Source organism: Orycteropus afer, unplaced genomic scaffold (genome assembly GCF_000298275.1).
Source record: "Orycteropus afer afer isolate SDZICR_OR568_19922 unplaced genomic scaffold, OryAfe1.0 scaffold00070, whole genome shotgun sequence".
NCBI lineage: Eukaryota > Metazoa > Chordata > Mammalia > Tubulidentata > Orycteropodidae > Orycteropus > Orycteropus afer.
Genome location: NW_006921657.1, coordinates 7,304,929 through 7,368,201, shown reverse-complemented (window position 1 = coordinate 7,368,201; position 63,273 = coordinate 7,304,929). Strand labels below are relative to the sequence as shown.

The 63,273-nt window shown below is 44.7% G+C and overlaps 1 protein-coding gene across 1 annotated transcript; it reads right to left on the bottom strand.

The window, feature by feature from the left end:
- Window positions 1-13,117: 13,117 nt before the first annotated feature.
- On the bottom strand, window positions 13,118-27,184 carry NPFFR1 (neuropeptide FF receptor 1). Its single transcript, XM_007940657.1, is given in 4 exon segments — window positions 13,118-14,015; window positions 17,620-17,719; window positions 26,097-26,411; window positions 27,145-27,184. Coding segments are annotated over 4 exon segments (1,353 nt in total).
- Between the last annotated feature and the right edge of the window lie 36,089 nt (window positions 27,185-63,273).

Below are 63,273 nucleotides of genomic sequence, written 5' to 3'. Positions count from 1 at the left end.
GGCACATAACAACAACAACAACATAAACTCTAGAAGCTCTGATGGCACAGTGGTTAAAGCATCCAGCTGCTAACCAAAAGGTTAGCAGTTTGAAACCACCAGCTGCTTCACGGAAGAGAGGTGAGGCAGTCTTCTTCCATAATGATTTACAGCCTTGGAAATCCTATTGGGGCAGTTCTACTTTGTCTTATGGGGTTACTGTGAGTCGAATTGACTTGGTGGCAGTGGGGTTATAAACTCTCAAATCTACAACTAAGTTTTATTTAATAGTTATTGTAGTCATGCTCTGTGCTCACAAAACTCACTGCCATTGAGTCGAACTTGACTCATAGCGACCCCTCCTTGGGTTGAGCAGGTATCACTACGGAAGTAGGTTGCCCAACCTTCCTTCTGAGGAGTGGTTGGTTGGTTTGAACCACCAGTCTTCTGGTTAGCAGTCAAATGCCTTAGGCATTATGCTACCAGAGTTCCTATGCTCTGTGCTAGGTGATCAAAAAAACTGTAGCACTGAATAAGAAAGACTTGGTCCAGGCCTTCACAGAATTTGTAGTCTGGAGGGAAGACAGCCTTCAATGGCTAATTACAATGGGGACAAGGTAGAAGCCAGAAAGAGATTAGTAAAAGATGAAACTAGAGAAATGGTCAAGGTGAGATAGTGGAAAGCCTTAGAAACCACAATATGGTGTTTGTGATTTCTCCTAAGAGCAATAAAAGGCCTAAGAACATTTTTTAGCGGGAAAGTGACACAATCAGAATTGCTATTAAAAAGACATCGTGGGGATAGAGCCAACGGATCAGGACAATAGTATTGGGGACACCAGACTCAAAAAAAAAAAAAAAAAAAAAAGTTTCTTTTAGCACCTTGGGTGCTGGAATGAGGTTTAACAACACTAGAGGCAGGGTGAGAGATGATGGAGATTATGGGGGTGCCTGGACTTGGGTGACAAAAGAAAAAACAAAACCAGTTAGTTGCCAGTGAATTGATTCTGACTCATGATGACCCCACGTGCCGGAGTAGGTTGGGCTCCATAGGGCACAATGGCTAAGTTTTCAGAAGTAGAACACCAGGCTTTCTTCTGAGGTGCCTCTGGGTAGACTTAGCCTCCCGCTTTTTGGCTGGTAGCTAAGTGTGTTAACCATTTGCCCACCCAGGAATTGCTCAGCATGGGTAGAGATGTATAATTCTCAGAGAACCAAAAAAAAAAAAAAAAAAACCCCAAACTCACTGCCATGGATTCGGCTCCGACTCATAGTGACCCCTCCTTGGGTTTCCGAGGCAGTATCACTATGGAAGTAGATTGCCCAATCTTCCTTCCAAGGAGTGGCTGGTGGGTTTGAACTGCCAGCCTTTTGATTAGCAGTCAAATGCCTTAGGCACTACACCACCATAGCTCCCAGACAGAGAAAGAAGCAAATAATTGGGAATAATAACACCCTTTACTACCTTCTTGATCATAAACATTCATTTCTCCCCTTTTTGCATGCGAAATACACTTACTCCCTCCCCAAAGAGTTTCAATGAATCATGACTTCAGGTCAAAGTTTAGTATCTCATAAGAGTCTCTACGTTGTATCCAGAAATGGCTCCTCTTGATTCATTGACTTTTGAACTTAAAAATAAACCCCATTAAAAGGTATCCTCCCTTCTACCTCACATCTATACCCAATAGGTGATGGTTGAACAAGGACATAATAAACATTGGAATAAACACTCCCATTTAAAAAGGGAAGGAATGGGAGGTAAAGAACCATTACTGCTTCTTACAATTCCAAACTCCTGCTGGGTATGGGAAGCATTCCTTAATTAGATCCCAATTCAGCTCCCTGGGAGTAGTTCCCCTATTTTTGTTCTTCATGGCTATGGCTTAATCCTTAGAAGGTATGTATTTTCTTTTCCATTATCCTTCTTGGCCACATCTGGAAAATATACCCTCCTTGGGGCTGTAACCCCTCTCTCAGTCTCCTTTCTGCCTGCAGAATCTCAGGGAGTCCAAAGGTTAAGTCTCTACCAGTCACAGTCTTCCTTAACCTCAGTATATCTTGACTGCACAACTCTTTTTAAAACTTGGATAGTATTGTGTCTCTTTGACTCTAGTCAGCTTCATGCGCCAGTAGCCACACCTATAATTCTTTTTAGGGCATATCTCTTTCTCTCCAGGAAAGATGGTGAAAGTAACTTGCACTTATCCATGGCTACTCTATTTCTTTTAAGCCATTTTATCCAACAAAGGATTTACCTGGGAGCCACTGGACATGCCCTTGATCTGGTTTCTGTCCCAAAGCTTAGCTTTAATTTGAGACTTAACCTTTGTTACTCAAAACAATATCCTTTACTGTTTGGAGATGAGAAAGGGTTACATCTCTCAGCCCTGCTGGCCTGGAACTTCAGGATCCTCTTTTCCTTTCCAACCCTGCTTATAAAAGCAGCAGTTCTTTCCTCTCTCATAGTACTGTCATATGCAGCTAAAAACAACAGAGACACTCTAGTGGCAATCTGTTTCCCAAACTTTTTGCCTAAAATTACAAGCTATTTGGTACATTATCTGCTTTTCAAGTGACAAGAGACTACAGTTTCCTTGCCGTCCACCACTAGGCCCCAAAGCCACAGACATACATTTTAGATCGGGATTCTACTCCTGGTACCAGTTACTCTATTAGCTTTTTCTAAACTGGTGGCGTAGTGCCTAAGGCATTTGACAAGGTTGGTGGTTCAAAGCCACCAGCTACTCCATGGAAGGAAGGTTGGGCAATCTACTTCTGTAGTGTTATCGCCTCAGAAACCCAAGGAGGGGTCACTATGAGTTGGATCCAACTCGATGGCAGTGGGTTTGAGTAAACAATGTTACTGTACTAGACAACTCTCTTTCCAAAAATCTTATAACATCCATTTCTTTTTCACATTATATGCCAGGGCTATAGGCTGGCTTTGACTCTGCTCAACATTATTACCCACGAAGTTGATAGAAGGGGCAGCTCCTACCATGATCTCATGGAAGAAGAGAGGAGAAATGGCTGAACCACAATGGCTCCTAAAGTTTCTGGACAGGGTTGGTATTGACAGCTTCTGTTCACTTTCCATTGGTCAAAGCAAGTCATATAATGAGGTCCAGGATCAAGGGAGTGGAGAAGTATACTCACCTGTCAGGTACTTGGCAATAATCCCTGCAATGAGCAAGGATGCATACTTCTCTTACAAGGAGGGGAGTGACGATTGGGAACAATAATGCAGTCTTGCATATCTCTAGCTTGAGAAACCTAACCTCCTTCAACAAATATAGCAGAGCAGGGGAAGAGAGTGGTGAATGGGTAAGACAGTGACTAAAGTCCAAGTTGAGATGCCTAGTGGGTGGTTAGATATGAAGCCTGAAACTCAGAAGAGTATGGTAGGCTGGCACCATTAATTTGGGTGATTGAAGCCTTCAGAGAGGATGAGATCACCTAGAGGGAATGTGGGAGCTCTAGTAACATAGTGCCTAAGGCATTTGACTGTTAACCAGAAGACTGGTGGTTCAAACCCACTAGCCACCCCTTGGATGGAAGATTGGGCAATCTACTTCTGTAGTGATACCTCCTCAGAAACCCAAGCAGGGGTTGCTATGAATTGGACCCAACTTGATGGCAGTAAGTTTTTTTGAGAGGGAATGTGCAGAGTAAAGAAAGCAGAGGACCTAGAACAGAAGCTCAGGAACTCCAACATCCAAGGGACAGAGGGGAAAAGCACCAACAAAGGAGTCCGAGCAAGAGTAAGAGGGGGTTTTGAGAAGAAGGGTAGGGTCAGACCTTACATATAGCTGCCTTCTGGACTTCTCTTCTTGGCTAGCCCATAAGCATCTCATATCCAGCAAGTCCAAAAGTGAGCTCACCATCTCTCCCTTAAGTCCACTATCTCAGTTAACAATGCTACCTCTGCCTAGCCAGCCAACCTGGAGGTTGCTCTTAGTCAACCTCTGAAGAAATGGTGGTTGCCTACCCAACACCTGTTCATTCTCCATTGCTCCTTCCAATCAGGACTCTTTTGTCAGACATGCTGCATTCACACCCTGTATGACCACATGCTTCAGGGAACTGAGTGCCATCCTCAGCCCCAGGGAAGGGTCCTGATTCATCTAAGGTAATCAAGGTGGTTCCATTCCTCTTGCCAGTGCCTGGCTTGATCGTAGATAGGTGACTACAGTTCTGGCAAAGAGATGTGAGGGTGGGTCTGATGGAGGCTTCTGAGAAAGCTTCTCTTGCTTCTACAAGAGAGACACTGGAAGAGACCATGTCTTGTTCCTTTGGACGTTCTCATGGAATTTGGCAGCCATAACTGTCTTACAACCTGTAGGAGAGGCAGCTTGTAGGTAAAATTTATACACCTACGAAGGTGCAAAGTGGGAAAACCTGGCTCTTGATGATACCATTGAGCTGCTGAATTAACCAATTCTGCAGCTGCCCTGCTTCAGGTGTTCTTGTCATGTGAGAAAATGAATTGACTGTTGTGTTTAAACTGGTTTAATTCAGGGTTTTCTGTTCTTGCAGCTGAAAACCATTCTAATGGATACAACTTCCCAATAGTCTTTTACCACCGTACCAGACTATTTAGAATAAAGACTGACCCTAGTTCCAGGGGTGAGCCTTTTTTTGTAGAGTCAATCTTGGTAATCCATCCGCCCTTAACAGTTCAGGAAGCCTTTCCCAGTTCAGTCGGAACATGACATTCCCCTGGCCGCAGGGATGCTTCAGGAATGGGTATCTGACCCAATTGGAGCCAGTGAAAGTTACCTACTTTCTTTTACTGGATATAAACAAGCAAACATGCAGCTGTGATTGCTGATGGTTGCCTCCTACACCACAAGGGAAGCCGGCCTGAGGACGAAGTTAACACTGCAGATGGCAGAGCAGAGGAATAGACAACCCCGGTCCTTGAAGACATGGTTTAGCCCCTGGCTCAGCCAGTCCTCTTCCTTCCTATTATGTGAACCAATATATCCCTTATAGTTTAAGTCAGTTCAAGTCAGGTTTCTGTTACTGGCAACTAAAAGCGTCCTAGATGATGACCACTCCTCTCATGACCTCAGAGTTTCCAGTTAATAATTTCTCAAACATCTCTTGAACTTGATGCCTCTTCTCCATTCCTACTATCTTAGCCAATTCTATGATTTCTTACCTGGATTCTTGAAAATACCTCCTCCCTCACTGGTCTCCCACTCCGTATCTCCCCAATTTATTCTCCTGCTGCTGCCAGACCAAAAACCAAACCTGTTGCTGTCAAGTTGATTCCAAATCATAGATGGAGATCCCATTATGTTACACAGTACAACTAACTACTCCATAGGGTTTCTTGTCTGTAATCTTTCTTGAAGCAGATCACCAGGCCTTTCTTCCATGGTGCCACTGGGTGGGTTCAAACTGCCACTCTTTAGGTTACACCACCCAAGGACCTTTCCTGCTGCCACAGTGAGCTTTGAAAGATGAACATCTGAGTGCACCAGTCCCCTGCTTCAAACTGCCTTCTCTACTTGGTTGTCTCTAACTTAATCTTTAAGATTTACTTCAAGCCTCCAATAGAACCCTTTTCTGACATCCTTCACTTCTCTGGCCAATCAAGATACACTACTTTAGAAATTACTATACCACATTATGATTTTTCTCTTTTCTATCTCTGCTCACTAGACTGTGGGGAGGTCCATGTTCCCAGACCCAACAGACCTAGTTTCTTGAGGGACACATTCCGGAATTAAGTTTTATCTAAAATGTCATACATGCTTGTAAGTTGGGAGTTAAACAAACAGGTAATTAATTTGCTGTAGTGTCAAGAACACTGGGCTGCAACCCCCAAGACTGTAGTTTTGTTTGATTTTGCCACTTAGTAACTGTGGGGACCTCAAGGAAATGCTTTAACTTCTACACATCTCACTTTCCCATCTGTAGAATGGGAATACTGTGGTTATGTCCATGGTAGCATAGGCTACTTTTCGGGGGAATGGCTCTTTTGTCTGGTAACTTTTTATTCATGGTGAAGACACAAAAACTACTTATTGTCATTGTTGTTGTTGCTGTTGTGTGCTGTCGAGTCGGCCCTGGCTCATAGCAACCCCTCTTTGGGTTGCCGAGGCAGTACAACTATGGAAGTAGATTGCCCAACCTTCCTTCTGAGGAGTGGCTGGCGGGTTTGAACCGCCAGCCTTCTAGTTAGCAGTCAAGTACCTTACGTACTATGCTACCAGAGCTCCTACTTATTGTCATAAGAAGTAAAAAATAAACACTAAACTTCTTCATAATGACTTTATTTTTCATAATTTATAGCATGGGTAACAGGAACATTTTTCAAAGACATGGACTAGAGTAGAATAAAAGAGGTGATTATGATCGTTGGAGGTGGTATCAAAGGACTTCCAGACAGTACTATCAACAAACAAAATACACTTTGCAAAATGTTCTTCCTTGGGGCTGGTCACAACCCATCAATGTAGGTTGCTCTTCTGCTGAAGCAGCTTGCCCATGGCTGTTCTCAGCCCCATGCATCACTCACAAACTCACTGCCGTCAAGTCGATTTCGACTCATAGTGACCCTTCCTTGGGTTTCCGAGGCAGTATCACTACAGAAGTGTATTGCCCCATCTTCCTTCCGAGAAGTGGCTGGTGGGTTTGAACTACCAGCCTTCTGGTTAGCAGGCAAGTGTCTTAGCCACTATGCTACCAGAGCTCCTGACCCCCATGCATAGAGGAAGGCAAATAGAGAGTGATTTACCGCCACCACTGGCCACGTGACAGATCAACGTATTTGCCCAAATCACTAAGCTTGGATTTTTCCACCCACATTAATTTGGTTGCTTATATATAACAACAGCAGCATTTGTTGATGTCAGGACTCAAAGGCTTGGGCATTGCAGCTAGTGAGAGAACACAAACAACTCAAGGCAGGACAGTCCCGCCAGCTCGGCAGCTTCCGCTCCCTCAGTGACCACAAGGCCAGGGGAGCCCAAGGGTGATTTCTTCTAGCCCCTGATTGCCTTGAGGGCTTGAAGTGTTGGATCAAACTAAATTTACACCTTTTCCTTAAACTGCTGGTATTCCTTCCATCTCAAATCTTTGGAAGCCACTCAATGTGCTGGAAATGTCTGGTGGCCAAAACGGCAGCCTGGAGCCTGGAGCTGACTGGTTTTATTTTTAGAATTAAAACAGAGCACCGTTAATTCTACTTCAATTTCTACCATTAATTTTTTTTTTTTTTTTTTTTTTTACTCTGAACTTCACTTTCCCAACTGTGAGAAAGAGTCCACAGTAGCTTGAAGGTGTGTAAAAATCTGAACTGTGTGGCCATGTGGACCAGGATTTGAATCTCCTAGTTAGGTGAACTTTAGTAAGTTATATGGCTTCTTTAAGCCTTGGTTTCCAGTCTATCATATGCGAATAATCAGAAATACTTGCTTATTTCATTAATTTATTCATTTAACAGACTTTTTATGAGTGCTTCCTATGTAGATCTGAGTCTACAGAAGTGACTGAAATAGACATAGTTCCTGTCCTCATGGAACTCATGGTCCATTGTGAAAAATAAATAATACACGCAAAACACAACCTGTTGCCTGGCTTTTAACAGGTCTTTAGTAAATATTTTGAATTGACTGGAAATTTAAATATTGAAATTTAGTAGCCTTTTGATATACAGTAATTCCATTTTTATGAATCCCACTATGACCTCAGGGCTTTTGCACTGAATGTTCTTTCTGTTTGGGTTGTTCTTTCCCCAGCTATTCACAAGGTTCTCTCTCTCTCACTTCATTCATTTTATGTTCAAATGTCACTTCTTTAGAGAGGCCATTCCTAACTACCTATTAAAATAGTTCTCCCATCTCTATCACACTCTATCCTCTTATCTTGTTTCAAACCATCATGGGGTTAAAAGCCATCTAGTAATGAAAAGTGTCTCTTAGATTTAGGGCAAAATTTTATTCTAAAGTCTCTACAATATAATTTTTAAAAGATAGACAGATTTGAACAGACACTTTACAATAAAAGAAGAATGGCCAATAAGCACGTGAAAAGGTGCCCAGAATCACTAGTCGTTCTGGTTACCTAGTGCTGCTCTGACAAGAATATACCACAAATGGGATGCCTTTAACAAACAGGAGTTTACTCTCTTACAACTTGGAGACTTTAAGTCCAAGTTCAAAGTGCCAGGCTCTAGGGGCTGGGTGAAAGCCCCTCAGCCTTGGGCTTCAGCTCTCCCTCCAGCTCTCGGCCCACTGGAGCTAGAGGCATTTCTTCACTTAGACAGCTGATAGCTGCTGAGGCTGAAAAACCCAAGGCTGACAAATAAAAAGGCACAGTCCCAATGTTTCCAAAACACAGCAGGCCATTAAGTCCATTGTAAGTCCCAAGGTTGGCAGAGCATGGCAGGCTGCTGAACAACGACATGGCTACATGCAGAGTCCAAGTGTGCCATAAGCTAGAGAGCATTCCCAAAGCTGCTGCTTATATATGGGAAGCAGACCACATACCCAAAGGCAGCTACTCAGCTGCTTGTGGTAGATCCCACCATGGAGTTGATTGCCAGTCTCATCATAGGGAATAACTACCACCAGCTGCCCAGCCACTCAACCAGGCCTAGCCAAGTTGACACACAAACTTAACCACCACACTCGTCATTAGGGAATTTTAAAAAGACTAATATGACCAAGTGTTGTCAAGGATGTAGAACCAACCAGAACTCTCAAACACTGCTGATCAGGATCCAAAATGGTAGTCAATTTGGAAAATATATACACATATAAGGACTTGTATATGAATGTTCATAGCAGCATTATTCATAATAGCTAAGAACTGATAACAGTCCAAATGTCCATCAACTGATAATAGATTAACAAAATATGATATATCCATACAATGGACTACAACTCAGCAAAAAAAAAAAAAAAAGGACTACTGATACATGCTACCACATGGATGAATTTCAAAAACATCACACAAGGTGAAAGAAGCCAGACTCAAAAGGCTACACACTACATGATTCAATTTATATGACATTCTCAAAAAGACAAACTCAAGGGATAAATCAGATTGGGACCAGGAATAGGGGAAGGGGATTGACTACAAACTGGCACTAGGGAACTTTGTGGAATGATGGAAATACTCCATATCTTGAGTCTGGCGGTAGTTATACAATGTATATATTTGCTGCTGTTGTTGTTGTTATGTGCCCTTGAGTCGGACCCGACTCATAGCGACCCCTCCTTGGGTTTCTGAGGCAGTATCACTATGGAAGTAGATTGCCCCATCTTCCTTCCGAGGAGTGCCTGGTAGGTTTGAACCGCCAGCCTTCTGATTAGCAGTCAAGTGCCTTAAGCACTATGCTACCAGAGCTCCCATATATTTTCTAGAACACATCCAACTGTACCTTTAAGACAGGTGAATTTTATTGGACATAAATTGAACTTCAAAAAAACTGTTACGCACAAAACCACAACAAACCAAACTCGTTTCCTTGCAGTTGATTCTGACTCATAGTGACCTCCATTGAGTTTCCAAGCCTGTGAATCTTTACAGAGCAGTCTGCCCCATCTTTCTTCCATGGGGCAGCTGATGTGTGCAAACCACTGACCTTTTGGTTAGCAGCCACATGCCTTAACCACACCACCCCAGAGCTCCCTGTTAAGCACAAAAGTAAACAGGTGGCACAGTGTCTAAGGCATTTGACTGCCAACTAGAAGTTTGGTGGTTCAAACCCACCAGCCACTCCTCAGAAGGAAGATTGGGCAATCTACTTCCGTAGTGATAAAAACTCCAAAACAACCATCTGACTCAATGGCAGTGAATGAATGAGTGAGAGAGATATGGAAAATGACTCTATGCTTATCTCTTGTGGTGGGATGTCAAGTGCTTTTTATTTTCTTCTCTTTGCTTATCTAAATTTTGCAAAAATTTTCACAGTGAGTAGGTAGTGCTTTTGTAGACAAAAAAAAAAAAAAGCAACAATAAAATGCCATAAACATAAATAATTAGTTATTTAACAAGGAGCCTATTGATTCAACATTGTTTGCTTGTAATGAAGCCCATTTGGGTCCCCTCCTTCTCATCTATCTTTCCTTGGTGGCACTTCTAAGAGGTGAGCTGAGGAAAAAGATGCAAAAAGGTACAGAGCTTAATAGCAATGCTTTATTCATCCAGGCCTGGATTTGGCTTTTGCTTTGAGTTTTGGATGAATACACAGTAGCCTGATGATAGGGGGGCTCTCATCCACTTTGCCAACTCCGCCCTCCATTCCAACCCAAATCAACTCATGCATCCTCCAAGCCCCAAGAGGAAGGCTGGGCGGATTGTGGTTTGTAGGGTCCAGGCTGGTGCCCGCCTCCAGCTCACATTGGTTTGTTGGGTGCTGCGTGGTCTTGGTGAGGTCAAGAGACCATTCATCAGTGGAGACCCATGATAGAACTACCTCTCGTGATGCACATGGCAGGACAGGACACGGAGTCCCTCCAGAAACCACTCTGGGGTGGGCGTGCTCAGTGTCAACAGGTCTTTGGCCCTTTTCCCCCACACACATCCAACCCATCTTCGAACTTTCTGCCCGTGAAAGGGCAGTCACCTCAAGAGACCCTACCAGCCCATAAGTAGAGGATGGTTCAACAAGAGAAGCTTCATTGCTTGCCTGGAGTGTCTTGGGGTAGCTGTACAAAACCCCTAATGAAGTCAAGAGACGGGAGTCAGGTGAGTATAATAAAGCTCTAATTATAAAAGTAGCTTCATAAAAATATCATCTTCTAGAGTGAATATACAATTTTCTAGCCACACTAGTAAAGAAGTGCAGCCCAGAGGAAGCTCAGGGCAGCTAGGGAAAGGGAGATAATCACATTTGTCCCCATGGCCTCTGTTTTGTCACCCATCAATGCTAACTTGGGAGAGATCCTTGGTTCCCAACTTGGGGTCTCTGTCCTTAGCCTTCGCAGAGCCACTACCTTCAGGAACCGCTTTCAGCATCTGAAAACTACACACAAACCCACAAGGCTGTACTACCTTATTAAAACATCATGTCATGCCTGTTACCATTGGGGTCAAATCTCTGAATGGGCAGGTAAAGAGGGCCTTGATTGATTTTCAAAGAGTAATAAAAATAGAAACATAAATGAATTGTGACTTTGTGCAGTTTTTTTTTTTTTTTTAAATAGTTGCAATCTTTCAAAGCACGGCATTTCTGGGGGGAAAATAAAACAAAGGGGCCTTGGTGGGAAGGTTCGGCACTGCTGGCTTGAGTGAGTGCCATGGTCTCCCCGGCTGTAGATGCTGTGATTTTGTGGTTCAGTTCATGCAAAAAAGAGAGACACACCCCAGAGAAGCAACCAGACGGTATTTCCAGGCAAATCTCACTCAGCCACAGGGACAGGTATTTTGAGGTTGGGATGGTGCTTTCCTGGCCTCTTTTTAGAGCCCAGAGTCAGAGTTCTTCACAGTAAACAGCTGGGACCCTCTGGTTCATGTGACATATGACATTGATAAACCCCACACCAAACCCATTGCTGTTGAGTCAATTCCAAGTCATAGCAACCAATACCAGAAATGGGGCCCATGGCACGAGCTAATACTGCTGATAGGCAGGATGACACACTCTTTCCTGAGACACCTGGGGTCATGATGGATCTTGGCAGCCTGCTCAGCAATTGAGTAGTAGATAATGTCCACAGAACAGCTCGGGCCAGAAATTACAATAAGAATAAACACAGCAGGCTCATTCTTAGAGCCAGAAACTTGAAGATAGAGGGTGTGGTTCTGTGAGCATTCTGGTTCACTATGAGACAGAAAACCTTTGTAGGAATCTCCAGTTCTCCTCCATGCCCTGCCCACTCTGCCTTCCTGGGAGGCAAGATGGAGTATGGGAAGGACACTATCAGAAGACAGATTCTAATCTCAACCTGCCCCTCTGTGGTCCTGTGACCTTGGCCCCTTTGAACCTCAATCACATTGCTTATGAAATAGCAACAATAACATCTAATCCTTTGGCTTCATTTATATTGATCAATGAGACATTATCTGGGAACATGCTTGGAGAAACACATTGTACAACTGCTTGATAGTTTTCTCTGCCCCTACACTCCATACTTAGAGTGGAGTATATAGGGGTAAGTCACTGGGTGTTAACTAAGGACAGAACTGAAGCCTCAGAGTCACATTCTCTGTCCTGACCCCTGGAAATATTTCTTCTTTAGTCACTAAGGTTCTAGCAACATCATGTTTTCTGTAACAGTGAAAAGTGTCCAGATTATGGGTGCTATGCAAGGACCATTAGAGGTGCTTCCATTTCCTCTCACCTCCTGGAGAGAAGGTGATGCAGGTTGAGTGTTGGAGTGAACCTGTCATCACCTATCCCTACCATTTCAGAGTCTTCTCCTTGTCTAGACTCAGACCCAGAAAGCTCAGCAAGTAGCAGTGGCAACACAGGGCTCACCCTGTAGCTTCTCAGTTGTGATGTCCTGCTGTAATGTTTTGGGAAGAAGAGCATGGCTGTGGGCATTTTTTGGAAAAATTAAGACAAACCAATTTGTTACAGCTGGCAGGAGTGGCATATCATGCTCTCCCCGGAAAGGATCAAAAGGCTTCAGGAATAGAACACAAGAAACCCAGGACATGGGCACAGAACATCAAATGGGCAGGCAAGCTTTGCTCTTTTTGGTTCTTCTCAGCTGTCTAATTACGATTTACACACTTCACTGTGCTCCATCTCAGTGGGCCCTTTTGGAGACAGCTGGAGATGATGAAAGCCATACAGTCATTGAAGTCATCTAAACTCAAGTGAAATTTCCAGCTGAGAGACCTCAGTCTAGTCATGCTTCTTCTTTAGGCCTCAGTTTTCTCATCTGTGGAAGGAGGATAAGACAATCTATTTTCAAATGGTTGTGAGAATTAGATGAGATCATGATTAAGTCTATCACATAGAAGGGCTTCCAGGAATGTTAGCTTCTTTCCCTTGCCCTCATTTGCTGTCATCTGAGGGGATGAAGGCAATAGAAAAGGCATCACTAATCACTAGCAGCTGCACACAACCTCGTTTTTAAGAGGGTTGCATCATCATGCCAGTGTCTGTCCTGATACCATGTTTCCAAACAGGGCCCTCAGGCACGGGGCCTTCTCTCCCTGTACCACCTCAGATATCCCAGGCTGGTATGGCAAGGGGCATACGGGAGCATTCAGGATCCTCCCTGGACAAGCCATGGTGGGCCACCCGCCCATTCCGCAGCAAGAGGCGTGCAGACCTGGGTGCCCCGCTGCTCGGCCCGGAGGCGCCACTGCTTGGCCCTGACTCAGAGGGCAGGCCCGAGTGGCTGGGCTGCACACCGACGAGAACCCGCCTGCACAGGAGCCCGCTGGGCCTCTCTGAGTAGGCCTCCTTGTGACTTCCCCGCTGCAGCGGGCAGAGCTGGGTGCGGAAGGCGGCCTGAAAGCCCCTGCGGAAGTTCTCATTGAAGTAACCATAGATGATGGGGTTGGCACTGCTGTTGAAGAAAGCCAGCCAGTGGGCAAAGGGGAAGGCATAGACAGTGACTAGGTGCAGCTGTGGCTCACTGAGCTGCCCGTAGTCGATGAGGAGTAGCAGCACCCACAGTGGCAGCCAGGACAGCGTGAAGAACAGCGCCACCATGACCAACATGTGTACCACCCGGGCCTTGCGCCTGGACGCCCGCCGGCCCTCCATGGTCACCTCCTCTCGGTCCCGGGCAGGGCCCGAGGCCTTGAAGAGCTTGCGGGCGATGCGGGTATACATGACCACTATGAGGGTGAGGGGCGCCAGGTAGATGTGCGAGAAGAGCACTGTGGTGTAGATCCTGCGCATGCCCTTGTCGGGCCACGCCTCCCAGCACGAGTAGAGTGGGTAGAAGCGGTTGTGGGCGTCCACCATGAAGTGGTGCTCCTCACGCGTGACCGTCAGTGTGACAGCCGAGGGACACATGATGAGCAGAGCCAGGGCCCAGATGACCGCGATGGTGACCAGCGCCTTCTGCAGGGTCAGCTTCTCGCGGAAAGGGTGCACGATGCAGCGGAACCTGCCGCCAGGGAGGAAAAAGAAACGGGTGACTGGGGACTTCACTATAAAGTCATCACAGGGAAGACTTTACATTCATCATTGTATCTATTCATCATGGGGCACACGGCTGCGTCAGAAAACAGCTCAGACATTAATTAGTTGGTTTGCAAGCAAATTGGTTTGTCACTTGGGAGGGTGTCAACTCCTAGTTGAGTAGTCAAGAAACAAAGGCACAAATGGCATGTAAAAGAGACAGGGGAGGGAGAAACTGCACACAGTGTGGGAACAGTGAATCCTGCCTGTGCATTTTGGGGGTATCATACTAATTAGCTGGGAGCTCACAGAATGAGCATTTGGCCTTGAGACTATCCTATTAGATGTACCAAAAAAAAAAAAAAAAAACCAATTCTAGCTGTTTTGGGGTCCTTCAGAAAACCTTGGGCATTCAGGTGTGGAGCCTACAGTGACAGGTTGTCTCTAGGTCATGTTGGCCAGCATCCTTCTATCAGTACCTCCACCACATTAGGACACCTCTGTCCCACTTCCTCATTAGAACGTCTCAGCAGTGACTATTGTTATACACCTAGGTCCCAGGGTGGTGCAAAAGGTTTGTTCTGGGCTACTAATTAAAAGAGTGGTTCATATACACCCAGCTATGCTGTGGAAGAAAGGCATGGCTATCTCCTTCTATAAGGTGTTTTTTTGTTAGCTGCCATCAAGTCAACCCCTGACTTTTGGCAACTCCATGCTTAATGGAACAAAATGCCACCTGGTCCTGCACCATCTCCGTGATCAGCTGGGGATTGAACTATTGTGATCCATAGGATTTTCATTAACTGATTTTTGAAAGTAAATCACTTAGTCTGGAAGCGCCACTGAAATCTTTTAGCTAAAACACATAGCCTCCACTGACAGATAGGTTGTGACAGATTGGCCTGGAATTGAACCTAGGTCTCTTGCATGTTGTTGTTGTTGTTATGTGCCGTTGAGTTGGACCCAACTCAAGTGACCCCTCCTTGGGTTTCCGAGGCAGTATCATTACGGAAGTAGATTGCCCAACCTTCATTCCGGAAGGCAAGAATTATACCATTGAACTACCAAATGCCTCATTCCAGAGTAGAGCCACTGATAACCCTACAGAATGCAGTTTTACTCTGACACACAAGATTTCCATGAGTTGGAATAAACTTCATAGCAAGACGCTTCCTTCATTTTACTAATGAAGAAACTGGGACTCAGAGGTGTTTGTTCAGCAACTGGCTCAAGGTTACACAGCTAGCAAGTTAGCAAGTAACAGCCTCGAACCCCAACCTGTCTCGTTTCACTATGCCATATAAATCATTTAAACTCTGGCTGCTCTGGCCTCAGAATCCCCTAAAGCGTTTTTTTAGATTATCTATGCCCAGTTTTCATGACCAAAGCTTCCAATCTAATTACTCTAGAAAGAGGTTTTGAACACTGTTTTTGTTTATTTCTTTGTTTTAGGCTCCTTGGTGATTGTAGAGTGTAGCCAGAGTTGAAAACTGCTGATGGAGGAAAAGGAAGAGGAGAAAACCTCACTTCTATGGTGTGGTTCAAAGGGAATTATTCAACTGCAAGCTCTTTGAAGGCCGGGTGCCATGTCTTTTCATCTCAGTATCCCCAGAGTTTGTTAAATAAATGTGTGATTGAGTGACCAGAATGGCAAGTTACTTAAAATCCTTTTGAGCCTTGGTTTCCTCTTCTGTAAGGTGGGGCCAATAACATTATCTTCTCAATAGGGTGAAGATTGAGATTACACTCGCAAGCTTCTTGAGACATGATAACTGCTTATCAGTGAGAAAAAGGAGGGGCTCCTACTTCCTAGAATGTCTTCTCCTATCTCTTGATGCCAAAAAATGGGAACCTTAAGATAGTCTAGTCAAGTGGTTTAACAGAGGGAAACCTGGCCCAGAGAGGGGAAAGGACTTAAAAGATCACATGGTTAAGGGCAGAACCTGCACTAGATCCCAGGTGTAGAGCTGACTCCTAGCTGCTCTTTCCTGCTTCATTTATATGTTTTGCCTACCCACCTTTTCACTGACAACACCTTTCACCTCTCCCTTGGCCTGATTCAAGCCTTGCTGTCTCAACCTGTATGATTTTGACCTACTGGCTTCATAGCATCACACACTCAGCACATTGCCAGAGAACAGAGAATTCCTAAAGCACATAGTACTGACTATAGTTGCAGTAGCAGTTCATGGGCAGAGGAGAATACTATGGCTTAGATAGTCCAAGATTTCCTGGAGGAGGTGGGATTTGAGGAATACTACAAATACCAATGGGAGAGGCTACACACTCACATAAACTTGCTCCACAGTGATAATGAAACAGATGTCAATGAAGAGAAGGGACTTCCTCCAATCAATGAGCTACTTAGGGCCTTGCAGAGACAGGAGTCCAGTTCCATCACCCCCACTTCCTACTTCACTGCATTATAAAAGATCAGGTTTGATCTTTTAAAGGTGGAGACAGAATGAGAACACTAGAGCCTAGAAAGGGAGGAGGTAAGAAGTGCCTATGTTGGGGAGAGGAGGACAAGGAGAAGGTGTGTGTATAAGAAAGAAAGAAAATAATTAGCAGCTGATATTTGTACTCTGTCATGAGTACTGTGGATTAGCTATACATGCAGAAGCTCACTGAGTCTTCCCAACCACTCTGCCATTTTACAAACAAGAAAACAAGGCTCAGAGCAGCTAAGTGGCTGAGCTAGGCAATGGTGGAGCACATTTGAGGACAAAAAAGACAAAAACAACCTTCAGCCTGCTTGCCTGCCTCCTATCCACACACACTCTGGGAGAAAGCACCCGGAGGGAGGCTTTACACCACTAATCCCACTGGGAAGAAAGAAAACTGTAATGCATTAGTTCAGTGCTTTATTGTTCAAACCTCCTTGGCTCCTGGATCAGTTCCTTACCTTTGGCCACATTTGTAGGACCAGTATTTATCAGAGAATCTGCTAGAACCTGAGGCTAAAAGATCAAAGTGGCTGGAGATATGGTGAAGATAAGGAGCTATGCTTGGCAGGGGCCAGCAAGGAGGCAGTGTGGTGGAATGAAGGAAGGAGAAACCCTTCCTTCCCAGCTATATAGGTTCAAGTCAGGATTCCTACCCTTTAGGATACAAGGACCACCCTTCAGCTCCTTCCTCACAGGCCCCAGGAGTCCCTTAATTTCCTCAGGAGCTGCTTCTAGGCCTTCTGGAGGGAGAAAACAGTGTTCTCTGCTCCTCTCCAAGCCTAGAGGGCAGCCTGCCTGACAGCCCTTCGCTTTCTAGCTCAGGATTCAGTCTCCACCTACTAGCAGAGCAGCCCCAGGCTTCCAGCTGACACAGTAATGGAGATGGTGGTTCCTTCTAGAGTGTTGTTGTTGTTGTTATGTGCTGTGGAGTCGACCCGACTCATAGCAACCCCTCCTTGGGTTTCCAAGGCAGTATCACTACGGAAGTAGATTGCCCCATCTTCCTTCCGAGGAGTGGCTGGTGGGTTTGAACCACCAGCCTTCTGTTTAGCAGTCAAATGTCTTAGCCACTATGCTACCAGAGCTCCTTTCTAGAGTGTAGTCCCCAGTTATCCCAGGATAACCCAGCAGGAGACCTCTCACCTTTCCACAGCAATGGCGACCAAGGTGAAAACGGAGGCTGACACAGACATGCCCTGCACCAAGCCACTCATCTTGCATGTGGTGTTGTCAAAGGGCCACCCTGCAATGACAGAGGCCATCACAGAGTGAGAGAGAGCCCGAGACTTCCAGGCAATCCAAGCCAGGTCCCACTGAAGGCTTGGGTCTTTCCACCAGGTCCTGCTAGGTGGTCATTCAGCCTCTGCTTGCACAGTTCCAGGAATGGGGAACTCACTACAGCCTTAGAAGCCCATACCCCCCTGGACACTTCTGACTATTAGAGAGACATCCTTTATATTGACCAAAATGTGTCTCCTTATGATTTCTCTCCATGAGCTTTCGAGCCGTTCAGCCCTGCCTAGCTTTCTGCTCCCATAGTTCTGCCCCTGGTTCTAGGCCAAACCAAAAACCAAACCCACTGCTGTTGAATTGATCAACTCATAGTGACCCTATAGGACTAGGGCTTCCAAGGCTGTAAATCTTTACATACTTCCTGGGTTTCCATCCCTGGAAGACTGGAGGATAAAATGTGGTAGACACTCACCACGAAGTATTAACCTACCAACCTTCTGGTTAGCAGCCTAGCCCTTTAATCATTGTGCCACCAGGGCTCACTGGTTCTAGGCCCAAAAGAACCAAACCCAACCCACTGCCATCAAGTCAATTCCAACTCATAGTGACCCCCATTGGGTTTCTGAGGGGATAAATCTTTACAGAAGTAGCTTGTCCCATCTTCTTTCCATGGAGTGGCTGTGGGTTTGAACCACCAACCTTCTGGTTAGTGGTCAAATGCCTTAGGCACTGTGTCACCAGAGCTCTTTGGTTCTAGGCCACTGGTTCTCAAATTTGTCTGCACATTAGAATCACCTGGGGAGTTTTGAAAAGAATTAATACCCAGGCCTAGGCCAGAACAGCTATAATCAGAATCTCTAGGAGTAGGACCTAGATATTAGTATTTTTGAAATCTACCCAGGGGACTTAAGTGGCCACCAAAGTTGAGAATCACTAGGGTGAACCTATCCTGACTCTCAGCAGTGAGAGGTGTGAGTAGCTGTAGCCCATTCTGCTACCTGGTGTCCTCATTCTGACCTCTGGGCTTCTGCTTTGTCATGAGACTTGGCTCCAATGACCAAACTCACTGCCATGGAGTCAGATCTGACTCATAGCGACCATTCCTTGGGTTTCTGAGGCAGTATCACTATGGAAGTAGAATACCATTGGGCCACCAGGGCTCACTGGTTCTAGGCCCCCAAAACACAAACCAAACCCACTGCCATTGAGTCAATCTTCCTTCTGAGGAGTGGCTTGTGGCTTTGAACCACCAGTCTTCTAGTTAGCAGTCAAATGACTTAGACATTTTGCCACCAGAGCTCCCCTGAGACTTGGCACATGGAAGTTAATTAATTTATCATCTCTTTGGCCCTATGGAAGGAGCTCTGGTGGTGCAGTGGTTAAAGCATTTGGTTACTAACCAAAAGGTTGGGAGAAAGATGAGGCAGTCTGCTTCTGTAAAGATTTATAGCTTTGGGAACTCAGCAGGACAAATATATTTTGTCTTATAGGGTCACTATGAGTCAGAATCAACTCAGTGGCCATAGGTTTTTTTGTTGTTGTTCTTTTTGCCCTGTTTTGGTTACCTAGTGCTGTTCTAACAGAAAATACCACAAATGGGATGGCTTGAACAAACAGGTGTTTATTCTCTTATAGTTTAGGAGGTTAGAAGTCCGAGTTCAAAGCTAGCTCTAGGGGCTGGGCGAAAGCCCCTCAACTTTGGGCTTCAGCTCTGCCTCTTGCTTCCAGCCCACTGGAGCTGGAGGCATCTCTTCATTCAGGCAGCTTCTGGCTACTGAGGCTGACAAACCCAAGGTCAGCAAATAAAATGGCACAGTTCCAAGATTATCACACAACACAGTTGGCTACTGGTTCAAGTCCAGAAACAATCCTAAGATTGGCAGACAACATGGCAGGCTGCTGACTGAAAACTCAGGCTACATGCAGGGTCCAAGCATGCCAAAAAGCTCTAGACCATTCCCAAATCTTCTCCTTATATACTGGAAGCAGACCACATCCCTAAAGCAGCTACTCTCCAGTAGACTCCACCATGGAGTTAATTACCAGTCTCATCATGGGGAATAACTACATCCAGCTGCCCAGCCACTCAAACCCAGGCCCAGCCAAGTTGACACACAACCTTAACTACCACATGCCCTTATGGATCTGTGGTGAGAGTCAGGTCTGGGTGCTGGGGAGTGTCATGGAAAATCAGTACGACTGTGCAGAGCAAACAGGTTCTATTTTGGCAAACTGGGTATGTACAAACTCTCTGACCCAGCAATTTCTCTCCTGGGTTCATATCCCAAAGATATTCCTCCAAGATTGATAAAAATATTCATTGCAATGTTATTTGCAGTGATGGAGAATTGGAGGCAGTGGTGTGCTGGTAAACCACCTCTCTCAGGGAGGGGGTGTGTCTGATTTGCAGCATTTACCAATTTCTGTGGTGTAAATGTCCTTACATAACCAATTTCAAACACCTATATAATGTCACTGAGCACAAAATTATGAAGAAATGTGTACAATCAGCCCCATGGATAAGTACAAGTCAACTCTAGCACACCACTAGATGGAGGCTACCTGGATGTCCATCCCTGAGAGACTAGAGGATAAAATGTGGTGGACACCCACCATGAAGTGGCAAGCAGCAGTTAGGAGAAGATCAGATGTATACATGGCAATATGGACCAAATGCTTAGCAACAAAAGTAAGAACTAAAATGAGAAGATACCACAAAACCATTTAGTTAAATTAACAGTGTATCCACAAGAATAGCTATAAAAATCTTGAAATAGAAAATCTACTGGTTGGGGGAGGGTGTAGCCCTACCAGACATTAAAACAACCTAAAACTTCTATAATTAAAAGTGTCATACTGGCACAGGAGTAGACAAATAGACCAGCAGAATAAGATAGCCCAACAATAGACTCAAAGTACAATAGAAATTTAGTGTATGATAAAAGTGGCATCTCAAATCACTATGGCTAAGACTGACTTTTTAATAAAAGATGCTTAGTCAACTAGTGTAGTGGTTAAGTTTGCGTGTTAACTTGGCTGGGCCTGGTTGAGTGGCTGGGCAGCTAGATGTAGTATTCCCCATGGTGAGACAGGTAATCAACTCCATGGTGGAATCTACTGTGAGCAGCTGAGCTGCCTTAGGGATGTGATCTGCTTCCTACATATAAGGAGAAGCTTCTCTAGCCTATGGCACACTTGAACCCTGCGTGCAGCCAAGTCATTGTTCAGCACCCTGCCATGCTCTGCTGACCTTGGGAGAAAGTCCCATGGCCTCTGGGGGTGGAACCACCATAGCCCCCTAGGTTTCAAACAGTTAGACCTTCATCAACTTGGTTCTGGAGTGTAGGGCTGCTCGTTGATGTGGGCCAGTGGGATGGAGCCATAGGGGCTGCCCAAGAGAGAAGGGGCAGGGCTGCCATGCCCAAGAGGGAGAGGAACAGGGCTCACCAGGCCAAGGGGGTGAGGTCGCCACTCAGGAACTAGGGGATTAGAACCACTCAGTGAAGGAGATCTGTACAGATGCCAAGTTGACAAGGGGTGGAATTGTGGTGGTTAAGTTTGTGTGTCAACTTGGCTGGGCCTGGTTGAGTGTCTGGGCAGCTGGATGTAGTATTCTCCATGATGAGACTGGTAATCAACTCCATGGTGGAATCTACTGTGAGCAGCTGAATAGCTGCCTTAGGGATGTGGTCTGCTTCCTGTATATAAGGAGAAGCTTCGAGGAACGGTCTCTAGCTGATGGCACGCTTGAACCCTGAGTATAGCCAAGTCATTGTTCAGCAGACTGCCATGCTCCACTGACCTTGGGACTTTCAATGGACTTGAATTAATGGCCTGCTGTGTGGTTTGGTAACATCAAGACTGTGCCATTTTTATTTGGGCTTGTTAGCTTCAGCAGCCAGTAGCTGCCTGAGTGAAGAGATGCCTCTAGCTTCAGTGGGCTGGGAGCAAGACACAGAGCTGAAGCCCAAGGTCGAAGGGCTTTCACACAGCCCCTAGAGCTTGGCACTTTGAACTTGGACTTCTAGCCTCCTGAACTGTGAGAGAAGGAGTTTATTTCCTGTTTGTTCAAGCCATCCCATTTGTGGTATTTCTGTTAGAGTGGCACTAGGTAACCAGAACAACTAGGTAGCCATGTGGAAAAGGAAAAAATTATATTCATATCTGCATCATGCAGAAGAATAAATTCCAGGTAGATTAGGAATCCAAATACACGTGTGTGTGTGTGTGTGTGTTTTATATGTATACATATGTGTGTGTATGTATGTATGTATTAAGGAGCTCTGGTGGAATAGTGGGTGAGACTGTGTGGTGGTTACGTTTGTGTGTCAACTTGGCTGGGTCTGGTTGAGTGGCTGGGCAGCTGAATACAGTTATTCCCCATGGTGAGATTGGTAATTAACTCCGTGGTGGAATCTACTGGAGCAGCTGAGTAGCTGCTATGGGTGTGTGGTCTGCTTCCTGTATATAAGAAACAGCTTTGGGAATGGTCTCTAGGTTATGGCACGCTTGAACCCTGCATGTAGCCGTGTTGTTGCTCAGCAGGCTACCATGCTCTGCCGACCTTGGAACTTTCAATGGACTTGAAAGAATAGCCTGCCATGTGGTTTGGTAACATTGGGACTGTGCCTTTTTACTTGTCAACCTTGGGCTTGTCAGTCTCAGCAGCCAGTAGCTGCTGAGTAAAAAGATGCCTTGAGCTTCAGTGGACCAGGAACAAGAGGCAGAGCTGAAGCCCAAGGCTGAGGGGCTTTGACCTAGCCCCTAGAGCCAGGCACTTTGAACTCGGACTTAAAGCCTCCAAACTATAAAAGAATAAACTTCTGTTTGTTAAGGCCATCCCATTTGTGGTATATTCTTGTCAGAGTGGCACTGGGTAACCAGAACAGGCTGCTAACCTTCTACTAACCAGAAGGTTGGGAGTTCAGACCCACCAGCTGCCGTGGGAGGAAGATGGGGCAATACACTTAAAGATTTATAGCCTTGGAAACCCAGTGGAGATCGCTATGAGTCAGAATTGACTAGATGGCAGTGAGTTTGGTTGTATATGTATATATAAGTGTGTGTGTGTGTGTGTGTGTATATATGTATGTATATGCTGTACAAACACTAGAAAAAACATGGATAAACTCTTTAACCCAAGTGTAAACAAGACTTTCTCATGTTTCAAGATCCATATGCAATTAAAAAATAGTTTGAGAAATCTGACTATATAAGTTTTAATTTGCCTAGCAAAAATTTCTGTGAACAAAATCAAAAGGCAGTTGGCAGCCAGGGAGAAAATAAGGATAATATGTATATCACAAAGTGCCATTATCCTTAATACATAAAGAACTTTTAACAAAAATCGAGGTGTGTTGCAGTTGAATTCAATCTCTGAAGACCTGTTCTGCCCTTTCTTTCTATCTGAAATCAACATGACATTTATTTTTGATCTTTCTCATTTAAATGCATTTGGAGGCTAGGAAAAAAAAGTTAGGGACAAAGGACTAAAAAACCTGACAGAAGAATGGGGAAAAAAAAACATAAATAAACAATTCACAAAACGTTTAAAAATGGCTCTTAAGCATATGAAATAGTGTTTAACCCTTACTCATAATTAGAAAAGTGAAAAATAAAATGACATTGAGATACTATTTCTCATTTATCTCATTAGTAGAAATGAAAGAGGACATTTGCATGACCTCAAAGTATCTCCCTAGAAGATGGTTATTAATTATAAAGGGAGTTTTTTTGGGTGATGAAATTGTTCTGCATCTTGATTGTGTTGGTAGTTACATCACTGTATATGTTTGTACAATCTTATGGAATGGTACACTAAAAAGAGTGGATTTTTTTTTGAAATTTTTATAGTGATGTGGGTGAAAGTTTACAGAGCAAATTCATTTTCCATTCAGCAGTTCATACACATTTTGTTTTGTGACATTGACTACAATCTGCCACAATGTAACAGCACAAAGGATGGATTTTTATTGTATGTTAAATCATACCTCAAAATATTTAAATGTCAAATATGCGCACATATTGTAAAAATGCATACAAACAAATAGGAACTCATTAAATATAATAGATGGCTGCCTAAGAGTCAGGGAAGGGGAATTTGAGTGAGATAGGGAGCTAGAAGGGGATGAAGAAACAATCAAAAATAAACAACGGGCTTTGCAATAGATTGAAGTCATATGGTGCCATGAAGGGTGGACACAAATAATTCAACCCTCTGCACCTAAGTTCAGAAAAAAGTAAAGCTCTATAAGGTTCTGTATTATTGCAAAATATTCTATTAGAAATGACCTAAATACCTATTAAGAAGAGACTGCTTAAGTAAATTATAGCATCCATACAACAGAATTCTAAGCAGTTGTAAAAAGAATGCAAAAGTTCTTTTATTTATGGTTTACTGCCTAAGGCATCTGACTGCTAACCAGAAGCCTTGCAGTTCAAACCCACCAGCCACTCCTCAAAAGTAAGGTTGGGCAATCTACTTCTGTAGAGATACCACCTCAGAAACCCAAGGAGGGGTCACTAGGAGTCAAATTGACTCAATGACAGTGAGTTTGGTTTTTTTTTGTTTTGTTTTGTTTATGTAAAAATCCATGATAGATTTTTAAGTGGGAAAACAAGTGAAGGTGTAGAACTGACTGTGTGGAAAGTCAGCATTTCTTTAATTTGCTTGTACTTGCATAGAATATTTTTGGAAAGAGATACAAGAAACCTGAAAACGTTGGTTGCCTCCCAGGAGAGGAGCTAGGAGGTGAGACGACGGGGGTGGAAGGAAGATTTCTCATTTCGGTAACTTTTGACTGTTGAACCATGTGAATGGTTTACCTGTTCAAATAATTTTAAAAATGTAGATATGTAAAAAGGATTGGGAACTAGAGACTTTGCCATATCCCTGTTGACTGGTGTGTGCATGAGTCTGAGTATGTGCCTGTACATGGGTGCATGTGTGTGCAGGTGTGTCTGTATGTGCACCTCAGTATGTATGTGTGCATGCATGTCTCTACATGCACCTCTGTATGTATGTATGTGTATGTGTGTTGTGTGTGGCTGCATGTGCCTGTTTACCTACATATGTGCATCTCTGCATGTATGTATGCAAGTATGCATGTGTGTATGTGTTGGGGAAGAGAAAGGATACACAGTTTATATTCAGCATCCCTGAAAGGAGCTGGGATTCAGCAATGAGAAAACGTTCCACTAGGCAGAGACTGTACAGCTGAGGGGAATCTGCCCCTGCCCCAGGTCCATTTCCTGGGTCATAGAACCTACAGAAACATAGGCTGCAGCTCTCCCTGGCCTGAGTCAGGTAAATCACCCCAAATGGGGCTGTCCACCTGAATAACACAAACAAGCAGGGGTTCCCCAGTTTCATACAAGTGAGGAGCAGCAGCAGACCAGCTGTCTCCTATATAGCCACATGGCCTGTTGCTAAACACAAATCCTTGATGAAAGATGCAAACAGTAATTGAACTGGCAAGAAATTAGAAGGAAATACCCAGACCCTTCCCTTCCCAGTTCTGCACATATGTCATCTTCTGAAGCTCATAATCAGACAGGAAATGTCCAAGTCCTGGATCCTGAGTTGCTGGAGCTCTGAGCTCAGAGCCTGCAGGCTTGGGCCTCTAGGGGTCTCCACAGCTCTGGAAACCAGTCCCTCCCACCCAGAGTCTCAGGGTCTGTCTGAGGAGCTCTGATTCTGAAACATGAAAGGAAAGTCACAGGGGAGACAGTAGATGGCAGCGGGATCATTCTGACATTTCCAGGAGGCACAGTTAGGTATAGAGAGGTAAAGTGCTCTAGTTCTTGAATCCCTGTTATGTGTCTGGCCAGTCCCTATTTGGACACTCCTGTGACATCCAGCTCCAGGGCAGGACACTCTAGTTGAACAGGTCAAATAGTGGATTTTTAAGTCCTCATCCAGAGGAAGCCTGCCTCCCTACCACTTCTTCCCACTGGTTCTAGTTCTACCCATGGGAGCTGTGTGGGAGGGTGAGGTCATATGATGCAGTGGTCAGGAGCACAGGTATAAAATGTGGACCGTGGCATCTATTAGCTGTGTAACTATGGACCAGTCCCGTAACCAACCTAAGCAACTGTTTCCTCATCAATAAAATGAGGATAATAATACAACCTATTTTATCGGTTAATTAAGATAATACATGAAGAGAAGAGTACTTAACACAATGCCTGGCACAAAGAAAATTATTAATTCAGATATCTATTATTTCTAGTCTAATCCCTGTGCCATGAGACTATCTGAGAGCTTGAGACTATGGCATCTTGGCCAAGAGACCAGCCCAGCAAATGATTTTTGTCTTTTGAGCTCCCATTTCAGGCCTTTCAGAAGGAGCAGGGAGGAAGCCCCATCATTCACTGCCCACACTTACCAGTGATAAGGTTGTCCACAAGGGTGGTAGGCATGCAGAAGATGCCCACCAGCAGGTCACTGACAGCCAAGTTGAGGATGAACATGTTGGTGACAGTGCGCATGTGCCGGTTCTTGAGCACAATGAAACAGACCAGGGCATTGCCCACCATGCAGAGGAGGAAGATGAGCACGTAGGCTACAATGAACATGGCTGCCACTGGTGAGGAGTGCTGGTAGTAGGAGGAGAAGGTGAGGTTTGCAGCTGGGTTGGTCTCAGCACTGCTTCCATTCTGGCTTCTGGGCCAGCTGCCCTTGGGAAGCTGGGAGGGCTCTCCTGGAACCAAAGGAGCAATGGGTCAGGACCCCAGACAAATGGGAGATGACTGACTTTTCACCACTGGTGAGACCCTTCTACGTTCCAAACCCTGACAATGTCCTACTACCCCTATCACGTGTCCAACTCCAATTTCCACTGGATGCACTGATTAAAAACTTTCAATGCTGACTACTCAAGCCTTCATCTCATACCTCCAACCACACCTTGTCTATTCCCCAAAGAGGTTTATTCCCAATTTGCATTGCCACCCTCATCTAGTTTCCATCCTTCTCAGCCCTGCTCTGTGACCCAGAGGCTGGCTTCAAAGGACCTGCATCATCCAAGTTCCATTGCCTTTTGGTGTCTGGCTGAGTTCAGCCAATGGAAGGCACTGAAGGAGATCAAAGGGCAGGAGAAGACAGAGGGCAGGGTATATATTTCCTGATTCACTCCTTACCTGGCCCAGATTTTTCAATGGCTGTTTTTCTCTATGGCTGGCCACAGCTCATTGAGTGGACTCTCTTCCAGGGTAGCTCTTGTCACACTTCCATAACAGTTCGCCCTCCTTGCCCCAAAAGGCCTACAGGTGGTAAGGCTTCCTGTGGTTGCTAATCTTTAGGTGATTTGCCATTCCTCACTGGTTCCCCTTAGCCCTTCCCTCACCTCTATAAAGCCGCTCCATTTAACTCTCGTCGGTTATGCCTTTTCTGAGTATGCCACCCGTTTCCTTCTGGGATTCTGACTACTATACACTCAAAATTTTTGAGATCCCTTCTCACAATCTCCTCCATAGAACTTTAGCTGGGAAAGGCAAGAAGGCAGTAGAGAAGAAGAGAATGAAAGGAGAATCTGAACCAGGGCTAAGGAGCAGATCCACCAAACCAAACCCACTGCTGACAAGTTCATTCTGACTCACAGCAACCCTATAGGACAGAGTAGAACTGCCCCACAGGATTTCCTAAGGCACTAGACTGCTAACCAGAAGGCTGGAGGTTCAAACTCACCAGCTACTCCTTGGAAGGAAGATGGGGCAATCTATTTCCATAGTGATACTGCCTTGGAAACCCAAGGAGGGCTCACTATGAGTCAGGTCCGACTCAACGGCACGTAACAACAACAACAACAAATCTTTACAGAAGAAGACTGACACATCTTTCTCCTGAGAGAGTGGAGGTACACATTAAATTCACCAGAAAAACAACCAAAGGCAAGGCTACAACCCTTCTTTCACCTCCTCCTATCATGGTGATCAGCTGTTTTATTTGCAACACATTTTACAAAGCCTTACCATACTTATCAATCACCCATCTGTCAATTTGTACTACTGTGGTGGCTTGTGTGTTGCTATGATACTAGAAGCTATGCCACCTGTATTTCAAACACCAGCAGGGTCACCCATGGTGGGCAGCTTTCAGACTAGAACAGACTAGGAAGAAAGGCCTGGTGATCCACTTCTGAAACTTAGGCAATGAAAACATGGATCACACCAGAATATTGTCCAATACAGTGCTAGAAGAGAGCCCCCTAGGCTGGAAAACTAAAACCAAATCCATTGCCATCGAGTCTATTCCGACTCATAGCAACCCTATAGGACAGAGTAGAACTGTCCCATAGGGTTCCCAAGGCTGTAAATATTTATGGAAGTAGACTGCCTCATCTTTCTCCCATGAAGCAGCTGGTAGGTTAGAACCACTGCTATTTTGGTTAGCAGCCCAATGTTTTAACCATAGTGCCACCAGAGCTCCTTTCCTAAGTTGGAAGATAACTCAAAATACACAGTAGCGACAACCATGGACTTGAACATACCAATGATCATGAAGATGGCAGGGTTTCATTCTGTTATATGAGTTGGAGCTGACTTGATCACAACAAACAAAAACAACATCCATACCTATTATATCATTTAAACTCTCTTAGCCACTCTATTGAGGAGCTCTGGTAGCATAGTGCCTAAGGCACTTGACTAGCAGCAGCCACTCTATGAAGTAATCCATTTCAGTACTAGCCCCATTTGAATTGAGAGAACTGGGATCAGAGAGACTCAGTGACTTGCTCAGGTCACACAATGAGTAGCACCAGAGTTGGCTTTGCTCTGTAAGTCTAGGTGTCTCTTAGTTAGCCCCAGGCTTTGATGTGTGTTTATCTAGCCATGTTTTGAAGGGAGTGGTTAAGTGTCCAAACTCAGCTCTTCTGTTGTTGTTGTTGTTGTTGTTGTTATGTGCCCTGAGTCAGACTTGACTTATAGTGACCCCTCCTTGGGTTTCTGAGGCAGTATCACTACTATCACTACGGAAGTAGATTACCCAACCTTCCTTCTGAGGACTGGCTAGTGGGTTTGAACCACCAGCCTTCTGGTTAGCAGTCAAGTGCCTTAGGCACTATACTACCAGAGCTCCTCTAACTCTTCTGGGAAGTCATTAGATGTGGTGACTCACAATGTTGTCTCATAAACTCTCTTCCTGCCATCCTCTGGGACTGAATGTGGCCTGTTTCAGGGGATGAATAGTCTGTAGGGAGACTTCTTCTGTTGCATCCAGAGCTCAGCCACTGGCCTGCAGTTCTGCTGGAGGCTGGAAGACCCTGGGGGGATATGGTGCTGTGAGGGCTTCAGGGACCAGCAGGTGCAGCAGCCAGGTTCTCTGATTGGAGTGGAGGACCTGCTGGTGGAGATGGAGAAGTGGGAGCCCTAAGCATGGTAAGAGGAAGAGATAACACTCACCTGCTTAGGTACTCATATGCATGCAACAGCTGGACGATGAATTATGGTGTTGGCCAAGAATGCTGAATACATCATGCACTGCCAGAAGAACAAACAAAGCTGTCTTGGAAGAAGTACAGCAAGAATGCTCCTTAGAAGTGAGGATGCTGAGACTTTGTCTCATGTACTTTGCACATGTTATTAGGAAGGACCAGTCCCTCTAGAAGGACATCATGTTTCATAAAGTAGAGGGTCAGCAAAAAGAGAAAAACCTTCCATGAGATGGATTGACACAATTGCTGCAACAATGGGCTCAAGCATAGCAATGATTGTGAGGATGGTGCAGGACCGGGCAGTGTTTCATTCAGTTGTACATGGGGTCACTATGAGTCAGAACTGACTTGATGGTACGTAACGACAACTACTACTACTACCAGTTGCCAGTGAGTCAACTCTAATTCATGGCAATCCCATGTGTGTCATAGTAGGACTGTGCTCCATAAGGTTTTCAAGGGCCTTTCTTCCAAAGCACATTAACTATTTGTATCACTCAGAGAAGCCAGGGGACCACAGACAGAGGCAACAGGGATCTCAGGTAAGGGAAGGGACACAGGTCCCACTCCCAAGAGGCAGGAAGTAGAGAGGTTTCAAACAGCTAAGGGAGACAAACTTGTCTGTCAGTTTGTCGTACTGTGATGGCTTGTGTGTTGCTGTGAGGCTTGAGGTTGTGCCACCAGTGTTTCAAACACCAGCAGGGTTGCACATGGTGCACAGGTTTCAATGAAGCTTACAGACTGAGACAGACTAGAAAGAAGGAACAGATCATCCACTTCTCAAAGAATTGGCCAGCAAAAACCTTATGAATAGCAGAGAAACACTGTCTGATACACTATTGCACTACTGCACAACTTTATGAATAGCCCAGAAACACTGTCCGATATAATAAGGGAGGACAAGTCCCTTAGGTTGGAAGGTTCTCGAAATAAGACTGGGAAAGAGCTGCCTCATCAGAATAGAACCAATTTTACTGATATGGATAAAGTAAAGCTTTTGAGACCTCCATTTGCTGATGTGGCATGACTCAAATTGAGGAGAAACAGCTATAAACATCCATTAATAATCAGAACATGGAATGTATGAAGTATGAATGTTGGAAAATTGGAAGTTGTCTAAAATGAAATGGAACTCATAAAGATTGATATCCTAGGCATTAGTGAGCAGAAGTGGACCAGTTTTGGTCACTTTGAATCAGACAACCATATGATCTACTATGCAGGCAATGACAATTTGAAGAGGAATGGCGTGGCATTCATCATCACAAAGGATGTTTCAAGATCTGTCCTGAAGTACGATGCTGTCAGTGATAGGATAATATCCATATGCCTACAAGGAAGCCAGTTAATACTACTATTATTCAAATTTATGCACCAACCACCAAAGCCAAAGATGAGGAAACTGAAGATTTTTACCTTCTTCTGCAGTCTGAAATTGACTGAATGTGCAATCAAGATGTGTTAATTATCACTGGTGATTGGAATGCAAAAGTTGGAAACAAAGAAGAATCACTGGTAGTTGGAAAATTTGGCCTTGGTGACAGAAATAACACTGGATATTGCATAATAGAATTTTGCAAGACCAACAAGTTATTCATTGCAAATGCCTTTTTCAACAACACAAACTGTGGCTATACACATGGACTTCGCCAAATGGAGTACACAGGAATCAGATTGACTATATCTGTGGCAAGAGGTGATGGAAAAGCTCGATATCATCAGCCAAAACCAGGCCAGGAGCTGATGGTGGAATAGACCATCAACTGCTCATATGCAAGTTCAACTTGAACTTGAAGACAACTAAAACAAGTCCACAAGAGCCAAAATATGATCTTGAATATATCCCTCAGAATTTAGAGACCATCTAAATAATAGATTTGATGCATTGAATACCAATGACCAAAAATCAGAAGGATTGGGGGATGACATCAAGAACATCATCCATGAAGAAAGCAAGAGGTCATTAAAAAGATGAGAAAAGAAGGAAAGACCTAAATGGATGTCAGAAGAGACTCTGAAACTTGCCTTTGAGCGGAGAGTAACTAAAATAAATGGAAGAAATGACAAGATAATAGAGCCGAAGAGAAGATTTCAAAGTGCAGCTCAAGCAGACAAAGCCAATTACTATAATGAAATGTGCAAAGACCTGGAGTTAGAAAAGCAAAAAGGAAGAACACACTCAGCATTTCACAAGCTGAAAGAACTGAGGAAAACATTTAAGCCTCGAGTTGCAATACTGAAAGATTCTATGGGCAAAATATTGAATGATGCAGGAAGCATCAAAAGAAGATAGGAGGAATACACAGTCACTGTACCAAAAAGACCTGGTTGATCTTCATCCATTTCAGGAGGTAGTATATGTTCAAGAACCAATGGTATTGAAGGAAGAAGTAGAAGCTGCACTGAAGGACCTGGTGAAGAATAAGGCTCCAGGAATTGACGGAATGCCCACTGAGATGTCTCAATAAACAGATGCCCCACAGGAGGCACTCACTTGGTTATGCTAAGAGATTTGGAAGACAGCTACCTGGCCAACTGACTGGAAGAGATCCATATTCGTACCTATTCCAAAGAAACATGATTCCACAGAATGTGGAAATTATCGAACAATATCATTAATATCACATGCAAGTAAAATCCTACTGAAGATAATTCAAAAACGGTTGCAGCAGTATATTGACAGAGAACTTCCAGAGGTAAAAGCTGGATTCAGAAAAAGGGATATCATTGCTGATGTCAGATGGATCTTGGCTCAAAGCAAAGAATACCAGAAAGATGTTCTCTTGTGTTTTATTTTTTATGCAAAAGCATTTGATTGTGTGGATCATAACAAATTGTGGATAACATTGAGAAGAATGGGAATTCCAGAACACTTAATGCATTTATGAGGAACCTGTGCATAGACCAGGAGCTGTTGTTCCAACAGAACAAAGGGACACTGCATTTAAAATCAAGAAGGGAGTGCGTCAGGGTTGTATCCTTTCCCCACACTTATTCAATATGCTAATCCGAGAAGCTGGACTATGTGAAGAAGAACATGGCATCAGGATTGGAGGAAGAACCATTAACAACCTGCAATACGCTGATGACACAACTTTGCTTGCTGAAAGTGAGGATGACTTGAAGCACTTATTCATGAACATTGAAGAATACAGTCTGCAGTATGGACTACATCTCAATATAAAGAAAACAAAAATTCTCACAACTGGACCAATAAGCAGCATCATGACAAATGGAGAAAAGATTGAAGTTGTCAAAGACTTCATATTGTTTGGTTCTACAATCAACGCCAATGGAAACAGCAGTCAGGACATCAGATGACGTATAGCACTGGGCAAAACGGCTGCAAAGGACCTCTTTCAAGGGCTGAAGAGCAAAGATGTCTCCTTGAGGAATGGTCCCTTCCCTGGAGAAGGATGTCATGCTTCGTAAGGTGGAGGTCGACGAAAGAGAAGAAGACCTCCAATGAGATGAGATGGACTGATGCAGTGGCTGCGGCAATGGGCTCGAGTATAGCAGGGATTGTGGAGCTGGCATGGGACCAGGCGGTGTTTTGTTCTGCTGTGTATAGATAGGGTCGCTATGAGTCGGAGATAACTCAACAGCACCTAACAACAACCACCACTACCTAGTAATTCCATTTGTCATATGGAATGGGTCATTTACCTACAGTTTCCCACACACTGGATTTTGCTAATTGCTTGTCTGTGATGTAATCTAACATGTTCTGCAATCTTTCCTTGGTATTTTCTGTAATTGGTGGTTAGACCTTAAGATTTTATTAGATTCAGATTCAATTTGGGGATAAGGCCACTTGCTATCTAGTACTGGGTTCTTCCTACACTTGACCCAGGAGGCACGTAATGTCAGATGGTCTTTCTTTTCTGATGCTAAGCTTCATCAGTGGGCTCAGGTGCTGTCAGCTTGATTCCTCCATTCTAAAGAATCAGCTTTTGACCTAATGTTTTTAGCAGTCACTGATAGTCTTTGCCTAGACCTCTCATTGCATTTCAAATACAATCCATACTTTATCTTGGCCTCCAAAATGCCACATGGTTGATCTCTCTCTGGCCTCGCCCTATGCTACTCTCCTCTTTGCTCATTAGGTCTGGCCATCCAGGACCTCCGCTGTTCCTATTCCCTGTCTGGAATGTACTTCTCCTTTAGATCTCAGCCAAAATGTCATCTCCTCAGGGAGGCTCAACCTGATTACTCTCTTTAATAGTGTCCCACTATTTCCTCTTACAGCATCCTGTTTATTTTCTTCAATCTGCCAATATCTTATTTTTATGCTTATTCTTTTTCCTCACCCTTCAAAGAGCTCTCAGAGAGCAGAAATCTTTAAAATGGATGAGGGGTTCACAGTGATATCCCCTCATCTTTTCAACCTGCACAAAGCAAATGGTTCAATACACAGTTGTTGAATGCATAAGTATTTGTGAAATTTTCACAGTATGCATTCACAAAGTACCTGGCAGATCCCAGAAAGGATGAGGTTAGGTGTTAATGAAGTCTCTGGCTGCTGAAATGGAACCCAGGTGGAGAAGGAAGCACGTTGGATGGTACAAAGCAGGCATTTTTCAAGATAAAGCCTTCTCCAGGCTCTTCTGAAAAGATCCCCTTGGTGGGCATTGCTTAGGAAGTGTTTTTGGGGAGAATCCCCAGGTTAGACCCTAGTAGGTCTGATTTTCCCCACTGTCCTTTAACTTGGCCATCAGAGAAATCACCTAGTGAGCTCCAATTCCAGAGTTTGCCCCTGGGAGGTATCTGGGAGTGACACTGCCCATCTCTAGACCTTCAGCAGAGCATGTACATCAATCTGTACACCCAGCCCAGCTTCCAGAACTGCAGAGTTACCCTTTTTCCAGGGGGAAAACTCCTTCCTTCCTGACACCTACCCTGGACTGGGATGGAAGTATATCACCTGCTCCATCTGGGCTCCATTCCAGCAGGAAGAGAGATCTAATTAACACCTGGACTTGTTCTTTCTGGAATCTGCCCTTGTGAATACATCCTGTGAAAATTTCATTCCCTGAACCCAATTAAGCGATTCCCCTACTCAGGGAGCTTCCAGGAGGTCTCAGAAGGGATTCATGGTTTCTCCAGGGCCAACTCAGAGATTAAGCCCTGGGCCACAGGAAGTCCAGAGCTGGAGGTAAGATAGAGATGCAGTAGTTCTCAAAGTGTGGTCCACGACCAGCAGCATCTGCAAAACCTTGGAACTTGCTAGATATGCATATTCTCAAGCCTCACCCCTCACCTCGTGGATCAGAAACCCTGGGCTTAGGGCCTAGTAATCTGTTTTGGTTTTGTTTCACATTCATTTTTCTCTCTCTTTTTTTTTAATGTGTGAAAATATACACAGCAAAACATACATCAATTCAACAAGTTCTCTATGTATAATTCAGTGACAATGATTACATTCAAGTTGTGCAACCAGTCTCCCGATCTTTATTCAAATTATCCCACTACTATTAAAATAAATTCAATGCCTCCTAAGCAAAAACTTCCACTTTTCTTCTCCTTCCCACCCCTTGTAATCACTTTGTTTTTGATAGAAACTTTGGTTTCTATATATTTGCTCATTTCATATAAATAAGATCATATAATATTTGTCCTTTTGTGGCTGACTTATTTCACTCACCATTATGTCTTCAAGGTTCATCCATGTTGTGGCAATCTCTGTTTTACCATGTTCTCCAGGTGAGTCAATGCCTGCTCCAGTTTGAGAACCACAGAACTAAAGATCTTGGACCACAGGCCCTGGAGGCAGTGGATATACACAGACTGGGAGGTTCTAGTCCTCCTTTCTGCCTTCCTATTGGTCACTTCAAGCAAGTCTCTTCACCTCTGTGTAATCTCAGCTTTGTCATCTTTAAAATGGAAACATAGACGTTTCCTGGCTATTACCTAGAGGACGTCATGTCCAGGGGCAGATTACCCATTAAACAAGGTAAGCATAGGCTTACTTGTGCTTACTAATCTGTAGTGAACAATTTCACCACACTATGTGGTGAAAAACATGTGAAACTGTTCACTATACTTAGTAAGTAAGCACAAGTAAGCCTGTGGGTATTGTGGTGGTTATGTTTGTGTGTCAACTTGGCTGGGCCTGGTTGAGTGGCTGAGTAGCTGGTGGTAGTAATTCCCCATGATGAGACTGGCAATTAGCTCCATGGTGGGATCTACCACAAGCAGCTGAGTAGCTGCCTTTGGGATGTGGTCTGCTTCCTGTATGTAAGCAGAAGCCTTGGGGAATGGTCTCTAGCCTATGGCACGCTTGGACCCTGCATGTAGCTGTGTCATTGTTCAGCAGCCTGCCATGCTCTGCCAACCTTGGGACTTACAATGGACTTAAATTAATGGCCTGCCGTATGGTTTGGTAGGGAGCTCTGGTAGCATAGTGGCTAAGGCACTTGACCTAACCAGAAGGCTGGTGGTTCAAACCCACTAGCCACTCCTCAGAAGGAAGATGGGGCAATCTACTTCCGTAGTGATACTGCCTCAGAAACCCAAGGAGGGGTCACTATGAGTCGGGTCTGACTCGACAGCACACAACAACAACAACAACAGCATGGTTTGGTAACATTGGGACTATGCCTTTTTACTTGTCAACTTTGGGCTTCTCAGCCTCAGCACCCAGCAGCTGTCTGAGTGAAGAAACACCTCTAGCTCCAGCGGGCCAGAAGCAGGAGGCAGAGCTGGACCCCGAGGTTGAGGGGCTTTCACCCAGCCCCTAGAGCCTGGCACTTTGAACTTGGACTTAAGCCTCCAAATTGTGATAGAATAAACTCCTGTTTGTAAAGGCCATCCCATTTGTGGTATATTTTTGTCAGAGCGGCACTAGGTAACCAGAATAGGTATGGAGACCTTAAACCTTAAAACTGAGGTACTGGCATAACTGAAATGGTTGACTTCAGGCCTAAATGAAAACTTCATTCTGAATTGAACAGAAATGTTCACTTCTACTGATCTGAAGAAACAATTCAGCCTTTTATCCAAGTTTAATTACTATAACACAAAGAAAGAGTCAGGATTCTTGCTTGGATGAGAGATTGTTTGTCAAGGTGTCTGTTAAGAATATTTACTCAGGAAACCCCTGAGACTAGGGCCCCTAATTATTCTTCAGGTCTGGAATTGAACTCACTCCTGTAGCTTCCAGCTAAACAATAGACAGGCATATAGAGTGAACATTTACACCAAACAGATACACTCTTAGAACAATCAATCATAGGAGATCAGCAGGGCAGTATTTGCACAGGGAGATAGGTAAGGGGGCAGGACTGCATAGGAAAGAAGGACATAGGGATGAGGTAACTACAGGGAGGAAGTGGGAAGAGAACTGTTATATTGTGGGGAATTGCAGTCAATGTTATGAAACAAAATGTGTATGAACTGCTACATGGGAAATTAATTTGCTCTGTAAACTTTCACCCAAATCACAATTTAAAAAAAAAAAAGAAGAAGAAGAATATTTAGTCAGCTTGGTCTGAAAAGAATGCCTTGCTCAAGCATGCCCCTGGGGGTTAGGAAGTAGGATTAGAATTGATAATGTTGAAATGAAGCCTAGAAGTGTCTCATAACTCTGAACCTAGAGGAGGTAAACATCAATTAACCATGTCTTAATCAAACTTAATCAATACTTACTGAAGCGAGGATATAGTGAGGATTCGTAGCATAGTGGCTAAGGCACTTGACTGCTAACCAGAAGGCTGGCGGTTCAAACCCACCAGCCACTCCTCGGAAAGAAGGTTGGGCAATCCTACTTCCGTAGTGATACTGCCTCGGAAACCCAAGGAGGGGTCGCTATGAGTCAGGGCTGACTCGACGGCACATAGCAACAACAACAACAACAACATGGTATAATCAATGTATGAAAAGACTGAACACAGTGAAAATACGAGTTAACCTTGTAGCAATAGTCCTGATAGTGTTAAATGACACGATGGATGTGAGTATGTTTTCGTGGCACTCTTAATGTTAGCCTCCCTACAGGTTTGAAAGATGTAAGGGAGAGAAAACACCACCAAAACGAATAACGTTAGCTGGGATCAGTTTGACCGTTTCCCAAGGTGGCTGATAACCTCATCACTATCGCCACCTGCTTGTTTATGCTGGTAACACATGGCAGCTCAGCCCCAAGCTAAGCACCTTGAGTTCAGCCCATTCAACACCCACTTCCTGAGAGCCTCTTTGGGTGAACACAGTCCTGGACTGAGAGGCATTGGGGACTCCCTGAGGGGCTGCAAAGAGCACAAAGCAGTATAAATGGCAATAAACACGGGAAGCAGAGAATTCAACTTCATTTGTAATCAAAGAAATTCAGTCTTAAAAGAACATCAAGGCAACCTATTCATCAACTAGATTGGCAATGATGAAAAGGTCTGTGTGGCTGTGCACTTCGAGGGGAGCACAAATCAACTCAGCCTTCAGCATTTGGGCTCATCCATAGCACCCTAATGAGGAAGGGCCATTCAAGCTCCAGCAATTCCCTTCTAGGGATTTGTTCCAAGGAAAAAAGTCACGGTTTAGTGGCATGGAAAAAGCATTGACCAGAGATTGTAATGGTTACAAAATAGTATGTAGATGCATTATAAAGCCATTTCTGTTTAAAAAGTGTGTGTGTGTGTGCGTGCGCGCATGCACATGAGTGCGTGTGCTTGTGAACTCTGGTCAGAAAGGAAAAAAAAGAAAGCTAAGTGTTTGTTTACAGGAGGTGGTGTTTCCTCCAATGATCTTTACTTTCTAATGAGATGGAAGCTCTGATAAATGTGACTAAAATAATGTCTTCTTCAGTGTTCTCAACTCTGGCTCATATCCAAATCACCTTTTAGCAATACAGGTACCTGGCTCCAGCCAGCCAACAGAATCACAATTTTTAGGCGTAGGACCCAGACAGATACTTTGTTTCTTAAATCGTGGTAAAATAGAGCAAAAAGCTTGTCATTTTAACTACTTTTAAGTGTACAATTAAGTGACATTAATTACATTCATCATGTTAAGTTACCATTTCCATTGCCTTCAAGTCAATTCCAATTCATAATGACCCTAAAGGACAGAGTAGAACTGCCCCATAGGGTTTCCAAGACTGAAATCTTTACAGAAGCAGACTGCCACATTTTTCTCCTATGGAGCATCTGGTGGGTTCAAACCGCTGACTTTCAGTTGGCAGCTGAGTGCTTTAACCACTGTGCCACCAGGGCTCCTTCCTATGCTACCCTTACCACTATCCATTTCCAGAAGTTTTACATTATCCCAAAGAAGCTCACTACCCCTTCAGCAATACCCCTTCCATTCTCTCCTCCCTCAAGCCTCTCGTAACCACTGAAGATGACCCTTAGAAAAATCGAGGTGCTAGCTTATCTGAATAGGGTGATTTAAGACCTAAATTGAAACTGCATTTCAGCCCTTTTCTTTGTCAAAGTGTTATTTTTTGAGTAACAAAGAAGACAAGAACCAAAATTTCTAACCTAGATGAAGAACTGTTTAGTGCTTGCTAAACTTCCTTTTTTAACTGTTCAGTGAATCACTATGAGAATTGCCTAAATCATCCTCTCGTCCTCCTAGCCAGATGAACAATGCTTATGTTTCAAAGGCTTCAGATTAAAGTTGATTCAACCTTCCCTTCCACTTAACCAAATGAACCAGTATTCACATTTCAAGGACTTCTAGAATTGAGCTGATCTACATTCAACCACTCACTGCCGGAATCTGAGGTGGTATCTTTATGGAAGTAGATTGCCCAATCTTCCTTCCAAGGAGTAGTTGGTGGGTTTGAACCTTCAGCCTTCTGGTTAGCAGTCAAATGCCTTAAGTACTATGCCACCAGAGCTCCCAAATGCCTACCGAGTATGGTTTAAAGGTGTTGCCTTAGTTAAGTATCAGGAGATAAGGAATTAATGTTTGGCTAGGAATTGTTATTAAGGAAGTTTGTGATTTGACAACTCCTTGTAAAATTTTCTCCTTTCCCTGTACTTCTTTCTGATGTGAAACCATTTATTTTTGTTTGCTTTACCAAATAAGGAGCTCTGGTGGTGTAGTGCCTAAGGCATTTGACTGCTAACCAAAAGGTTGGTGGTTCAAACCCACCAGCTACTCTGCAGAAGGAACATGGGGCAATCTATTTCCATAAAGATTTACCACTTCAGAAACCCAATGGGAGTTGCTGTGAGTCAGAATCGACTCAATGGCAGTCAGTTTGTTTTTGGTTTAGTCCTCTGGAGCAAAGAAGAGTGAAGAAAATCAAAGACACATGGAAATAATTACTCCAAGGGACCAGTAGACCATGGGAATCTCAGCCCACCCAATCCTGAGATTAGAACTAGATGGTGCCTGGCTACTACTGACAACCACTCAGAAAGGGATCAAAATTGGAGATCCTGCATAGAGTGGGAGAAAATATGGAACGAAACTCAAAAGCATAAAAAAGACCAGGCTTACTAATCTGATAGAGACTAGTGAAACCTCCGAGACTATGGCCCCTACTCACTCTTTGGGCCTGGAATTGAGCTCACTCTCATGGCTTAGCTTTCAATAAAACAATAGACAGGCCTACAGGTGACCGATTACACCAGGGAAATGCACTCCTTAGAACCAACCATGGGAGATTACAAGTGCAGCATTTGTGCAGGCAGAAAGCTCAGAAGGCAAGAATGCATAGGAAAGGACGCAGGGAAAAGGTAACCACAGCGAGGAAGTGGGAAGAGAGCTGTTACATTGTGGTGACTGCAGTTAATGTCACAAAAAATATGTGTGTGAACTGTTGAATGGAAAATGCATTTTGCTCTGTAGACTTTCACCAAAATCACTCATACAATAAAGAAAGAAAACATTGGATTCTTTCCCAAAAGTCCATTCAGTATTTTACATACAATTTCAAGGGAGTGGTAGGCATTCAGGGTTTTGGCCCACCCTGCATCCATGGCCCCTTCTTCTCACACTGTGATTTTTCCCTTGAGGAACCAGCCCTCTTCGCGGCAGCTTTCAAGGACTGTCATTCAGGGTTCTGAACTTATAACAGTCTAGACAGATTAGAATTTCTGCGAGATGAATATGCGTTCTAATTTCATAAACCTAAAGCTCCATATTAATCTTGTTCAATTTAAACATTGTCTTATTCTACTACTTGTCGCCGTAATCACTTAAGAATCCTGCCCCTGCTACCACATTCCTAAGATTATAAAATCAAGACAGGAACAGCTCACAGGGCAGGGCAACCACATTCCTCAGATCCCGAAACCAAGGAAGGGACACTGCAAAAGAAATCATGCAAAAGTAAAATTACTGCTGAGATAGCATTTCCTGACAACAGGCCATTCTCGAGAAGTCTTCTGGCCCACTACCCGTGATCAGCGTTAACTAGTTTTGGAGCCTGCACACCCCTGCCCTCCTTTACTGCATGATGAACTAAGATGGCCAATCTAGGACGAAACCAAGACTTGAACCAAGAGCAAACAGCAGAATACACCTGAGCAGAAGTTGCAGCATCCATATTGAAACGAAGACTCTGTCTTAGGAAGAGACTGCACACTCACCTAGCCTGAAGGAAGTTGAGGTTTATCGTTAGGAATTTATCACCCCCTAGTTCTGCTTCCTGACTTTCACCAAAGGCTCAGGATTTTATGAGTAAACCACTTGAATTAGGTCTTTTGAAATTTCCACAGCCTTAAAACCATTATAAAAAACCCTAGCCTTAAGGCTCGGGGAGACACATGGCATTGCCTCTGGCCCTGTGTGTCTCTACCTTGCAAGATTACTATCCTCTTGTTAAATTTCTCTCTGAGCTATAGCTGACCTTTTAGTCATGATTTGGAACTCGACCTACAACAAACTCTCCGTTAGCCAAATGATGGCTAATCAGATCTCTTTTACAGATGTGTCTCAGAGTTCCTTTCACTGGATGAGCTACCCAAACATTTCCAATAAATTTCCATCATTGCTTAAGTTAACTGAACAGTTCTGTTGCTTGTAACCCTATGTGTCTTGACTAATACAAGGGAATTCTCAGACAAAACTCTCCCCACCCCCATAAAGTTAATCATCCATCGACCTCATAGAGTTCTGAAGAGTTCAGGTTCAGAGCTGCAGGAACAGTGGAAGTGGGCAGGAACATAGGAATATATACCCTTAAGTTTCCTCTCCCTAAGCTTCCTCTGGGAGCTCTGGTGGCGTAGTGCTTAAGGCACTTGACTGCTAACCAGAATGGCTGGCAGTTCAAAACCACCAGCCACTGCTCAGGAGGAAGGTTGGGCAATCTACTTCTGTAGTGATACTGCCTTGTAAACTGAAGGAAGGGTCACTATGAGTCGGATCCAACTCGGCGGCAGTGAGTGAAGCTGCCTCTAGGAGCTTTGGTGGTGCAGTGGTTAAAGTATTTGGCTGGTAACCAAAAGATTGGCAGTTGAAAGCCACCAGCCACTCTGTGGGAGTAAGATGAGGCAATCTGCTTCCATAAAAATTTACAGCCTTGGAAACCCTATGGGGCAGTTCTCTGTCCTGTATGTTGCTGTAAGTCAGAATTGCCTCAATCGTAGTGGATTTGGTTTGGTTTATGCTGCCTCTAAGGAGCCCTGGCAGCATAAACCAAACCCTCTAAGGAGCCCTGGAGGAGCTCTGGTAGCATAGTGCCTAAGGCACTTGACTGCTAACTAGAAGGCTGGCGAAGGTTGGGCAATCTACTTCCGTAGTGATACTGCCTTGAAAACCCAAGGAGGGGTCTCTATGAGTCGGGGCCGACTCGGCGGTACACAACAACAACAACAAGGAGCCCTGGTAGTACAATTTTTAAGCTTTTGGCTGCTAACAGAAAGGTTGGTAGTTCAAATCCACCAGTCACTCCATGGGGGAAAGATGTGGTAGTCTGTGCCCATAAATAGTTATAGCCTTGGAAATCTAAATCAGTTATACTCTATAGGGTCACTATGAGTCAAGTCAACTCAACGGCAACAGGTTTATGGTGCCTCTGTTCCTGTACAGAGTACAAACCAATACAAATGTGATTTGTCGCTAACCAAAACGTTGGAAGCTAATTCCACACAGAGGTGCCTTGAAAGAAAGTCTTGGAGAACTACTTCTGAAAAATCAGCCATTGGAAATCCAATGGAGCACAGTTCACTCTGACACACACGAGGCCGTCACGGGTCAGAATCAACTCTATGGCAAGTGTTTGTTTATGCTGCCTTGAACAGGCCATTGATCTTCCCAGGAGACTGCGGTGAGGCATAGGGCAGAAGGGCACTGGCCTACAAGTCAGAAAACATGGTGAGATCTGGACCAATTACAGTCATTCCAGAACTTGCCTAGAGGAGGGGTTTAGGGTTGGAGTAACTTGGTTTGAAAAACTTGGGGGCTTGTTTTGAAGCTCATTTTGCATGGTTTTTACATGGTTTTATATTTAGTTTGGGTGGCTTGAAGGCTGATTATGGGGGAGCCTAATCTCCCATGCTACCCCTTGATACCATCACCATGACTCAAACAATTGCTTGAGAAGAGCCACCTCATTTCCTTGTGTCTTCCTTGGCTTTCAAATGTGGATGGCCTGGGTTTCTCGAACTTCGCCGCCTCTTGGGGTTGTTACCAGCCTCAGTGAGAGCCCATATCTCACTTACAGGCTACTTCTTGACTGAATTAGCTATCTGCCAGGCAGCCACAGGGAACTAAGTGTGAGGGCAGGCAGTGAGATTCCAGTTCATTTGAGTTTATTCCAAGGAAGTAAGACTGGGCAAGCCCTGGGTCAGGCCACGCAGGAGAGTGCAAGGTGGGTGTGCAGGGGGATCAAAGTTGAAGGAAGGAGACTTCCTGAGACCTTACACTGCAGCCAATGACCCTCCTGGAGACTGAGCTAATGCCCACCCCATTCCAGGCACTTGCAACATGGATACTGCAAGAACAGTCCCTTCTGGGTGAAGATGAGCCCGTAGGCCTCCTAAGATTCATTTGAATGGAAAAGGCCAGAGATTTTGAGTTTCCCAAGGAAGCCAATAGGAGCCCCCAAATAAGCCTCTGTGTATTTTCCCTTCTCCCACTCTGAGATCTTTTCATTTCTCCCCTCTTCCTCCGGGAGCTCTCTGATTTTCCTTGATTTATCCATCCACATATGTATTCAGGAAAGGTTCCAATGCAAGTCATTGATTTTTTCAGTGAAAATTGAAGTAACTGATCTGCCCTTTACTCACAGATTAATCCTATACTCTCAGCCCATTTAAAGGAATTCCAGGCCTTAGAAAGTGGGAGTGGAAGAGATTAAAGAGGGGAGAGAAAGGATAGAAGGAAAGAAAATTTCCTTTCTTTTGCTATAAACCAAAAACCAAACTCACTGCCCTCGAGTTGGATCTGACTCATAGGGACCCCTCCTTGGATTTTTGAGGCAGTATCTCTATGGAAGTAGATTGCCCAATCTTCCTTCGGAGGAGTGGCTGGTGGGATTTGAACTGCCAGCCTGAATCCTGTGAATGACAGCATCTTCAAGATCTGCTTGCGCTATCTGTAGCACTGGACACATTCAGCTTTGCCCTTCAGCTATGTGCAGAGATTTTTGTTTCTTCCACCAAGGTAGAAACTCTTTAGGGACAGATTGTTAGCTTGCTGTTTGCTATGTGCCATCATAGCGACCCCTCCTTGGGTTTCCGAGGCAGTATCACTACGGAAGTAGATTGCCCCATCTTCCTTCCAAGGAGTGGCTGGTGGGTTTGAACTGCCAGCCTTCTGGTTAGCAGTCAAGTGCCTTAGGCACTACACTACCAGAGAGCTCCCTTAGGGACAGAAGTCTGGCCTAATTCAGTTCCCTACTGTCTGGAATAGGGCCTAGAACATATAGACAATGAATGAATGTTGGTAATAGAGGTGCTGAAAGCTATGAACTTTCCTTCAAGCACTGCTTGTATCATACAGGCTCTGAAAGATACTGTTTTTATTATGGTTGAAATACTTTTTATGTAGCATCAAGCTATCTCTGACAAAGGAAAAAGAATTCTTTGCATTTTACAAATAGGAAAACCAAAGCTTAAAGGCAAAGAGACTTGCTCTCAGAACATAACGTGTAGCAGTGGCTGAGCCCCATGTTCTGCCTGGCTGCAGGACTCAGGCTCTAGGCTCCACTAAGTAAGCCAGGAGACCTGGTCTGACTTTGTGCTCGTTCTCTGGCTCAAGTCATTTTCTAAACCAACCTTTCTGGGTACATCAAGTTACCTATTAAGAACTCCAGTGTCATGAGCAGCAACTGGGAATGGCAGGAAAGCACTAGATCCTTGACTTGGTGGACGTTTCTTCCCTAAGAAGTTCCCCTGAGTGGTGAAACAATGAATGTGTACAGCTGTTGGTGGTTTGAGTCCACCCAAAGTTGCCTCGGACAAAAGGCCTGGCAGTCTACTTCTGAAAATCAACCACTGAAAACCCCATGGATAACAGTCCTAATCTGACACACATGGGGTCATCATGGGTTGGAATCGACTTGAAAGCAATTGGTACTGGTGCCTCTCAGAGGCCCCAGCTGCAAAGCTGATACCATGAATAATGCATGTGTCATCTAAAACCTTTTCTGAAGAAGCAAGCAGACTCTGGCCAGAGGCAGAGCCAGGGGTGCCCTGGGACCGAGAAGTAATAGAAGTGATAGAAATAGACAACCAATGCCTTTGGGCTCCATGCCTCTCCCACCCAATACTTCCCAACAAGTTACCACCACCTGGAGTCTCAAGCTCCCAGTCCCAAGCTACTTGTGTTCTCTCTCCCCCATTCCTAGCAGAACCTTCTTTTAGAAAAGGTTCTGATAAGCTTGTCCACATGGATGAGCAAATGATTCATAACAGCTTAAAATGCCATGTCTCTTGGACATTTGCATTTCAACAGGAGTCAACCCTTAAATCGGAAAAAGCAGATCTTTGATGGTGAAATTTTAGGTTATCAGTGAGAAGGTAGCAGATTTTCAAGGAGTAACTGAACTTAATTCTTTTATATTTGCATAAAAATACACCTCTAAGGCCGGATGTGCTTTGTGAACAACAGGACACAGTGTCTCTTGCAGCATTCCCACATACTTTGAGGGGCGTGGAAAAGAGATGCTGCTGTGTCTTGTGCTGGAGTGAGACCAGCTGGCTTGTTCCTCTGTCCCTCCTCTGTCCAGTAACTTCCCTCTGCTTGTGCTGCTTCCTGCAGCACCACCCCCCCCAGTATGGGTGTGTATCCTCTCAGCACATGGCCCTCCCTCAGCCACAGAGCTCCTAGGCTGGGTGTGCAGCAAGGAGGCTGCCAGGGGCTTTGTAGAAGCCACTAGACTGGGGTGGGCTGGTATTGGGATGCTGAATGGATCTCATTTGCTGTTCTTCTGTTGGTTTACCCCACAGCAGAACACCATGGCTAAGGCCCAGAGGGATTACTGGAAAGTAGGCCTGACGGGGTTACTGCTGGGGCAAGTCAGCGGGGGCGGGGGTGGGGGTGGGGGGACACAGCCAACTGCAGTGTCTGTAGATGTTGGGAGAAGTTTCCTGGGCTTTCAGAGATCCCACCAGATAATGTCTTTGGTCCAGCTCACCCAAAATTCTCCCTTTCTGCCCCTCAGTCAGTAATCAGCCCTATCAGCCACCCTTGCTCAAGCTAGAGAATGAGAAATAATGAGGAGATAGGTCCTAGGCCAGCTTTAAGTGATTGAAAGTTCTTCCTGATGTTGAGTTGAATTATCTTACTGCAACTTGCCCCCACCAGTTCCTGTTCTGCTCTGTGGAGCCACACAGAAGGAGAGCATCCTTGTTCCCAAGATCATCCTCCTATCACTGTCTTTTTCTCCACATTGAACCTCCAAGGTCTCATCCCCATCCAGGCCCCTGCTTGGGTTTCTGAGGTGATATCACTATGGAAGAAGATTGCCCAACCTTCCTTCCAAGGAGTGGCTGGTGGGTTAGGCACTACGCTAGCTAAACTATTGTACTGTTTTAAGAAGATCTCAGGGAAAGTCTTTTAAGGTTTAAAGACATTTCAGGAGAACAGATTCAGGGGTTTATCCATCATTCATGGGTACAGAAAGTCTGGATTCCATGAGAATTTGAAATTCTGTTCTGTATTTTCCCCCTTTTGATCAGGATTCTTCTATGGAATCTTTGATCAAAATGTTTAGTAACGGTAACTGGGCACCATCCAGTCCCTCCGGTCTTAATGGCAAAGGAAGCACTTGCTCATGGACGCAATTAGGTACACATTCCATATTGTTCTCTTATTTCTGACTCTCTCTCTTCCTCTGTTGCTCCAGTTGTTGTGCTTTGGATGGACTCTTGCAAGATTTTAAGACCCCAGGCATTATGCAACTCACTAGGAGGTAGAACAGAAGCACTGAAAACGTTATTAGGCCAATTAACTGGTATTTAAAAAACCAAACTCACAGACATTGAGTCAATTTTGACTCATAGCAAGCTCCTTTGAGTTTCCAAGGTGGTACATCTTTAAGGAAGTAGATTGCCCAGTCTTCCTTCCATGGAGTGGCTGATGGGTTTGAACCACCAACCTTCTGGTTAGCAGTCAAATGCCTTAGGCACTATGTCACCAGAGCTGCTTAACTGGTATATCCCACGAAACTATGACTCTAAACCCCCATACCAAGGAACCAAACCCCATGAAGTGTTTGATTGTACCTAAGCAGCCTCAGCAACCATTTTTGTTGTTGCTGTTACCATTGTTGTAAATATATCTATCATGCAACTCTTGCCAATTCAAATTTTTACAGGTGTACAACTTATTGACGGGAGCTCTGGTAGCATAGTGGCTAAGGCACTTGCCTGCTAACCAGATGGCTGGCGGTTCAAACGCACCAGCCACTCCTCGGAATGAAGATTGGGCAATCTACTTCCATAGAGATACCACCTCGGAAACCCAAGGATGGGTCACTATGAGTCAGATCCAATTCAACGGCAGTGAGTGAGTGAGGTAATACAATATTTGTCCTTTTGTGATTGACATTTTTCATTCAGCAGAATGTCTTCAAGCTCCATCCATACTACAGCATGTATCAATTCCTCCTATTGGCTGAGTAGTATTCCATTGCATGTATGCACCACATTTTGTTTATCCATTCATCTGTTGGCGGGCATTTACGTTGTATCTACCTTTTGACTGTTGTGAACAGTGCTACAATGAACATTGGTGTACAAGTTTTTTTTTTTTTTTTTTTTTTTCAGTCTCTGTTCTCAAGTCTTTTGGGTATATATACCTAGGGGTGGAATTTCTGGGTCATATGGTAATTTTATTTTTAGTTTTTTGAGGAACAACTACTCTGTTTTCCACATTGGCTGTATCATTTGCATTTCTATCAGCAATGGGTGTTTTACTTTCCTCACATCCTCACCAACATTTGTTATTTTCTGTTTATTATTATTATTATTATTTTAGCCATTCTAGTGGAAGTGAAATGGTATCTCATTGTGGTTTTTATTTGCATCTGTCTAATGGCTAATGAGGGAGCTCTGGTAGCATAGTGGCTAAGGCACTTGACTGCTAACCAGAAGGCTGGCGGTTCAAACCCACCAGCCACTCCTCGGAAGGAAGATGGGGCAATCTACTTCCGTAGTGATACTGCCTTGGAAACCCAAGGAGGGGTCGCTATGAGTCAGGTCTGACTTGACAGCACATAACAACAACAACAATGGCTAATGATACTGAGCATATTTTCATGTGTTTGGTGGCTGTTTGAATGTCCTCTTTGGTGAAATGCCTATTCAAGTCCTTTGCCCATTTTATGACTAGGTTATTTGTGTTTTTGTTAGTTGTTGAAGGTTTATATATATTTTGTTTATTAGATTCCTGTCTGATATATATTCTCCCAGTTGGTAGCTTGTCATTTCACTTTTTCAATAAAGTTTTTTTTTTTTTGGCAAAAATCTTTTGATAAAAGTTTTAAGTTTTATGAGGTCTGATTTATTTATTCTGTCTTTTGCTCTTTGTGCTTTTGTTATTATATTAGATCATCCATTGTTGAAAGCTAGGCCTGACAGTGTTGCTTCTGCTTGTTCTTCTAAGAATTATATGGTTTTGTTTGCACATTTAGGTCCTTAATACATTTTGAGTTTACTTTTCTGTATTATTTGAAGCATGGATTCTGTTTCATTTTTCTGCATGTGGAAATCCAAGTTCCCCAGCATCATTTATTGAAGACTGTTCCTCCTTCCCCATCAAATGGACTTAGCATCCTTGCCAAAAATATAAACACAGTTTTTAATGTGTGCATAGTGTACCATTGTAGGTGTGTCTCTTCATTTACTTAATTGTGAGGATCTAGATGATTAAGCAGGAGCTCTTGTAGCCTAGTGCCTAAGGCACTTGACCGTTAACCAGAAGACTGGAGGTTCAAACCCACCAGCCACTCCTCAGAAGGAAGGTTGGGCAATCTACTTCCATAGTGATACTGCCTCGGAAACCCAAGGAGGGGTCACAACGAGTTGGGTCCGACTCGACGGCACATAACAACAACAACAACAGATGATTAAGCAAGGAGCTCTGGTGGTATAGTGGGTAAGGCATTTGGCTGCTAACCAGAAGATCAGCGATTCAAACCCAACAGCTGCTCTGTGGGAAAAGATGAGGCAATTTATTTCTGTAAAAATTTACAACCTTGGAAATCCAATGGGGATCACTATGAGTCAGAACTGACTCAGTGGCAGTGGGTTTTAGATGTCGGTTTAGATGATTAAGAGCTCCAGAGGTACCTCAGAAGAAAGGTCTGATGATCTGTTTCCAAAAGGTCACACCCTTGAAGTCCCTTGGAGTGCAGTCTACTCTGCAACATCTGGTGTCTGCATGAGTTGGATTTGACTCAACAGTGACTGGTTTGGCTTTGGGTTTTAGATGGCTTCCAATCATGTGCTGGGATGAATATGTTCATGCATACATCTTTGCAAATGTGAGGGATGGCCTTCTTTGAAAAAATTCTGACATGTCTGATTGCCTTTTTCCTCCAAAGTGCTCACTAACTATGTGTTTAATAATTTATTCTGGAATTTTAATAGAAGATGATATTAATCTTAGTAGTTTAAAGGGTTTTTGTTTAGTTTTTTTAAATCTCTTTTTTCTTTCCTTTTTTAAAATCAGAACATTGCCTCATCTTGAGTTTTCTGGAACTTCCTTCATTCTCTGTAATTTCCTGCAAGGCACTGATAACATCTGTCTCAAGTTCCCTGGGATGTCATTCATCTGGGCTTCTAGGGGTGAGCTCATTGTAGGTGCCTTGATGTCTTTTTCTTATCACTCACCTATTTTGGGTTTCAGTTTCCCCCTTATGCTCTTTATTTTACCAGTTGAAGTAAAATTGCTTGTGCCCTGCTCTGCCTGCCCTCCCTTGTGCATTAAGGTAATACCACGTGCCCCAGGCCCCCAGCACATTCCTTCTTGTTATCCTTACTTAGACTTGAAAAGTCTCCTTGCTCTGTCTTTGCCAATGTTCCCAAGCTTCTGTTCATTTGTGCTTCAGAGCTCTGCTAACACTGCTCTTACAGATCCTGTCCATCTTCTGGATTCATCTTGGGTTAGGCATTTCTCCTTCGCCTTTTGTCTGTACAGTCTTCAAACCCTCACTCATTGGAAAGCTACAAATGTAGCCTCAAAAGATTTTCTATAAAATTCCATGTTCTGTCTTACCAGCAGTGCTTGCAATTACTTTAAATTTTAGGGTTTTATTACCTTCTGCAGCAGCTGTCTCTTATTGGCATGAGTCTGTAAAACCCATCTTACCTAATTTTATCTTCATAGTCGCCTGGTGAGGTGAATTGGATGTAAGTTTCTCCATTCAACAGATGGGTAACCAATGGCACAACAGGTTTAGGCACCACCCCAAAGGTACCCGGTAAGCCAGTGCACCAGTCTGTTAGCTTAAATATGATGCCCCTTGCCCAGTTTGGCAGAGAAGGGGGTCAGGACTCCACCCCATAAGGCTGGAGGCAAGCAGCCTTTGCCTGGGGCCACTATCCCTTAAAGTCCTGAAGGTCAAGTCCATAGCTCTTCCCCTTGCCCCCAGGATGAGAAATTACCTTTGCCAGGAAGTGATTCTATCTAGAATAATATCTCCACCCATACCCCACTCCTCAAGCAAATAAAACCAAAAACCCACTGCCATTCGTCGATTCTGGCTCACAACCACCTTATAGGACAGAATAGAACTGCCATAGGGTTTCCAAGGCTGTAAATTTCTAAGGAAGCAGACTGCCTCCTGCAGAGTGGCTGGTGGGTTTGAACTGCCAACCTTTTGGTTACCAGTCAAATGCTTTAACTCTTACACCACCAGAGCTCCTTCAAGCAGACAAAGTAGATGACAATTCCTGACAATTCCTTAAAGCTAATAGCCGCCTTCATATCTCTCTCTTCCTTCTGCGGTCTCTCTGTCCTGCGCTCTATCGCTCGGTCTTTCTATCTTCGTCCCTCATCTCTGTCTCTTGCACACACACGGACAGTGTCTGGCTCCGGACAGTCATCAGTGATCAGACACCCTTTCCTTTTTATTCTTCCCTTGGCAGACTGCTCCTGAGTCAGAACCTCCAGCTGCCCCCGCGCCCAGCCGGCGGGTCACTCACCTTCCATGTTGCCCACTCCCATCCGCTCGGGGACAGTCTCGTCTGGAGAGCTGCAGCAGCGGAGGGCGCTCTCTGGCTCTCTAGTGGCCAGCCCGCGCCCCTAGCTCTGCGCTCGGCGGGTCGGTCCTGATCCTGCGAGGATGGGCAGGGGGCGTACGCTCGCAAGTGTCTGCGTCCTGCGGAGTCTTGCACCCCTCGGGGCCCCAGTGGGCCAGCCCGGGCTGCCGAGGCAGGGGCTCCGCGCGGCTCCTCCGTCCACCAGGCTCTACAACCCGCCCCCAGCGCCTCCCGCGCAGGAGGGAGAAAAGGAGGGAGGGGGCCCGCGCGGCGCCGTCGCTATGGTACCCGACACACCTGTGCCTGTCGCAGCGCCCCCTGCCCGCCGCGACCCACCGAGCGAGGGCGCCCCAAGACCTTTCCACGATGGGACTCCCTCGGCAGGGACTGAGCACCCTTCCAAAGAAGGGGCATAGTCCATGCCCCACTGCAGCCCAGGCAACGGCATCCAATAATTCTGCGTCCCTTTCTCAGTGCCCAGCATCCCAACCCCTGTCCCCACTTCTCATACTTGCTGCATTCCAGCCTAGCCCCCCACCTACCCACCAGGGCCCTGGGGCCCTCCTCAGAAGGGGATGAGAGGCAGCTGTGAATACACAGGGGGACTTCAGCCCCAGCTACAGGGCAGGGGGCCACACAAGAACCAGGTCAGGGAGCCCTAGCTTGCCTAAGCTCTCCAGAGAAGAATGGAACACTGTGATGGGTCTGCTGGTTGACCACTAGCTTAGGAATTAACCAACTCAGACAAGTTACTTACCTGCACAGAGTCTCAATCACTGCATTTGTAAAATGGTTTTGAGGGTAATAAATGAGACGATGTCAACATTCCCACTCAGCACATGGTAAATGTTCAACAAATGGTCAGTTAAGTTGGGTTAGATGCCTCCCCCTATCTCCAGTGTCTTTCTGGCACCCAACAGACACACTATAGACTTTTGGTCCAGGAATGATGAGCTGCGTTCCAAGCAGATAAAAGAGAGTGAATGGCAGGTGCCTTCCTTTATTAGGATCAGGGGTTTATTCCTGGGACTCTGGGCAAACAGTTCGCATCAAGCTTCTTTCTGGTCTCCCTTCTCCCTCTAGGAGCTCTGTTCACACCATGTTGAGGCATTCAACCAAAATGTAAGTAAGCAATCTGCTTCCATAAAGATCTACAAGCTTGGAAGCCCTATAGGGCAGTTTTATTCTGTCCTGTAGGGTTGCTATGAGTCAGAATTAACTCAATGGCAGTGGGCTTGGTTTTTGGTTGGGATTTCTCATTCCAGCTCCTCATCTGCCCCAATGGCTTGTTGGCAGTCTCAGAGATGGAAGGTGTTAGAGGTCATTGAGTACAGTCCCAACTAGGAGCAGATGTCCTGACCCTCATGCCCAGTAGCAGATGCTTTTGCCTTCAAATCCTCCCTCTCTCCCCAAGACAGCCCTCAGGAGAACAGGAGGGAGGGAGGGAACCCCCTCAAGTCTTCTTGTTTCTGCAGAGGAAATAGCTTAAGTTTCTTTGGGCATTTTTTTTTTTTTTTTCCTCCTGTGACTTGCCCCAGTGTCTGTAAAATGGAGACAATAATAATACCCATCTCCTAGAACTGTGAAGAGTAAAGGAGTTACTATATGTAAAGTGTTGGCCCAGTGCCTGGCACATAGTAAGTGCTCAATAACAAAACCAAAACCAGACCCACTGCCACTGAGTCAAACTCTGAGTCATAGAGACATTATGGGACAGAGTAGTACTGCCTCATAGGGTTTCCAAGGCTTGAAATCTTTATGGAAGCAGACCACCACATCTTTCTCCTGTGGACTGGCTGGTGGGTTAGCACTGTGACATGAGTGCTTAACCACTGCACCACCAAGGCTCCTCCAAGTGCTTAATAACAAACCCACTGCCATCGAGTCAATTGTGACTGATAGTGACCCCCATAGCATTTCTAAGGCTGTAAATCTTTACAGAAGTAGATTGCCTATCTTCCTCCCATGGAGCAACTGGTGGGTTTCAACTGCCAACCTTCTGGTTAGCAGCCAAATTCCTTACCCACTGCCCTACCAGAATCCCTAAACTCAATGCCATCAAGTTGATTCTGACTCATAGTGATCCTCATTGGGATTCCAAGGCTATTCTTTATGGAAGCAGACTGTTCCATCTTTCTTCCTTTAGAGCAGCTGGCTGGTTTGAACCACCAACCTTTTGGTTAGCAGCTACATGCTTTAACCACTATGCCACCAGAGCTCCTTAAATGCTCAATAAGTATTAGTTATTCACATCATTCAGGGACCGTGGTAGCACAATGGTTAAGCAGTAGACTGTTAACCAAAACACTGACAGTTTGAATCCACCAGCCACTCTGTGGGATAAACGACCTGGCAATCTGCTCACATAAAAATACCATTTCTACCTTGTCATTTAGGATCACTGTGAGTTAGAATCAATTCAACAGCACACAACAACAATAACAACATTAACATCATTACCATCTTGAGTCTAACTTTCTGTGGATATCCCTCATACAGTTGGGGCTCAGAGCTGTGACAGATCATGTCAAGCCTCATTGAATAATGCAGGGCTCAGGGCACTGCTGTATAGGTTGTACAGCCCAATTCTGCCATTTACTAAATGTGTGACATTAGGAAAGTTACATACACTCTCTGTGCCTCAGTTTCCTCTCATCTGTAAAATAAGGCTAATCAAAGTACCTGTCACATAGAATTGTTGATATGAGAATTGTTTGTATGAGTTAATACATGCAAACCACTTAGAACAATGCCTGGCACATAGTAGATGTTCAATAAATATGATCTATAATGATTTGGGCACTATGAAAAATGCAGTCTCACTTTTCTACTTTTCTTTCTTCCTTTCCCCCTTCCTTTCTTCTTTCTTGAGCAGCCACATCATTCTAGTGCCTCAGCATAACCTTGTGGTCAGTTACTCTCATTATTGATCTTTTTACTGAATGTTTTCAGATTACAAAGCCTTGTCTTGTTTTCTTCCTTCTCCTGGCTCTTCCACAGACTTTTATTTCCCACCATCAGAACAAAACAAATTCAGTGGGTCCAGACTTAGAGGGGCAGGCAGGGGTTGCCACAGATAGAGAGATCTGGGTGTGAATTCTGTCTCCCTCATTTATTATGTGTGATCCAGGATAACCTCATTTAACCTCATTTCCTCCATCTGTAAAATGGGATTTGTGATGGCTCTTTTCAAGGCTGCTGTGAGGATTAGAAGTCAGCTGCTAGGCATACAGTGGTCACTAACACAGTGTCCATCTTCATTCCAAAATTTATGGGTGGAGGACAAACAGTTTGGTAAAAGTCTCTCTGTGCAGATTAAAAAAAAAAGCCTCCCTTTCTTCTTCTTCTTCTCCCCGCTCGCCAGAAGGGGCTCCCAGGCAGCCTGAGATGACACGATGCTCTTCAGATCACACCTTCCTCCCAGACTGGCCTGACCACAGGTCTGAGTACTTCTTAGCCCTGAACTTCAGGTTCAAACCCCCTCAGGCAAACAAGGCACTGTTTGTTACTCCTGTTTTAGGCTAACAGCTCACTCATCATCACACAACTGGACAGTGGAAGAGAGGCTGCCCCCATCCCAGTCACCTCTCAAGGTTCTTGGCCCTCTAGGATCATTGTGAACACTCTGGCTGTAGTCATCCAGGGTGCAGAAGCAATCCCTGTCCACCTTGAGAAGTCCTTCCATCCCCTCGTCCTACAGGACTTCCAGTCCCATCCATTCGGGCCTAGCCCTTGACCTTCATCTCAGAGGAGCACCTGGCTCCCCATTTCACTCTCCAGCCCCTCACAGCTGCAGCTAGGCTCACGTGGCTGTGGCCTAAGAGTCTTTTCACCATCCAGGAAACTGATTTCCACTTGAACAGCTGGATGTCAGGAGGTGGGAGGAGAGAAGGAAATGGGATTGAGGAGAAGGTCCTTGAAGAAAGAAAAGCCTCCTGTGCAGACCAGAATCTACTCAGACACCCTCTTAGAGAAGGGCCTAAAAGGGTCAAGAAGTGATTTTTTTTAATTTAAAAATTTTTTTAAAATTCATCTTTTTGAGGGGCAGTGAAGGAGATCCAGGGGAAAATAGCACGACTGAGAGAATGGCCTTCTCTTTGGAGGAAGCAAAACAGTACCTATCACCTAAGGGGGGGAAAGTAGAAGGGGCTGTGGTGAATTTGGAGAAACTGAGGCACAGCAAAGTAACCTGGCTGAGATCCAGAGCTGGTCGGGGCCATGTGGTAGACCATGGGATGCTGTGGCTTGGGAGTCAGGAGCCTCAGGTTCAAGAGCCAGCTCTGCTTACGGTATAACTTTGGGCAAGTTGCTCAGCCTCTCGAGACATCTGTGTGGAAAAGGGATGGGGATTAGAATGGGATTGTTAGATGATCCTGGATCTGGTCTCCTTAAGTTCTGTGCAGGCCACTCACATTTCCAGATTCCAGTGGACACAAATCTGAAGTCCCACCTATCACAAACTGGTTTGTCAACTCTCCCTTCCACTGCTGCACGTTTCTTCTACTGTGTTGTCTCCATGGAGGGAAGATACCTGCCTGCACGGCCCGGAAGTAAACTAGGTGGCAAACTCAGGTACTCGGAGGTGATGCAAGTGCGGCCGCTTGGGCATTCTGCCTGCTTTTGACCCCCAGCTCCAGGAAATCCCTGTCATGTAGGCCAGGGTCGTCAGTTTTTCTGATCTTTCAGAAGCCAGGAATGCGGATATCTTTCATGAAAAAACTCCTGATTTTAAAGCATTCAAAGTTGTTTTAAACACTATTCAGGCCAAACTAAATACATCTGTGGGTTGAACTTGGCCCCCGAGCTTTGTTGCGACTTCTTAAATCTCTAGAGGTTATCAACCCTGGCTACACATTAGAATCACATGGGGAGCTTTAAAAATATACCAGCTCTAAGACTCTAGTGCAGACCAATGGAATCTCTGGTGGATAGGGTCTGGGCATTAGTGGGGTTTCAAAACAGCCTCGGTGGTGCTAATTTGCAGGCAGGGTGGAGAACCATTGCTAAAAGCTCTCTTGGCTTTGCCCCCTCCACAAGGATCTTGGCCTCATAGAACTCACGATCAATGTGGGAGATACAAATGGATGGATGGATGGATGGAGGATGGATGGATGGGTGGAGCAAATGAATGAGTGAATGAATGAATAAATGATTACATTACCTATGTCCACCCCACATACTATCCCACATCATGAATCTAATTGTGCCCTTCTCCTGCCTACACTCGCTTGCAGGTTTCCAGGTACCTGATTTAAACCCAAGTTTCTTCACATGCCTTACAAGGCCCTTCATGACCAAGTTCTTGTCTACTTCTCCAGCTTCAAATCCTCCTGCTTCTCCCATGATCATGGATATTTTCCTCATCAAGCATCTCACTATTCCTCTTAACTACCCCACACTTTGCATGCACTCTAACCGCTGCCTGAGTATCTGCCAACACTTCCGGCCCCTGTCCCTCTCTCATTGGCCCATCAGTGTGTTCCTTGTTCCATCCTCTCTGCTCCCACACCTCTAGAATAGCTCTGAGACCAGTGGTTGCCAAACTTTGCTTCACTTTAGAGTCACCTAGGGAGATTTTAACCCCTCTCATGCTCAGATCATACCCCGTTAAATCTGAATGTCTTGATGTGGGAACCAGATTGGTATTTCGTAAAGATCCCCGATGTGCAGCAAAGTTTAAGAACCACTTTGACATTGCAGTAATCTCTCCTTTCCCATGCCTCCTGTTTCCCTGACTAGTCTATGACTCCCCAACACCAAGACTCCCTCCTTACAGACTGGTGTGCCCCTATTCCTAGCATCCTTTCTGGCCAACAGGCCCTCACTGGGTATTTATGGGATGCGTGGGGCCTAGACTGGGCTCTCACACAGTCCCCTCTAAGCAGTGTTGGAGGTGGGTTCTGAGGTGCCTGAAAGAGGTGACGGGTATCTGGAAGAAGGGTGGGCATGATGCCACAGAATGCCCTTTGAGACACCTTCCAGGTGGTAGGGAAGCCAGTCCTCTCTGAGGAGAGACTCATTCTTCCTGGCTAGAAACACACTTGGGGCCTTGGGAACAAGGAAGGCTGTTGCCATAGCAGCCATTTTGAAAAAGCTCAGAATCTGCAGGGAAGGGGAAGGGAGTCTCTCAGCCGGGTCCCAATATGGTTCCTGTGAACCAGACTCCTAGCATACCACAGGTGTTTTCAGCATCCGTTTGTTGGTGGTGGGGCTGGGGAGGAAGGGCTGTCTGCTTGAAGATGGAGGACAAGGTGGCCGGAGAAAGACTGGGTCCTGGACTAGATTCAAGTCTCTTCCTAGGAGCCAGGAGGTGTGCTTCTCCCTCTCCTTAGTCAGTCTCCAAGGAGTGTTTCTTTCAATATGGCTTAAAATTGCTTATTAGTCAGCTCTCTCCAAGGAAGGAGGTCAGTGTTGTTATCTGTAATTTACAAATGACAAGTGAGGGTTCTAATGACTGACTCACTCTCTCAGCACAGCCTGAGCCAAGGAGGAGAGGCCAGGGTTCCAACCAGACTACTCTCAAACGCTAGGACCCAGCGAGGGCCACTGGAAGAACCCAGGACAGGGAGCCAGGATATCTGGACATTAGTCTGGGCTCTGACACCAGCTCTTTGTGCATCCTTGAGTAAGCCTCTCCACCTCTCTGAAACTCCATGTTCCCATCTATAAAATGGGGAGAGGTTTGGACCAGAAGAACTTTCTCACTCTGACAGTCTGCCTTCTTCTCAGAGAATCCAGATGTAAGGAGTCTCTTCTTGAGGAACAAGGGGAGTCCCTGCTGGGGCTTCAAGGCAGATAGTTTTCTGGTAGGTCCTGCACCCTGGGTAGTGGCTGTGATCTGGGGTAGATTCTGGGTTAAGAAGGATTCAAGTTAATCTCTACTGTGTCAGGGAGAACACACATCTAGGAAAGATATGGAACCTCTTAGGAAAAGGTAAGCAGTTCTATGGGACATCTGGGGGCAGCCCAGAAGCCTCCTCCAGCTTAAGTGGGGTCTTTTGTAAATCCCTAGGCCTAGACATTGATTCTAAAACTCAAATTATTGGACTCTTGTCAAAAGGCCTGGGTTTGAATCCTAGTTGCTCCAACAACTGACGTGAGGTCCTAGTCCTCACCAGTCCTGTTTCTCATCTGTAAAACTGAAATAAAAATAGCACCTACTTCATATGTTGGGGGGATGAAATGAGATAATAAATGTAAAACACTTAGCCTGGTCACTGACTCATGACAAGCTGCTAGTATACAATTCAAATTTTTGTTGTGATTGAGTAAAAGTTTACAGAGCAAATTCATTTTCCATACAGCAGCTCAAACACATTTTACTTCATGACATTGACTGCTATTCCCCATAATGTAACAGCTCTGCTCCTACTTCCTCCCCGTAGTTACCTCTTCCGTGTCCTTCTTTCCTATGCATTCCTGCCCCCTGAGATTTCTCCCTGTGCAAACACTGCCCTTGTGTTCTCCCATGATTGATCATTCTAAGCAGTGTATCTACATGATGTACATGTTCACCCTCTATGCCTGTCTGTACAATTTTATTTTAGCTACATTCCATAGCTTTTTTTAAAAAAATATTTTATTGTGTTTGGTGAAAGTTTTCACAGTAAATTAGGTTCCCATGTGACAATTTGTATACATCGATTTCAGTGTCATTAGTTACACTTTTCACAACGAGACAACATTCCCTGGTTTGGACCAGAACTTTCTCACTCTGACAGTGTGCCTTCTTCTCAGAGAATCCAGATGTTTGTTCCATTTCGGGTACTAGTTTCCCTGCCCCTTTATCTTCTCATCTTAGCTTTAGAGCAATTGCAGACCTTTTGGTCTCATATAAATGTTCTTTTTTAATAGAGTACTATATTTACACAGAAACCAAACTCACTGCTGTTGAGTCAATTCAACCATAGAGACGCCTCCTTGGGTTTCCGCGGCTGTTATCTCTATGGAAGTAGATTGCCCAACCTTTCTTCTGGGGAGTGGCTGGTACGTTTGAACCACGAGCCTTCTGGTTAGCAGTCAAATGCCTTAGGCACTATGCCAACAGAATGCCCATACTTTCCTGGGATCATCTTTTAGTGAAATAACAGAAAGCAGCACACAAAACATAGGTAATACATGTGTGTGTGTATACTTACACATTATCCTTTATCTTGTGTGGTGCTGTCTGTTATTTCACTAAAAGGTGATCCCAGAACAGTTTCAGTTCAGTGTTTAAGGAGGATCTCAGGGTGATAGTCTCAGGCAGTCCTTTGGTCACAATTTGTCCAGCAAGTCTGCATTTTTTTTTTTTTTTAATTGTGATTTGAGCGAAAGTTTACAGAGCAAATTTATTTTCCATGCAGCATTTCACATACATTTTGTCTCATGTCACTGACTGCAATTCCCTACAATGTCACAGTTCTCTTCCCATTTCCTCCCTGTAATTACCTCTTCCCTGTGTCCTTCCCTCCCATGCACTGCCCTGCCCCCCCAAAAAACTATCTCCCTGTGCAAACACTGCCCTTCTGTTCTCCCATGATTGATCACTCCAAGGAGTGTATCTATCTGATGTAAATGTTCACCCCATATGCCTGTCTATTGTTTGGGTGGAAGCCACAGGAGTGAGTTCAATTCCAGACCTGAGGGTAACTAGGGGCCATAGTCTCAGAGGTCTCACCAGGCTCTATCAGACCAGCAAACCTGGTCTTTTTTTTCTTTTTAATGATTTTGAGTTTTGTTCCAGTTTGTTCTCCCACTCTATCCAGGATCTTCTGCCCTGATACTTCTAGTGGTCGACAGTGGTAGCTGGGCAACATCTAGTTCTTCTGGTCTCATGGGCATATAGGCTGAGGATCATATGATCTACTGGTCCCTTGTATTAATTGTTTCCATGTGTCTTTGGTTTTCTCCACTCTTCTTTGCTCTGGATGAGGAGAGACCCTAGAGGCCTCTAGATGGCTGCCTGTAAGCTTTTAAGACCCCAGTGGCTACTCACCAAAGTAGGATATAAAACAATGTTTTTATGTAGTATGTTTTGCCAATTGAGCTTGGTGTCCCCTGTGACCTTGGTCCTGTGCCCACAGATCCAACTACTTGCTCCCTAAGGACATCTGGCTGTGGCCAAGGAGCCACCCAACCTTGCCCCTTGTCAGCACTACTATACACCTGGACATTCTTACAGCACACACAAATGCACATGTAGACATATCACCTGCCAAGTCTGCATTTTTAAGAATGAGTTCTGGTCTGTTTTTCTTATGTTTTATTGGGCTCATCTATTTTGGCCCTGATCAGAATGACCAGTAGTGGTAGCTGGATACCATTCTAGTTCTTCTGGTCTCAGGGTAAATGAGGCTGTGGCTTATGTAGGCTATTAGCCACACAAGCTAGTTTCATCTCTGGGACTTTGCTTCTCTTCTTTCTCTTTTGCTTCTGATGACTAGAGACCAATAGCTGTATCTTAGATGGCAGCCCTTAAGCTTTTAGGATCCCAGACGCTGCTCACCTCACTAGGATGAAGACCATGAACTCTGAGCTATATTATGCCAATTGACTGAGTTGTTCCATGGAACTAGCTCCTCTGTTCCTTTTGCGCCTCCAGTTCTTTCCTCTTCCCTCACGCTTCAGGTGGCTGCCAGTCTTTTCCTCACAGAAACAGAGCAACTGGTCATCTGATGTTAAGAAATAACCATAGCCTAGAAACGAGGACACTGGTAGCATAGTGCCTAAGGCATTTGACTGCTAACCAGAAGGCTGGCGGCTCAAACCCACCAGCCACTCCTCGGAAGGAAGGTTGGGCAATCCTCTCCGTAGTGATACTGCCTCGGAAACCCAAGGAGGGGTTGCTATGAGTCGGGGCCGACTCGACGGCAAATAATAACAACAACAACAACAGAAACGAGGACAATGAATAAAGAAGACCACAGAAGAACTGATGCATTTGAGTTCTGATGTTGGAGAAGATTTTTTAAAATTTGTTTACTTTCAAAAGTTCATGTACATTTGATTTCATGCCCTGATTACCATCCCTGACCATAACACACTTTCCTCCCCTCCTATCCCTGTGACACCCCCCTGCCTCGCTCCATGGCCTTTTTAAGTATACACTCCTGTCTGTCCAGCTTTCTCTCCATGTGACTGCTGCCCCTCTGGTCTCCCATGGACAATTGCTCTAATGGGTGTATCTCCCTAGAGTAGGTGGGTGCATTGCCCTGGGTTGGGTATTCTATGTGTAATCTTTCTACTATTGAGCTGAGAGCTGATCTTTGAGAGTGAGTCCAATCCCAGGCCCAAAGGGCATCCCAGGTCCAGAGTCTTGGGGGTCCCACCAGACTCCATCCAACTAGTAATTCTGGTCATTTTTGTGTTTTTGAATTTTGTTCCACATTTTCCCTCCCACTCTATCCAGGATCTCGATTTGATCCCTTCCCAAGTGGTTGGCATTGGTAGCCGGGCACCATCTAGTTCTTCTGGTCTTGAGATCCATCACATCCTTGGACTAATTGTTTCCAAATGCCTTTGATTTTCTTCAGTCTTCTTTGCTTCAGATGAGAGGAGACCAATAGTTGCATCTTCCATGGCCACTCAAAAGCTTTTAAAGACCCCAGTTGCTACTCACCAAAGTAGGTTGTGGAACAAGATTTTTATGTACTGTGTTGTGTCAATTGAGCGTGGTGTCCCCCAGTACTATGGTCCTGAGTCAGCAAGCCTGGTGATTCTCTCTCCCAAGGTGTTTGGTTCTCTCTGAGAGATTACTCCAACTGTATTCTGTTGCTTCTGTAATGAGTGTGGCTAATTCTGTATCACTAGCTCTGGTGGCATAGTGCCTAAGGCATTTGACTGCTAACCAGAAGGCTGGTGGTTCAAACCCACCAGCCACTCCTCGGAAGGAAGATTGGGCAATCTACTTCCATAGTGATACTGCCTCGGAAACCCAGGAGGGGTCGCTATGAATCAGATCCAACTTGACGAGAGTGAGTTTGGTTTGGTTTTTGGTTTAGTATCTATGCAAGATTATCTTCAGCTAAATCTATCCTTGGTCTAGGATACATTCCTGTTTGCCACCCCTCACCTGATCTTCTCAATTGTCTTGCATTTATCTGTAGCTTGGCATTTAGTGTTAGTGGTAATGCAGTGTTGTGCACATAATAGTATTTGCCTCTGTTGTCTATATCTCATGTGCACATTTTGGGGACCTTCCTTTCCCCAGTGTCATCATGCTGGTCACAGACTCTTTCCATACTGTCCTTCCCCTTACCCAAATCAACATGTGACCCCCAACTAGTCTGAAATTTTCCCTCCTCTTCCCTCTCATTCCCGGTAAGCTACAAACTGAGTTCTCTTCCCTAAGTAAACTCTTCCTTGACTTTTTACAGTTATGTTGTTGTTGTTGTTGTTAAGTGCCGTCAAGTCGTTTCTGACTCATAGCGACCCCATGCACAGCAGAATGAAATACTGCCTGATCCCGCGCCAGCCCCACAATCCCTGCTATACTTGAGCCCATCATCGCAGCCACCGTATCAATCCATCTCCTTGAAGGCCTCCCCCTCTTTACAGTTATAGGCTAATATAATATTTATTCTTCTGCAATTGACTTATTTCACTCAGCATAATATCTTCCAGGTTCATCCACGTTGTGAGATGATTCATATATTCTTCATTATTCTTTATTGCACCATAGTATTCCATTGTGTGAATGTACGAAAATTTGGTTATCCATTCATCTGTTGCTGGGCATTTAGGTTGTTTCCATCTCTTTGCTATAGTGAATTGTGCTGTAATGAACATGGGTGTGCATATGTCTGTTCATATCCTGTCTCTCACTTCTTTACGACATATTTCTAGTAATGGAATTGTTGGATCAAATGGTATTTCTATTTTCAGTTTTTTAAGGAAACACCATACCATTTTCCACAATGGTTGTACCATTTTGCAGTCACCAGCACTGTATGAGAGTTCCCATCTCTCCACAACCTCGCCAGCATTTGCTATTTTCTGTCTTGTTGAACTTTGCTATTATTGCTGGCGTGAGATATCTCATTGTTGTTTTGATTTGTGTATCTCTAATGGCTAATGATCGTGAGCATTTCCTCATGTGTTTGTTGCCCACCAGTATATCATCTTCAGTGAAGTGTCTTTTCATGCCCCTTGCCCATTTCTGAATTGGATTTTTTGTCTTTTTGGCATTGAGGTGTTGAAGTTTTCTATAAATTTTAGAGATAAGTCCTTTGTCAGATATGTCATAGCCAAATATTTTTTCCAAATCTGTAAGTTCTCTTTTTTACCATTTTGGAGAAGTCTTTCAATGTGCATTAAGAATTTAATTTTCAAAAGGTCCCACTCATCCTCACCCACATACTCTATGGTAATACATCCCTTAGAGCAATAGACCATGGGACACCAGAGGACCAGCATTCAGATTGAGGAAATGCAGGACAAACAAGAGTGTGTAAACATGAGGCGCACAGGACAGGGTTATAGGGTAGGGAGGCAAGGAGACTGGGTTAGGGTTGGACATGGTAAATGGGGAATGAAACTAAATGTATGCGCTA